The 53,418-nt window shown below is 44.0% G+C and overlaps 1 protein-coding gene across 1 annotated transcript; it reads left to right on the top strand.

Annotated features, from left to right (window-relative positions):
• Window positions 1-13,059: 13,059 nt before the first annotated feature.
• Window positions 13,060-48,319, top strand: LACTB2 (lactamase beta 2). The gene is made up of 7 exons (XM_077492856.1): window positions 13,060-13,237; window positions 20,771-20,934; window positions 24,583-24,709; window positions 33,027-33,205; window positions 35,095-35,243; window positions 37,181-37,262; window positions 46,457-48,319. Exons 1-7 carry the CDS (start codon window positions 13,113-13,115, stop codon window positions 46,498-46,500), a joined length of 870 nt encoding a protein of 289 aa, XP_077348982.1. The 5' UTR covers window positions 13,060-13,112; the 3' UTR covers window positions 46,501-48,319.
• The last annotated feature ends 5,099 nt before the right edge of the window (window positions 48,320-53,418 follow it).

Genomic DNA, 53,418 nt, shown 5'->3' with positions numbered 1-53,418 from the left:
CAGCCAGGCCAGAAGTCTGGGATTCAAGTGGAGCAACAGCAAGCAGGATAAGGAGCCAGAAGGGATGCCAGCAATCCAATCTTTAAACAGAACCGCAGGAGATGGTTTCTTCTGATGTGACCAAGGCGAAGGCAGATATGAAGTGAGCTGGACAGCTTTAAGAGCCGGTTCACACAGGGGCAACTTAGATCCGACTTCAGGTCGCCCCTAGTCGCCTTAGGTCGCGCTACATGTAAAAATCAATGTAAGTGAATGAGAGCCATCTTAATGCACACTACTGAAGTCACTCCGTCTTCAGAAAAGGTTCCTGTACTACTTGTATCCGACTTGTAGGCGACTGTTACCCATTGATTTCAATGGAAGTCGCCTCCAAGTCGGATCTCCGTCTATATGGAGGCGACTCTCACAGAATTATCAGCTCTCGAGAGGGAACTGCACGCCAAATTTATTAAAAAAAATTGGCGTGGGTTCCCCCTCCGGGAGCATACCAGGCCCTTAGGTCTGGCATGGATTTTAAGAGGAACCCCCTACGCTGAAAAAACGGCGTGGGGGTCCCCCCCAGATCCATACCAGACCCTTATCCGAGCACAAAGCCTGGCCGGTCAGGAAGGGGGTGGGGACGAGCGTGCACCCCCCCTCCTGGTACCGATACCGTACCAGGCCGCGTACCCTCAACACGGGGGGGTTGGTGCTTTGGGGAAGGGGGCGCCCTGCGGCCCCCCCACCCCAAAGCACCTTTTCCCCAAGTTGATGAGGACAAGGGCCTCTTCTCGACAACCCTGGCCGTTGGTTGTCAGGGTCTGTGGGCGGGGGGCTTATCGGAATCTGGGAGCCCCCTTTAATAAGGGGGCCCCCAGATCCCGGCCCCCCACCCTATGTGAATAAGTAAGGGGTACATCGTACCCCTACCCATTCACCTAGGGAAAAAATGTCAATAAAAAACACAACACGAGTTTTAAAAGCAGCTCCGGGGGTCTTCTTCCAACGTCGGGAGGTCTTCTGACGACTTCTCCGCTCTGTTCGGCCTCTTCTCCCGGTGTCCGGCGTCTTCTCCCGGGCTCCTCCGCTGTCTTCTTGCCCTCTGTCCTTCTTCTCTCTTCTTTCTTCTTCCGATGTTGACCCGCTGTACTGGCTTGTGCGACGTGCGCGGTGACTTATATAGGTATGGGGCGTGGTCAGCGGATGATGTCACATGGTGACCCCGCCCCTTTATGACGTCACAGTCCCGGGGCATGCTGGGACTGTGACACCGGCAGAAGAAGCCGAACAGAGCGGAGAAGTCGTCAGAAGACCCCCCCGACGTCGGAAGAAGACCCCCGGAGCTGCTTAATAAAGGACTTTTAAAACTTGTGTTGTGTTTTTTATTGACATTTTTTTGTACCCCTTACTCATTCACATAGGGTGGGGGGCCGGGATCTGGGGGCCCCCTTATTAAAGGGGGCTCCCGGATTCCGATAAGCCCTCTGCCCGCAGACCCCGGCAACCAATGGCCAGGGTGCCCCCCTTCCCCAAAGCACCAGCCCCCCCCATGTTGAGGGCACGCGGCCTGGTACGGTCCAGGAGGGGGGAGTGCTCGCTCGTCCCCACCCCCTTCCAGACTGGCTAGGCTTCGTGCTCGGATAAGGGTCTGGTATGGATCTGGGGGGGGACTGCAACCCGCTTTCTAGGCGTTGGGGGTTCCCCTTAAAATCCATACCAGACCTAAGGGCCTGGTATGCTCCCGGAGGGGGAACCCACGCCAAATTTTTTTAATAAACACAGCAGAACTTGGGGCACATAATAAGGGCATACAGCAGAACATGGGGTACAGAGCAGAAAATGGGGAACATCATGGGGCACACTAAAGGGCACATGGCACATTACAGGGCTCACAGCAGGGTATGGGGCACATTAAGGGGCACACAGCAGGATATGGGGCATACAGTAGTACACATCAAGGGACACACAGCAGAACATGGGGCACATCAAAGGGCACACAGCAGGACATGGGGCACATCATGGGGCATACAGCGGGACATGGGGCACAAGGGCTATACAGCAGGGCACACAGCAGAACATTGGGCACATCAAAGGGCACACAGCCGGACATGGTGCACATCATGGGGCATAAAGCAGAACATGGGGCACAAGGGGCATACAGCAGAGCACAATGCAGATCATGGGACACATCAAGGGACACACAGCAGGGCACGTGCCACATTACAAGGCTCACAGCAGGGCATTGGACACATTAAGCGACACACAGCAGGACACAGAGCACATCATGGGACTCACAGCAGTACATGGGGAACACAGCAGAACATGCGGCACAAAACAGAACATCCTGGGCCAAACAGCAGAAAATGGGGCACATCATGAGGCACACAGCAGTACATGGGGCACACAGCAGAACATAAGGCACACACAGCAGGACACAGGGCACATTATAGGGCTCACAGCATGATGCAGTGCACTTTATGGGGCTCACAGCAGGGCACTGGGCAGATTATGGGGCTCACAGCAGGACACAGGGCACATCATGGGGCACACAGCAGGGTACATGGCACATTATGGGGCACACAGAAGGACACGGGCACATTACGGGGCTCATAGCAGGAGATGGGGCACATAACGGGGCTCATAGCAGGACATGGGGCACATAATGGGGCCTATAGCAGGGCATGGGGCACACGACAGGGCACATCACAGGCTCATAGCAGGGCATGGGGGATATAGCAGGGCACATCACAGGCTCACAGTAGGGCACGGGGCACACAGCAGGGCATATCACAGGCTCACAGCAGGGCATGGGACACAAGGCAGGGCATGGGGCACATGTCAGAGCACATGACAGGATCACAGCAGGGCATTGAGCACACAGCAGGGCACATCACAGGCACAAGGCAGGGCACATCATAGGCACATGGCAGGGCATGGGGCACACGGCAGAGCACATCACAGGCATACAGCAGGGCATGGGGCACATCACAGAGCATTGTGCACATCATAGGGCACATGGCAGGGCATGGGGCACATCACAGGGCATGGGGCACATGGCAGGGCATGGGGCACATCAGAAGGCATGGGGCATATCACAGGGCATGGGGCTAATCACAGGGCGCAGGGCAGGGCATGGGGCACATCACAGGACACAGAGCAGGGCATGGGGCACATCGCAGGCACATGACAGGCAGAATAGAATTTAAACAAACATGCAGTTATGTTTTGTTTTTATTAATTGTTTACCAGCATTGCTTTTGGGCTCTGACTGCGCATTTTTACGCTTCCTTGCTTATTGCTCCCTGCTCCCAGGGTTGGTTTTGCAACCTAGGGGGAAGGCCCTCCCCTCACTCATTTGGTCCGTTTGTCCGCACCCACGCACTTTCCAGCATCTCTGATTGGGTCATTGGGAATATATATATCCCTTAATATTCGCTTAGCTCTTTGTTCTTATATTAAATGTAAGTTAGCAGTTGAATAAATAATAAAATAGAAATGTACGATATTAGCCATTAATGTGATTATATATTATATGTAGGGATGAGCTTCGTGTTCGAGTCGAACGTACGTTCGACTCGAACATTGGCTGTTCGGGCGTTCGGCGAATTCCGAACGTTTGGGCCGTTCGCGTCAAAATTCGAGTGACGCGCGCGCGGACCACAATGCACTGCGGTGGCGCAGTGCATTGCTGCCCCATGATTGCTGCCCCAATCGCAGCGCCGGCAGCGAGGAGAGCCATGATTGGCCACAGGCATCCTGCCTGTGGCCAATCATAGCTCAGGCTGTGTAGTGCACGCCCCACACTATATAAGGCCGCCTTTGAGGCGGCTTCGTGTAGTGTGTTACTTAGCATCTGAAGCAGTGGGTGTTCTGTGTACCTTCAACACAGTACACACCAATCGTTTTTGGCTGATTTCCTATCTTGCTGCTGTGTAGTGGTTGTTGTCTGTGCCCTGACTGCAGTATACACCACTATATTCACCTCACCTATATAGCTAGTGATCTAGCTTTAACCACTTAACAACTGCCCATTGCCGATTAACGGCTTCAGGGGGGTTGTTTAACTCTGAGAGGCCGTTAATTAACGGCCTCCCAGAATTCTGCTCTCGCGTGCCCCGAGGTGTGCGCACTCGAGAGCATCCGTGACCGCCGGGTCGCATCACGGATCACGGTAAACGGCCGCTCATAGCGACCGTTTACCACGTGATTGCTCCGTCAAATGACGGAGTGATCACTTGGAAACAAACCGGCGTCATGTTATGACGCCTGTTCCTCCCTCCCCTCTCTGTACCGATCGGTACAGCGGAGGGGAAAGAGATCGGTGTCAGCAGCGATGTGGGCTGCATCTGCAGTGCCCACATCGCTGCTCACCGAATTTAACCCCTCAATTCCCTGCCAATACTCTGTAATACCAGTGCATACTCTGCAGTACCCTGCCATTACTCTGCAGTACCCCGCCATTACTCTGCAGTGCAGTACCCTGCCATTACTCTGCAGTGCAGTACCCTGCCATTACTCTGCAGTACCCCCCATTACTCTGCAGTAACCCCCATTACTCTGCAGTACCCCCCAATACTCTGCAGTACCCACCATTACTCTGCAGTACCCGCCATTACTCTGCAGTACCCCCAATACTCTGCAGTACCCTGCCATTACTCTGCAGTGCAGTACCCTGCCATTACTCTGCAGTACCCCCCCATTACTCTTCAGTAACCCCCATTACTCTGCAGTACCCCCCAATACTCTGCAGTACCCGCCATTACTCTGCAGTACCCGCCATTACTCTGCAGTACCCCCCATTACTCTGCAGTAACCCCCATTACTCTGCAGTACCCCCCAATACTCTGCAGTACCCGCCATTACTCTGCAGTACCCGCCATTACTCTGCAGTACCCCCAATACTCTGCAGTACCCTGCCATTACTCTGTAGTACCCCCCAATACTCTGCAGTACCCTGCTATTACTCTGTAGTACCCCGCCAATACCCCGCCAATACTCTGTAATACCCTGCCATAAATTGCCATACCCAGCCATACTCAGAGATACCCAGCCATACTCGGTGATACCCTGAAATACCCAGCCATAGACGCCCCCCACCCCTCACCGCCCTCCGGTGCTTCTACCAACTCGCCAGTACGATCAAAGCCAGAATCTTTTTTTTATTTTTTATTTCAGGCTTCCCAGCCTAGAGGTGAGATGTGGGGTCATATTGACCCCCCAGATTTCACTGTAAAGAGGACCTGTCACCCCATATTCCTATTACAAGGGATGTTTACATTTCTTGTAATAGGAATAAAAGTGATCAAAAATATATTTTTGGGGAAAAAAATGTCAAACTAACATAAATAAAGTAAAATGAACAATAAAAAAATAAAATAAAAATTAAAGCGCCCATGTCCCCATGTGCTCGCATGTGCCACAAATGTGAGGTATCGCCGAGAATGTTAGAGCGAGAGCAATAATTCTAGTCCTAGACCTCCTCTGCAACTCAAAACATGTAACCAGTAAAAAAAAAATTAAAGCGTCGCCTATGGGGATTTTTTAAGTAGCGACGTTTGGCGCCATTCCACGGGCATGTGCAATTTTGAAGAGTGACATGTTTGATATCTATTTACTCAGCATAACTTCATCTTTCACTTTATGCAAACATTGGGCTAACAAGTGGTTAATAATAGAGCTTGCAGTCAGTAGTGTTAGGAGATAGTGCGTGCTGTCTGCGTGCTCTGTACCCAGTACATACCGCTATAATATAGGGCAGGCCCCTACTTTCAAACATCCAACTTACAAACATCTCCTACTTGCAAACGCAAGGAGACAGCAGCAAGTGAGATGAAAAAAGATGGACGACAAAACAAATTATACAGGGGTGATAACCCTTCCCTATGTTTTCCAAAAAGCTTAAAGATAGTTTTTTTGACTGGAGCTACACTTTAAAAATGTACCGGTTGAAAATGACAAACAGATTCAACTTAACACAACAAACCTACACAGTCCCTGTCTTGTTTGCACCGCCTGTATACTGCTGTTCTGAGTATATAGGGCCTGGGGGGCCACACGCATTTCCTTTTTTTAATATGGGTACGGGGTTCCCCTTAATATGCGTACAAGACCCAAATAGGCTGGTAATGGGCAGGGAGGGCTACCCATGCCATGTTTCTCAATGATTTTCAACCATATTGCAGGAACCAGATATAACATTAAAACCGCAAGCAGTTTTAAATGGTGTTATTTCCGTTTAATGTCATTTTGTGCAGGGACTGTTCTAAACACGGGAAACACGTGGCACTTCACAGGCATACTACAGACACCCCCCAGGCACCATATTTAAAGGAATATTTCACTTTTTTTTTTTCACTTTAATCGTCATTAAAATCAGTGCTCCCGCCAAAACGGCAGTTTTTAAAACTTTTTTTTGCAGTGACCCATGTCCCCTGAGGCAGGAGGCAGGTCCCCAAACCCTTTTTAGGACACTATCTTGCATATTAGCCGTTAAAATTAGCACTTTCCAATTCGAACGTTCGAGTCCCATAGACTTCAATGGGGTTCTAACGTTCGTACCGAACGCGGGGGTCGTTCGCAAGTTCTGGTGTTTCCGAATTATATGTGTGTTTTTGTATTTTTTCCAGTTGTTTCAATCATATACATCCCCTGAATCCTTGAGAGAGCCGACACAGGAGAAACACGTCTGAATGAGTTGTTCTTTCCTGCTTTAATGAGTGTTATATACCAAATGTACTATTATCTGAGTTTTTTTGCTATGAATATATGTATGCATGACACTATATGGGGGAAACAATATTAGAAATAAAACAAGAACAGGAGGTTGGGACTTTGAACGAAGCATGAGGTTTGCAAAAGAGTAATTTGATTAAATATAAAATGAAATGTTTATTATTTCATATACATGTTTGATTCATGTATAAAAGTGTACAAACATGGTCTCAATTCAATGTCTGGTTGAAATAAGTTAACATGATACTAACACAGGTAGTAATAAATATCACAGGGTTACAATTCCATAATTCATCAACATATATAAATATATATATATATATATATATATATATATATATATATATACACCCATAATTTGTGTAAAAAATGCCTGCCTGGCCCATGGCCTCATGAATTCCTATCATAATGGTAAAAAGCAGATAACACATAAAATCTCATAAAAATATCTAGAACACAGCACATGTAAGCTCTACGCGTTTCATGGCTATAGCCAATCTTCAGGAGCAAGCGCGTGAACACAGTGACCAGGAAGCCCAAGTTGTGTCATAAAACTGCAAAGTGAAGGCGAGTAAAGCCTATGTCCACAGCTGGATGTAGACATCATGTGAACAAAGATCCCTCCTTCCTTTTACCCTTACAAACAGAAGATACCCAAGCTCAATCGCACAATTAAAAAATACTTGCTGAGATTCGGTGCTCAGGCTGGGGCATCCCCACTCCCCTGTTCATGCATCCAAAGCTGAAATTTACCAGGAAACTCGATAACTTCTTACTGTAATCCTTTATTTGGCTACATCATATACACAGGATCAATGCTGACATGTTTCGGCTATTACAGACGTAAGTCACCCTTGTCTTGTGATTCCTCTCAAAAAATTCAGCATCTGCTTCCCCCAGAGTTTTTGTTTGATGAACTTAAAAATATCCAGAAGAGGTCAGAAAAAGGGCAAAAGTAAAGCAAAACAGAATGCTTGGGTTTCCCGTAACTGGTAAAACCTGCTTGTGCGGTTGTACTCTCGTTGGAGCCGCAAGATTACTGCCCAGGCCTTCACATAACTATTTCCGCACAGCCAGGTACACAACAGGCTCATTAACTCTTTCTTCAAGCACCAGTCTAGGGATGTTGTTTTTTGGTTTTTATTTTTGGAGAAACTGGATAGGGTTGAGCGAAGTGGTGGGATACTCCAAAGATAAGAAATATGTACAACTTGAGGACTTGGTCTTCCTTTCTGAGCAAGCTATAATGAGTTTCGGTTTTGAAATAAACAGTAGACTTTAGAATAAGTAGTATGAATTAGAACCACAAGAGCAGAGTCCCTTTAAATTGGAGACTATCTGGGTCATTGTTGGGTCATTATTTTGGTGAATAGATCTTTATTAAAAATGGCAGTCTCTGTCAGTCCCCAAAATTTATGTGTTTTTTAATACAGATATCTACCTTCAAACTCCATTTTTTAAAGATATTTTATAAAGTTTTGAAGAAAATACAAAACAGCTCCAGAGAGTCGTAGCAAAAAAAAAAGAAATAAGATACAGTAATACCTCGGATTGCGAGTAACACGGTCAATTAGCTTTTCGCAATACAAGCTATTTTTTTTTTTTTTTTAATCCTGACTCGGTTTGTGAATGTTGTCTCACAAAATGAGTAGGATTCAAGCCTCTGCGGTGTACAGTACCGCATTTGGCCAGAGGTGGGGGGGCGCCAAGGTGACACTCTGAGCCCTTTGGATGCACTTTGAGACACTCGGAAATATTCAGAAACATGTACCGGAGCGTTTCCAAGCCTTTCCGAGTGCACCCGAGTGGTCTCCAAGTATTTCTGAGTCTCTCTGGTGCCCCTCCACCTCTGGCCACATGCAGTACTGAATACAATAAAAGTCAATGTGGAGTGGATTATCTTCATTTCCATTGACTTCTATGAGGAAACTCGCTTTGATATGCGAATGCTTTGGATTACAAGCATTTTTCTGGAACAGATTATGCTTGTAATCCAAGGTTCCACTGTATCAACAATAACAATAATTTACACCTAGACACAGATATACAGAGGCAATATAACTACTAATACAGAAGGGGTGCCACAAATATCAGGCTGAGTTCACATATATGCGGCTGTGGTTTCCAGCCTGGGGTCTTGTGTGTTCCTGAATTATTGCCTGAATTCGCACCTGAACCAGACCCAAAAACGCACAGGACCCTTTTGGAATTCACACTGCGGCCCGGACATGTGTGAACCGGCTCCATTGAGAGCTGGTCACACCCGCATATCATGTGAATATGTTGCTGCCATGGACTGGAGTCCTCCTCAACACAGAAATCCTAAAATGGACTAACCTAGAATCTTCTTTCTTAGATGGACCAGGGTTATGACTAAAAATTCAGAGCCATCTCCACACACAATAAAAATATGCTTATATGGTAAAACACATCAACCAGCATTCAAATATGCACATTAGTACTAAGCCGCTATAATTCAATTCTCACCGCTTCCAAAGATGTTAATTGGAATCGGTGAGGCCCGGAATGGCTCACACTGAGGCTGGTACACAGGACAGCTGCATGGACACGCCCTTACGCGTTTTGTAATAACGTCTTCCTCAGAGGGCCTCACATATATTTAAAAATATATATCATAAACAGTGGGTATGGCAGTTATTACAATTTGCTTCTGTCTGTACAATTTGTCCATATGTTATCATGGATACAATAGAATATAATAGACACATCTCTCTGCAAAAAAAAAAAAAACACACACACCACAAAAAACGATATATAGTAAACCATACATACCCTTATATTGGACAACATATAGAGTGCACCAGGCTGTGGGGAAGCTTGAGGGAAACACAGCAGGGGGAAAGAATAATCCAGGAGAGACCAGATGGCCAACCACCTACAGCTATAATACAAATACATTAAAGGTCTCTGTTAAAAAAAAAATAACATAAAAGAACTATATCCAATAGCATGGAAACAGAGAAAGACAGAGGCAGATTTAGTGAACATATATCTCAAACCCCCATAATCACTTCTAAGAGGATAACAATCAATTAACAATAGCTTAAAATAGATATATAAGCAAAACTTTTTTTTTTTTTTCATTTTGGATAGAACAAGGGAGGATTATAACTGCTGTCAGATTTTTTATTTTGTTTTGCCATCTGTGTCCCATTGCGGAGATTTACCTTATTTTCCTGTCCCAAAGCCAAACTGATAGTGACTGTAAATACCTGCAGATTAAGGGAATTCCTTGAGGACCTCCCAGGTCTACAGAATTAGTGTCCCCATTGGAAGATTTCCTCTCTATTACTTTACTGGAGACAACCCAGTATTTGGGATTTTCCTTACTTTTGCTTTCAATGGATCTGGCACAGGAAATGGTGTCGGCGTCATATCCATAGGAATGCTTTTTGTAAGGGCGGGGAGGCTGCCATATAGAACTCCCCCATTGTGATGTGCCTGTGTGTTTGCACCTTCCCATTGCTTGGGGTAGAGTTCAGGCAGCATGGAGAGCATAGCTGAGTTCCTTACTGAAGCAATCCTCTCATTCCTCTGGTGCACAGTGCACTGGTGACATTGGACGTATAGCGACATGACGTCACACACATCCGAGACCCTATCTTTGGCATGTTAAGTTTGGGATCCACCCAGATGCCTGGACCAGCAGCTGGCTCAGCTTCTCATGTGTCGCTGGGTGACTGAGAACGCCACTTCTGCCCCCTTCCACAGCCCATGAGTGCTAGAGGGGCAGAGCAGAGAATTTTCAGCTGTCACACTTTCAATAACAATTGCACGGTCATGCAAAGCTGTACCCAAATTAATTATTTATATTTTTCTTCCCACAAATAGAGCTTTCTTTTGGTGGTATTTAATCACATCTGCGGTTTTTTATTGTTTGCTAAAAAAAATAAAAAATAAAACAAGTCTGAAAATTTAGGAAAAAAAAAAGTTTTCCTTAGTTTCTGTCATAAAATTTTGCAAACAGGTAATTTTTCTCCTTCACTGATGTACGCTGATGAGGTAGCACTGATGGGGCGGCACTGAAGGGCACTGATGAAGTGACACTGATGAGGAGGTACTCATATGCAAGGTACTAATATGCAGCACTGATAGGCAGCATTGATGGCCAGTGATAGGTGACACGGCACTGATGGGTGGTACCAATGAGCAGACACTAAAAGGCAGCACTGACTGGCATCACTGATGGGCACAAATTGGCATCACTGATGGGCACAGATTGGTGCCACTGATGGGCACTGACTGCTGGGCAGTAAATATGTCCTGCTGTCTCTAACCTCCCCAACACCAGGGGCCGGCCTCAGCAATGACAACCCCTTCACAAACCGGGGGGGGGGGGAGGGGGCTGGTGCTGTCTGCTACGTCTGAGGGGTGGTATGGAGCCTGTTACCTCTGGGAAGGGAAGGGCTTTCTTCTGTCTGTTTGCAGCCTGTTACCTCCAGGGGAGGGGAGTGCGTGTGGCCTTTTATCTGTGGGAAGGGAGGGGGTGGTGTGTGCAGCCTGTTACCTCCCTTATGTAATCAAGGCCTGTCACCTCCAGGGGGAAGGTGTGTTTGCAGCCTGTCACCTGGAGGGTGGGTGTGTGTTTGCAGACTGTCACCTCCAGGCTGTCCCTGCTCTCCTCCCTCTCCTCTCCTCCACTTGTCCCCCTTCCTCTCCATAGGTAAGGTCACCACAGAGAGGTAAGGGAATAGTGGTGCCAAGACAAGGGGAGTGGGTGCCCTCTGCTGGTGGGAGGGAGGCTGGGCAGGTTGTGCTGGCTAGCTTGCCCCCAACAGGCCACAGACCAGCACTGGTCCAAGGCCCGGGTGTTGAGGACCCCTGGTTTAGGAGATATTAACTTGCAAAGCCACCGGTGACATCATGGCATACCCGTCCTTTAGAGCCCTGTGCCATGAACAGCAGCTCCCGCAGCTTGTCCAATCAAAGGACCATAGCTCGCCAACTGGAAGGAAGACCGGGTGAAGATGGGAGCCCTGTCAGCAGTGACAGCGCGCTGCTGGAGGGCTCTGTTTTAAGGTAAGTTTCACATAATGTGCTAGTATGCAATGCATACTAGCACATTATAACATTGCCTTGTAGGTAAAAAAACAGCTTTAAAGTGGTAGTAAACTCTGTACTGTCACTCGTACTTACAGGTAAGTCTATAATAAGGCTTACCTGTAGGTATTGTGAATACCTCCTAAACTTGTACAGTTTAGGAGATATTCAGAGTGAATGCAGCCGATGACATCATCAGCACATGTACTCTTACAGTGCTGGACCTTCAGAGCCCGTACCAAAAAATGGTTGCTCCCATGTGCATGCACGGGGGTGACGTCATTGCGCCTCCACCCGATCATGTGGCCGGGGGCCGAAAACCCAGAACACAGAGGGAAGATGTCAGCCATCTCAGCGGTGACATTCTGGCGTGGGAGAGCTGTGTTCTAAGATAAGTTTCTCATAATGTGCTAGAATGCGATGCATACTAGCACAAGACATTGCCTTGCAGGAATTTTTTCTTTTTTTTTTAAGCACCAGCGGTTTACAACCACTAACATCCTGCAAGCGCACTGCCCAGGTATGAAAGCACTCATTGCAATGAATGGGAGGCAGTTTTCAGGCACTTTTTAGAGGCTATTTCTAACACTAAAGCGCCTGAAAACTGCCTCAGTGTGTGGTCTAAGAGAAATTCCCAAAACATGGCCTGTTGGGGGGGTACTTGAGGACTGAGGTTGAGAACCACTGCCAAGGATAAGAATGAGCAGATAATCCTTGTACTACAGAGGGGTATCCAAAGCATTAGTTCAACTCTAACAAGCATGAGCACACATAGAACCACCACAAGTGTGCGCAGCCTATTACATTAGGGAGTGCACCCCAAAGCTCAAACACACATCTGTGTGTGTACACAGCTTACAATGCTTCAGTTATGTATGAACACAGTGAGTGATCAGTACTGATCATTCACTGTGTTCATTCACAAGGGGAAGGGGCGAGTAAATGACACAGGGACCCAGGAAGCAGGGGGAATCTGTGCCACATGGGGTGGCAAGGGTGTGCCCAAGCACAGCAGACAACACACTCCTGTGCGCACTCCCAGAGAATGTATAGGATTCAATCCCAGATTGAATGAATACTCCTTCCTATAGATCTGCAGAGTACAGCCCAGAGGGGACAGCCCGATCCCCACACATAACAATTATCATTTATCAGTCCCGCATAGATACACAGTGCACAGGGAAATGTCCACGTGATCACATCACCATCCCATGCCGTCAGACAGCTGACACTGTGCAGTAGTGAAGGGGTTACGTGTCTGATCCGCCCCTCAGGTCGGAGACCCCGCCCCCCTGCGCTGTCAGCCGCCATTGTTCCGGAGTCCAGGACTGATCAGTAGAATGGCGCTGTCCTCTCTGCCCCGTGTGGAGCAATTATCCTCCCGGGTGATCCGGGTGTTGGGGTGTAACCCGGGCCCCATGACCTTGCAGGGTACCAACACCTACTTGGTGGGCACCGGGCGAAGGTAAACGGAGACGTGTGATGAATAGAGCGCCCCTAGCGGACACGTGGTGTAACACATAACACAGCCCCTAGGTCCTAGGACATGGAGCTCCAACCACCTGTGTGTGTGGAAGGTGCTGGGGGGGGGCTGTGCACCCGAATATGTGTGAGCCAATAGAAGGTGTATGCGTGTATTGTCTTGACTGTTGAGAGGATGAGGCTGGCATGTCATAGGACATTGTACAGGGGGTGACAATATATGGGGGAAGTAGTGTACAGGAGGGCCCTGTGTATATCTATGGGGGGGACAAGTATATGGTTGTGAAGTGTATGGGGGGGACAAATATAGGATGCCGTGTATAGGGGGGAATCCGTTTATGTAGGAGGAGGGGTGCAGTGTATAGAGGGGAAGAATTATGGGGGGGGGGGGGCATTGTACAGGGGATTCAGTATATGTGGGGTAGGGGAGGAGTACTATACGGTGATGTAGTGTATGGGAGGTGCATTGTATAGGGGGGAAGCAGTGTATGAGGGGAAGGGGGTTTGCATTGTACAGGGGGTTCAGTATATGGGGTAGTAGTGTATAAGGGGGGGGGGGGGGTAGTATACAGTGATGTAGTGTATGGGAGGTGCATTGTACAGTGTATGGGGGGGGGGGATGTACATTGTACAAGAGGAAAGTGGTTTGCAGGGGGTGCAGTGTTAACCCTTTCATGACTAAGCCTATTTTTGACATGGTGTTTACAGGATAAAATCCATATTTTTTGCTAGAAAATTACTTGGAACCCCCAAACATTATATATATATATATATATATATATATATATATATATATATATATATATATATATATATATATATTTTTTTTTTTAAGCAGAGACTCTAGAGAATAAAATGGCGATTGTTGCAATATTTTATGTCACATGGTATTCGTGCAGCTGCGTTTTAAACTGAACTTTTTGGGAAAAGGGACACTTTCATGAATTAAAAAAAAAACGAAAACAGTAAAATTAGCCCAATTTTTTTGCATAATGTGAAAGATAATGTTACGCCGAGTAAATAGATACCAAACATGTCACACTTTATAATTGCACGCACTCGTGGAATGACGACAAACTACTGTACCTAAAAATCTCAATAGGCGACGCTTGAAATTTTTTTTTTACCGGTTACCAGTTTAGAGTTACAGAGGAGGTCTAGTGCTAGAATTATTGCTCTGACTATCGTGGCGATACCTCACGTGTGATTTGAACACCGTTTACATATGCGGGCACGACTTTCGTATGTGTTTTCTTTGCTGCGCAAGCTCACGGGGACGGGGGGGGGGCGCTTTAAAAAAAAATGTTTTCTTATTTATTTTATTTATTTTAAAATTAATAAAAAAAAAATTTTACTTTTTTTTGATCACTTTTATTTCTGTCACAAGGAATGTAAACATCCCTTGTGACAGTAATAGGTGGTGACAGGTACTCTTTATGGAGTCCTCCTTTACACTTCAAAGTATTCAGATCGCAGTTTTCGGCGATTCTGAATACTGTATATATTTTTTAAATCCGGGGGCCATTGGCAGCCGAGTAAATGGGAAGTGACGTCATGACATTGCTTCCGTGTTTACAATTAGGAGACTGGAATTCCAGTCCTTCCCTAGCCGCCAGAGGCATCGGATGTTTGATCGGGGCTCCCGATTGAACGGGAGCCTCTGTAAGAATGGCGGGAGGGGGGGTTGTCCTCTCCCGCTCCTCCGGCATAACAGCCGAGCGGATTTTAGCCACATCGGTTGTTATGGCTGGAAAGCTGATCGCCCGCTCTAAAAATCAGTACCGGGATGGTGCCTGCAGCTACAGGCATCATCCCAGTATAACCCCCGGAAGCCGAGTACGCTCATCTGCGTACACTCGGCGGGAAGGGGTTAAGGGGAAAAGGCGTGTACAGGGGGGGGGAAGTAGTTTATGGGGGGGTGCATAATGTAGATGGCTGGGGGGGTGTGTAGGGGTGTAGTGTGCAGGTGGTAAGTAGTGTAAATTAGGGTGGAGGAGAGTAGTGTACAAGGGGTGCATTGTACAGGGCCGGAGTAGTGTACAAGGGGTGCATTGTACAGGGCCGGAGTAGCGTACAAGGGGTGCATTGTACAGGGCCGGAGTAGCGTACAAGGGGTGCATTGTACAGGGCCGGAGTAGCGTACAAGGGGTGCATTGTACAGGGCCGGAGTAGCGTACAAGGGGTGCATTGTACAGGGCCGGAGTAGCGTACAAGGGGTGCATTGTACAGGGCCGGAGTAGCGTACAAGGGGTGCATTGTACAGGGCCGGAGTAGCGTACAAGGGGTGCATTGTACAGGGCCGGAGTAGCGTACAAGGGGTGCATTGTACAGGGCCGGAGTAGCGTACAAGGGGTGCATTGTACAGGGCCGGAGTAGCGTACAAGGGGTGCATTGTACAGGGTTGTAGTAGCGTAGAGGGATGCATTGTACAGGGTTGTAGTAGCGTAGAGGGATGCATTGTACAGGGTCAGAGTAGTGTAGAGGGGTGCATTGTACAGGGCCGGAGTAGTGTAGAGGGGTGCATTGTACAGGGCCGGAGTAGTGTAGAGGGGTGCATTGTACAGGGCCGGAGTAGTGTAGAGGGGTGCATTGTACAGGGCCGGAGTAGTGTAGAGGGGTGCATTGTACAGGGCCGGAGTAGTGTAGAGGGGTGCATTGTACAGGGCCGGAGTAGTGTAGAGGGGTGCATTGTACAGGGCCGGAGTAGTGTAGAGGGGTGCATTGTACAGGGTCGGAGTAGTGTAGAGGGGTGCATTGTACAGGGTCGGAGTAGTGTAGAGGGGTGCATTGTACAGGGCCGGAGTAGTGTAGAGGGGTGCGTAGTGCTTTGCTGTCAAAATCAGTATATGAAGCACTTCCCACGGATTAACATTAAACTAGATTTTATGGAGCTGTGTAAACTATAAATCTTGTTGTCCATACTTGTAGCAATTTAAAATGCTTGCAGCCGGCTTATGATATACACGATGACTGAACAGATCAGTGCAATGTAATGCCAAAAGTTTTTATTGAAACTGAAAGAACTGAAACATTTGGCTATAGATTGACATATCAATTTTTGATAGCTTGTTAAATTTTGACGTTCTGTGTTAAAGTACATAGAATTAAAGTGGTTGTAAACCCTTACAAACCACTTTAACCTACAGGTAAGCCTAGATTAAGGCTTACCTGTAGGTCCAAGAAATATCTCCCAAACCTATACGGTTTAGGAGATATTTGCCCGAAGACGGGCACCGCTATCTACGGCGCATGCGCCGTAGACAGCGGCGCGCAGGCGCACTGAGCGGGGCATCGTCGATGACGGCAATGCCGCGAGTCTCGGCTCCCGTGCGCATGCGCGGGAGTGACGTCATCGCTGCTCCGGCGAATCACAGCGCCGGAGCAGCGAGACCCACCAAGAAGATGGACGCTCGGAACTACAGGGGACAGCGGTGACTTCGCTGGCTCCTGTGTCAGGTAAGTGACACATAATGGACTACTATGCGATGCATAGTAGTCCATTATGCTTTGCCTTTACAGGGAATGAAAGAGGAAGTAAACTCATCAGGGTTTACTTCCTCTTTAAATGAACTGTCATTTTGTGACACTTCAATAAAGTAAAAAAAAAAAAAGTAAACAGTACAATTTGTTGTAACAATGCATCACGCTCTAGACCAGGGGTAGGTAACCCGCGGCACACTTTTGCTGGCACTGGACTCCCTACCCATCAGCAGAGCAGTGCAGGGAAGTGTCAGTGAGACACTAATGCATTCCAATTTCCGAGTTCCCCACACCGCACCTACACTGAGGGGGAGGCACTGTGCCCCCACACATTGTAAACAATGGAAAGCATTGTTTGGTTCGCTAACTGCTGTAGCTGCAATCGTCAGCTTTTGTGATGGGGAAGAGATTGGGAGCAGTTCTGGTGGTGGGGGGCAGTCCCTGCAGTCCCAGTTTCCAGGAGGAGGAGGACTGCCATTGGCCACTGCTAAAGCCAATCACAGTCCTGCTAGCCCTGCCCTCCATCTGGAGCAGTGTTTCTCAACTCCAGCCCCCCTTAAGGCGCCCCAACAGGTCATGTTTTCAGGATTTCTGTCAGATAAAACAGCTGTGGTAAATACTAAGGCAGTTAAAATGATCAAATCACCTGTGCAAAATAAGGGAAAACTTGAAAACATGACCTGTTGGTGCTCCTTGAGGACTGGAGTTGAGAATCCTGATCTGGAGGAAGACGACTCGCTTGGTTGCCACTAACAATCTCAGAAAGAAGGAATTTCACTGTGATTCCACAATCAGGTGACAGTTTGTGGAATTACTGTTGAGCTTCTGGGAACTTCTGTGTCTCTTTAAGCCAGAGCCAGTATTCAGCACAAAGAAAATCACACCCAACTTTTCCTGTGGTGCAGAGCACCGCACTTCTTCTCAGCTGTGGGGGTCTAACGTATGATCCAGTTTGCAGGCCCACTGCTTTCAGAAAATGCCCCTGACCTGAGCTCATCATTGCGCATACATTCCATATGCTTGTATGTGACATCACATACAAGCACGTGGGCTGGATGCGAGAGGTGGAACCTCAGGATGAGTGTGCCAGGACAGGTAAATGTGTCTCATCCCTGCTTCCTTTCACCACTCTGCATATCACGTGTAACATAGATGAGAAGAGGGTACAGCAGTGGAGCAGATGAGCAGGAAGGTACGGCGGGGGGGAAAATGAGCAGGAGGGGTTCAGAGGTGGGACAAATGAGCAGGAGGGTATAGCAGTGGGGCAGATGTGCAGGGAGTTACAGTGGTGGAAGAGATGAGCAGGGGGGTACAGTGTTGGGTCAGATGAGCAGAGGGGTTCAGTGTTGGGCCAGATGAGCAGAGGGGTTCAGTGTTGGGCCAGATGAGCAGAGGGGTTCTGTGTTGGGCCAGATGAGCAGAGGGGTTCAGTGTTGGGCCAGATGAGCAGAGGGGTTCAGTGTTGGGCCAGATGAGCAGAGGGGTTCAGTGTTGGGCCAGATGAGCAGAGGGGTTCTGTGTTGGGCCAGATGAGCAGAGGGGTTCTGTGTTGGGCCAGATGAGCAGAGGGGTTCTGTGTTGGGCCAGATGAGCAGAGGGGTTCTGTGTTGGGCCAGATGAGCAGAGGGGTTCTGTGTTGGGCCAGATGAGCAGAGGGGTTCAGTGTTGGGCCAGATGAGCAGAGGGGTTCAGTGTTGGGCCAGATGAGCAGAGGGGTTCAGTGTTGGGCCAGATGACCAGGGGAGTTTAGTGTTGGGCCAGATGAGAAGGGGGTTCAGTGGTGGGACAGAAAAGCAGAGGGTAGAGCAGTGGGGCAGATGTGAAAGGAAGTGTGAAGGTGCATGAATTGGGGCTGATCTGAGGCGTGAGAGTGCAGAATGTTAATTTCAAACTACTAAAGTAGTTTACAGCATTTACTTTAATAAAAAATCATTTTTGTGATTGAGAGTGTGAAGTTGACATTTTTTTTTTTTGTTATAAAATCGGCACGTTCAATTTCTTTGGAAACATTTTTTTGGCACACTGCTCAAATCATTGCCTGGCCCTGCTCTAGACCAGGAGTTTCAAACTCAAATTCATCATGTGCCACATCAGCATTATGGTTGTCCTCAAAGGGACAGTTGTATCCCTAAGACTATATGCATTTATCTAGGGATTTTTCCCTCACATAATAGGTGCAGCACACGCAATAATACCAGGAGTGCGTTATGTGCGGAGTTCAGGGATGCGCTATTTACTTGTTCAGTTTCAGGGTTCCCTATGCACAGAGTACACAGATCAGGGGTGCACTACTAACAGAGTGCAGGGTTCAGGGGTGCGCTATGTATAGAGTTCAATGTTGAGAAGTGCGCTACATACAGAGTGCAGGGTTCAGCTCTCTTTTACAGGTTGTCCACATCTTAATTATTATTATTTTTATTCAGGATTTATATAGCGCCAACAGTTTACGCAGCGCTTTACAATATAAAAGGGAGACAATACAGTTATAATACAATAAAATACAAGAGGGCCATGTTCAGAAGAGCTTACAATCTAATAGGGTGGGGCAAGTGGTACAAAAGGTTGTAACTGTGGGGAATGAGGTGATGGAAGTGGTAGGAGATTAGTTGGAGATATGATAGGCTTCCCTGAAGAAATTAGTTTTCAGGGATCACCTGAAGGTAGCAAGAATAGAGGATAGCCGGACAGGTGGAGGTAGCGAGTTCCAGAGGATGGGAGAGGCTCTGGAGAAATCCTGAAGACGAACATGTGAGGAGGAGATGAGAGCTTGAGAGTAGGAGGTCTTGAGAAGAGCGGAGAGGACAATTTGGGTGATATTTGGTGATGTAGCTCGGGGCAGAGTTGTGAATGGCTTCGTATGTTGTGGTTAGTATTTTAAATTTAATTTGCTGGGTGATTGGGAGCCAGTGTAGGGGGTGCAAGGGCCACATAAAATGGCCTGGCAGGCCTTGTGTTTAACCACTTGCCGACCAGCGCACGACGATGTACGTCGACAGAATGGCATGGGCAGGCAAATGGGCGTACATGTACGTCCCTTCAAATTTGCCGCCCTGCCATCGGGAGCGCGCCGGCGGCGGTGCACTCCCGCGCTGATCGGGACCCCCGTGAATCCAGTCGCGGGACCCGCGGACTCGATCGCCGCGGGCATCCCCACGATCGTCTCACGGAGCGGCCGAATGGAGAAGTGCCGTTGTAAACAACATTTCTCCATTCTGCCTAGCAACTAGTGACGCTGATCTCTGCTCCATGTGATTGGAGCAGAGATCAGTGTTCACTAAATGAAAGCCCAACCCCCCCACAGTTAGTAACACACCCCTAGGAACACTTAACCCCTACACTGCCACCCACTGGTTAACCCCTTCACTGCCAGTGTCATTTACACAGGAATCACTGCATTTATATAGCAGTGATTACTGTATAAATGACAATGGTCCCAAAAATGTCCGATGTGTCCCCCACAATGTCGCAGTCACAATAAAAATCGCTGATCGCCGCCATTACTAGTAAATAAAAAATTATTAATAAAAATGCTATAAAACTATCCCTATTTTGTAAACGCTATAACTTTTGCGCAAACCAATCGCTTATTGCGATTTTTTTTACCAAAAATATGTAGAAGAATACGTATCGGCCTAAACTGAGGGAAAAAAATGTTTTTTTATATATTTTTGGGGGATATTTATTATAACAAAAAGTAAAAAATAATGTGTTTTTTTTCAAAATAGTCGCTCTATTTTTGTTTATAGCGCAAAAAAGAAAAACCGCAGGGGTGATCAAATACCACCAAAAGAAAGCTCTATTTGTGGGAAAAAAAGGACGTCAAATTTGCCACGTCACACGACCGCGCAATTGTCAGTTAAAGCGACGCAGTGCCGAATCGCAAAAAGTGGTCTGGTCTTTGACCAGCAAATTGGTCCAGTCTGAAAGTGGTTAACACATGCTCTAGACAACACACACAAAGGTGCTTGTGTTATAGTATGCAGGCTGATGTGATTGCACACATAATACCCAATATAACATCTATTTGTTTTTGTAGGAGAATACTTATAGATACAGGAGAGCCTTCTATTCCAGAATATATCAGCAATTTGAAGCAAGTACTTAATAAATCCAGCATGGCGATCCAGGAAATAATCGTGACTCATTGGCACCATGACCATTCTGGCGGTATAACAGATATATGCAGAGATATCATAAATGGTAGGTACAAGGTCTTTCCCAACCCCAAAATGTTTTGTGTGGTGAGGGATTGGAATCTCGGTCAGGTTCTTATTAATGTATTTGTCTGTGACTAAAAGTGACTGAAAAGTCCAAAACTTTGAGTGGTCACAAAGAAGACAGAGAGGACCTTTCCCTGACTGTAGAGAGATTTTATCTTACTTCCTATTGTCTCTACAGAACAGGAAGTGAATTGAAATGTCACTAATGGGATACATGTGGCAAAAAAAACTGACAGATTTTAATTATTCCCTAATCTATCCTAAATTAACCTTAAAGCGGGAGTCCCCCGGGACTCCGCGTTTTTTTTTTTTTTTAAAGCCAGCAGCTACAAATACTGCAGCTGCTGACTTTTAAAATAGTGACACTTACCTGTCCAGCGTGCCCGCGATGTCGGCACCCGAAGCCGATCTGTAGATCGTATCTCGGGTGCTGCCGCCGCCATCTTGGGTATGGGAATCAGGAAATGGAGCCTTTCGGCTTCATTTCCCGGTTCCCTACTGCGCATACGCGAGCCGCGCTGCACAATAACGGACGGTCCCCGCTGCCTCTGGGATCTGTGTGTTTTCCCAGCAGGCAGCGGGGCACTTGCGGGAAGGGGCGGGCACTTGCGGGAAGGGGCGTAATATACGCCCCTTTCCGCAGAGAGCTATCCCGGAAGTGGGTACAGATACCTGTACTGTACAGGTATCTGCACCCCCCTCCCCCCTGAAAGGTGCCAATTGTGGCGCCGGAGGGGGGGAGGGTTCCGATGAGCGGAAGGTCCACTTTAGGGTGGACCTCCGCTTTAAAGTGTTACTAAACCCACAACAGTAAAATCAGTCTGTATATGCAGTAAAGCATGCTTGTTATACTCACTGTGGAACCTAAGGGGTTAATCCTCTGCATTGTATAAAAATGCTGTTTGATCCTGTCTTCTCTGTTCCTCCCCTTCTTCCAAAGTCCCCAATCTATCTGCTGATAGAACAGAGTCTAGGGGGCAAGCTACACATGCTCAGCTTGGTGTGGTGGGAGAGTGCATGTGATCAGCACAGGGCCAATCAGCACTGCCCAGACAGAGGGTCAGGGGTCCTGCAGCCTCATGGGATGATCAGGGGAGAATGAAAACTCCTACAAGCTTCAACTCGACACTGATAAAAGTCATAAGACTGCTCTAACTGCTGATGAGAAAAGGTATTTAGCAGTTCTGAGTACTGTGGGAGACCAGATAAGGGGAATGCAGAGTCCTTGGTTTAGTAACACTTTAAGTGAACTAAGTGGTAATATAAGAAAAATTACACTCTCCCCCAGAAAATATGATATAGCATATGTAAGTACACCAGACAGTTTTTATTGTAATGTTAGAGGATAAGTTCACTTTTTGGGAACATGTTACATGTTTCACCGTTTTTCTTTTACTGAGTTTTTTTTTAAGTTTTTCAGTATAACAAGAGAAATGAGGCAGTACAGAGTTCCACCCGTTTTTAATGTGGCCACTTAGGCCTGATTCACACATATGCGGTTGCAGTTTGCATATTGCAGGTGCATTTTGCATTTTTCAATACACGTTTTTGATCCAATAAAGTCTATGGAACCAAAAACCAGAAAAAAAGTCCCTGGCCCTTTCCATAAAATGCATAGATGTGAACTACATTCATATGAAACCATGTTAAATGGACTGTAGTGTGTTTCTGCAAAGCTGAAAATGCAATAAAAATGCATAGGTGTAAACCAGGCCTTAACATGTTCCCAGTGCTGCCCCCCTCCCCCCTGCCTGTAGTGACAACGAGCCAGGGATCATTTTACACTCACAATTTTTTTTAAAAAGTAAAAGTTCTGTGAATAGGAGAACTTCAAAACTTCAAGTAGCAACAGCCCCTGTGGCTCCTAGTAAAAAAAATAAAAATAAATGCACATTTTATTTACCTGCAAAAGGATGTGGAGTTATTATTTTAAAGGTGAACTTATCCTTTAAAAGGGTTCTAAAGGTGAAAGTTTTTTTGTTACCATAAGGCATTCTCTGCATTAAGGTAAAAAAAGTGCAGCTTTACCTTGAGACCCTCAGCCTGATCTTGATCCAGCAATGTGCACGAGAGCAGAGGGCTCTCCCTTCTCATTGGACAGCAGCTGTTGGCTGCTGTCAAGCCCAACCAGTGAGGAGAGAGAGGGGGTGGGGCCAAGCCGCCTCTGTGTATCAATAGACACACAGTGCTGGCACGGGAGCAACCGGCTTGCAATTGGGGTACTCAGTGGGGGGGGGGGGGGGGGGGGAGCCAGGAGTGCAGATGGGAAGCCCAAGAAAAGGAGAAACCATTACCCAGAGCAGGTGAGTATAACATGTTTGTCATTTAACAACAAAAAAAAAGAAACCTGAATGTTTACAATAGCTTTAACATTACCTTTGCTTCCAATTCCTGGTTTCCTAATGCTGCCACAATTGTGAATGTCCTGTCTTTAACCACTTTCAGACCGGACCAATTTGCTGGTCAAAGACCAGACCACTTTTTGTGATTCGGCACTGCGTCACTTTAACTGACAATTGCGCGGTCGTGCGACGTGGCTCCCAAACAAAATTGACGTCCTTTTTTTCTCACAAATAGAGCTTTCTTTTGGTGGTATTTGATCACCCCTGCGGTTTTTATTTTTTGCGCTATAAACAAAAATAGAGCGACAATTTTGAAAAAAACACATTATTTTTTACTTTTTGTTATAATAAATATCCCCCAAAAATATATAAAAAAACATTTTTTTCCCTCAGTTTAGGCCGATACGTATTCTTCTACATATTTTTGGTAAAAAAAATCGCAATAAGCGATTATTGATTGGTTTGCGCAAAAGTTATAGCGTTTACAAAATAGGGATAGTTTTATAGCATTTTTATTAATAATTTTTTATTATTTTTTTTTTACTAGTAATGGCGGCAATCTGCGATTTTTATTGTGACTGCGACATTGTCAGGGACCCATCGGACATTTTTGACACATTTTTGGGACCATTGTCATTTATACAGTAATCACTGCTATATAAATGCAGTGATTCCTGTGTAAATGACACTGGCAGTGAAAGGGTTAACCAGTGGGTGGCAGTGTAGGGGTTAAGTGTTCCTAGGGGTGTGTTACTAACTGTGGGGGGGTTGGGCTTTCATTTAGTGTACACTGATCTCTGCTCCAATCACATGGAGCAGAGATCAGCGTCACTAGTTGCTAGGCAGAATGGAAAAATGTTGTTTACACAGCATTTCCTCCATTCGGCCGCTCCGTGAGATGATCGCGGGGATGCCCGTGGCGATCGAGTCCGCGGGTCCCACGACCGGACTCACGGGGGTCCCGACCAGCGCGGGAGCGCGCCGCCGGCGGCGCGCTCCCGATGGCAGGGCGGCATCGAATATTGGACGTACCTGTACGCCAATATGCCTGCCCGTGCCATTCTGTTGACATACATCGTCGTGCGCTGGTCGGGAAGTGGTTAAAATCTAGAAATTTGGGGGTGTGTGTTCTGGGAGTGCTCTGGTATATTTTTTTTATAGCAAATTACTATTAATTGCTCATAGAGTGCATCTTGTGTAAATATAAACCTAAACTTTGTCATTCTTTAGTTGTTCTATACATAGAATCGTTTTAAGAAAGTAGTTAATAATTGTTTTTGTCATAGATTCTGGTGTTTGCGTTAGTAAACTTCCGAGGAATCCACATGAAGAAGAGGTCATCGGCACCGGAGAGCAAAAGTACAAATATCTGAAAGATGGAGATATGATAGCAACTGAGGGAGCTACACTGAAGTAAGTGCAGACATTTACAAGATATGCATTAACTGTTTACAATGCAGAAACTACTACTGCTACTTCAGAGTATTTTTCAAAGACCACACACACACCCCTACCAGAAACTGGGAGGGTTACTAGGTTAGGTTACCAGAGACAGCAAATAGGAGAAGTGTCAGAAGTTCTAAACCTTTTGAGTGTTATCCATTCTGTGTATGACTCTCAGCAATTCTGTGGGCCCTCTCTCTTCACCTTTCCCGATCTTGTACTGCTTCTATTGGTCATTATATGTTTTTGCTGGTGTTGGCATTTTTGGTATCTAACCATCGTGTTCTTTGGTGGCCTGGCTCTCCTTTGCCACTAACCAATTTAAAAATAATTGCCTTCTCCAGTGAGTTCAATCTCATGACATGTTTGAAATAAGTGAGCCCAAATTTTATATTGCCATCCAATACAACATCTCTGCCGTACATGGAATGCTCGGGGGACTTTTCCAACATCATAGCTCAATCACCTCACTTTTCCCCATTTTCATCGTCTAACTTTAACAAATATAGGTTGGTATGAGGAAGACAATAACGGTTGCATTTGGTTGCAATTTTTCCATATTTGGTTCATGCTCATAATCGTTGTGCAACTTGGGTGCAATGCAACGCTTTATTTCTAGGCTACAAAGACCATTTTGGTCAATCTGCAGTCCCAGGAAAATGAAATCCTGTATACATTCTCCTCATTGTTGCTGTTTTAACATATCCATTTCTTGTAATGGTCATAATCTTGGTCTTTCTGATTTTCAAGAAGAGGTAAAACTTCTCGCTTTGTTCTTTGATCCGTTCGATCAGACCTTGTTAGGTCTTCATAGGTTTCTGAAGGAGGACTGCGTAATCGGTGTGTCTCAATTATTATTATTAAAGTGGAACTAAACCCTTTAATGCCATCCTTGCCTCTGTTTGATCTTTAACTGCCATGATGCTGCACATGTGATCAGATATGACTCCAACCATTGGATGATTTGACAGTTTGGAGAGCACAACCAATGTGACAGTTATATTCCCAGCACCTGCCAGAATGGTAAACCCATCGATCTAACAGTTTGAAAAAACAGTTACATTCCCGGCATGCCGGAAATGCTAACTGTCACATTGGTTGTACTCTCAACCAAACTGTCAAACTATCCAATGGCTGGTGTCATAACTGATCACATGTGCAGCTTCATGGCAGTTAAAGATTAAACGGAGGCCAAGATGGCAGCTTCCTTGGCTGAAAACGATAGGAGGGAGTGCACATGCGCGCGGCTAACTGAGCAGTACATGGCTGCTTAGAGCTCAGTGGATACCGGGACCTGACAGCTAATAACGGCAAGTTATAGCAGCACACCGCTTTACAAAACTGTTACATTTGTCACTGAGACATCAGGGCACATTTTGATACTATGTACAGTGGGAAAAAATCTAAATCTAAAACTTTAAAAGCCCAAACATCGCTGACTGGAACTACTGCTAAAATGGCGGGAACATCATCCCCCTGCAATATTTCCTCACAGAAAAAGACACAAATAAGGATTTCTCCCTCTACACAGAAAGGTGAGACAGATTTTGATTTTGGAATGACTCCCATTACTTTACAGAACGCTTTACAAAACACCTCAGATACAATTACTGAGAGACTTACACAAGAGATTCGTGAGGTGGGCCATCGCACATCTGTCCTAGAACAGAGAATGGATGAATTGGAAGTTATTACAAATAATCAAAAAGAAGAAATAGAAGCCCTTAGGGAAGAAAATTCTTCCCTCAGCAGCCAACTCGAGGAATTTGAAAATAGAGCCAGGAGATCTAATCTTCGTATCCGTGGCATCCCTGAGGCTATAGAAGAGCTCCAATCCACTATTACTGCGCTTTTCCAGGAATTAGTCCCATCAATTCCTATAGAGCGCCTGGAAATGGACAGGTTTCATAGAACCCTGGCTCCCAGAAAAAGAGGATGGCCCCCCCAGGGACATTGTAATAAAATTACACTACTTCCGTACTAAAGCACAAATAATGGAAGCAGCCCGTAGTAAAGATTCCTTAATCTTTCAGGGGCATAAATATCAGATTTTTCAAGACCTCTCACAGCAAACTCTAATGAAAAGAAAGGCGATGAAGCCACATTTGCAGATTCTCCAACTTCATCGCATCTCTTATCGCTAGAACTTCCCATTTGCTGTCCGCTTTTCTCACAGAGGTTCTACCTTCACCTGTAAAACGGAAGATGATCTCATTGAAGCAATTCAAGATCTTCGCCTGTCAACATCAGAGGGAACAGCTGAAGGATCCAAACGTCGAGCAACATCTAACTCTCCTAAACAACCACAGGACACTTCTAATCTTTCAGATCATCCCAGTATGCATAAAAGGTGCCGTACTGCTTCACCTCCATCAGCTCAAGAAGAACAGATGGACTGATGTTAATATTCTTATATGTGATATAGAACCCCTAGGGCATGTTCTGCCTTAAATCATATATTCAGTGACATCATCAGTAAATAACACTGCGATGGGTCTTACACCCTAACATAATATAACGTTCTTAATTAAAATGCTAATATAGTGCCAATACTCGGTATATTTGCAACACCTTCATTTCATAAGAAATTATATATATTATTATCCTCTCCTGGACCTGTTGTCGGGGGTTTTACTTCTGATTAATGGGTACAGGACAGCTATAATTAATGGGACAAGCACTATAAATCATCTTAAAATCGACCTCAGAGATGCTTCACTAATTCTATTTTTATTTCATACACCTTTTTTTTTTATTATTATTTATTTATTTATTTATTTTAGTACTTTTGTTAATGTACCGAGTATAATTATATAGTTATATAATGGTTCTAAAAACTTGCTTGTTTACAAATTTATAGACTATTTTGAATGGCTGTCATAATCCCGGTCATAACGTACTGTGCATTCAACTTGATCTTCGAGTACCCGATACTGTAATCGGATACTCTTTGGACCTACAGTATCCATTGGTTGGTGATTTTTACCACCCACTGAATACTTGCTCCACATAGGAGCCACCCTTTTTTCTATACCAAAGCTTCTCATACCCCTTTCAACTACCAGATTCAACTCATACTTTTCATTTCCTATCTACATTACCCCATATACCCTTCCTGGCCCTAACCAAATACCCACAACTCTCCTGATATTTCACTTCTTCATAAAAATGACTTTAAATATTCTAACCCTCAATGTACAGGGACTCAACTCCCCCTCAAAGAGAACTAAAGTGTTCCAATACATTTCCAAGCTTAAAGCACAAGTGGTATGTTTACAGGAAACACACTTTTCAACACAATCCTTCCCAAAATTCTTCAGTCAACAATACCCCCAGACATATACTGCCTCGGCCTCTACCAAACAGAGAGGTGTCTTAATAGCTTTTCACCGTACCACACCGTTTATACTTAAAAAAGAAATTAAAGATCCCGAGGGAAGATACCTACTACTCTCTGGCCACTTGCTAGACTGCGAAGTTACCATAGTCTCTTACTATGCCCCGAATAAGAATCCATTGTCCTTCCTCTCTCACTTGTTCTCACTAGTGGATACACATAAAACTGGTACCCTAACGCTCTGTGGAGACTCTAATCAAGTGATATATCTATTCCTAGACAAATCCCCGACTCCAATAAATGCCCAGCGCCTTTCATACCAAAACCTTCTTAATCAGCATTCCTTACTAGATACTTGGCGTGAACATAACCCTATAAGGAAACAATATACGCACTATTCTCATCCTCACAAACAATTCTCTCGAATTGACCATCTCCTTATAAACACTAGTACCTCTCCCCTTATCCTTAACTCTCAAATTGTACCATGCTCTTGGTCAGATCATGATGCTGTAATGACATCCTTTTCATCATTAATTCCAAGACCTAATTACCGTACCTGGTGTATAAATACACTTTGGGAAGCCCTTAAACCATCTATCAGAGGGGTCTGCATTAGCCAAGCAACATATCATCGGAAAAAACAAAAACAACTACATGCACAACTTGATGATGCTTTTTATAAAGCCTCTGAGAATTTTCAAAACTCACCCTCACAGCAAAATAAACAATTATATGAAAAAGCCAAATTAAAACTCGACCTATTCTTAATAGCCTCCGCTGAAAATATTCTCCGAAAATCAGCACATACTTTTTATATGAAAGCCAATAAGCCGACTACTTTCTTAGCCTTAGCCCTACGCAAGGCAAACTATACCCCTAAACCAATCCGCCTCCAATTATCCAAAGATTATTATTCTAGTAACCCTTTCAAAATTATCCATAAGTTTAGTAAAGGACTCACTGACCTATACCGAGATACTCATAAATTTGACCAAGCAAAATTTGATACCCTTCTCTCCTCTATACAACTCCCCTCCCTTTCGACTGCTCAAAAAGAACTTCTTGATAAACCAATCTCAGATTTTGAAGTCCAAACAGCAATAAAAACTCTGAAAATCCACAAACGTCCAGGCCCTGACGGTTTCTCAGCTATATTTTATAAAAATGTTACTACTATACTATCTCCCCTTATGGTAGAGGCCTTTAACTCCCTTCTCACAAACCATTCCTTTCGTGATGAATCCTTATTAGCATCCATAGCCATGATTCCAAAACCGAACACTAATGACACTTCTTGGTCCAATTATAGACCAATTTCAATACTTAATTTAGATATTAAAATTCTAGCCAAGATCCTCTCTAACCGACTAACTCCAATAATAGGCTCCCTCATTCACAAAGATCAGACAGGGTTTATTCCCTCTAGACAAGCAGGTGATAACATTCGCCTTGCTACCCTCCTAGCCCAAATAGCAAGATCCCGTCGTATACCTACCTGCTTCCTCTCAATAGACATAAGAAAGGCATTCGATTCTATTTCTTGGTCCTATCTCAACTCCATCCTAATCCGATGGGGATTCGGAACACAATTTAGAGGTTGGATCTCTTCTTTGTATCAAAAGCCAAAAGCATATGTTTCATATTCTGGATACCGTTCCTAATCCTTTGCCATTGAGAGAGGAACCAGACAAGGATGCCCCCTTTCCCCTCTTATATTTGCTTTGGCAATCGAACCTCTCGCACAGCTTATACGCTCCAATATAAATATTAAAGGCCTCGAACTAGGAGGCTATCAACACAAACTATGTATGTTTGCTGACGACGTTCTTATTTTCCTAACTTCACCACTTACCTCAGCCCCAAATCTTATAGATATCCTAACCAAATTTGAATCAATATCAGGACTCAAAATAAATACTCATAAGTCCAAAGCCTTAAACATTTCTATTCCACCTGACTTGCAGGCACAATTGCAAGACTCCCTCCCATTCACATGGTCATCAACACAAATTGCTTATCTTGGAATTATATTTACAGCTAACCCAACTAATCTATATTCGGCAAACTACCCCTCCATGCTAACTCGCCTCTCAACATTAATGAAAACCTGGTCCTCTCTCCCATTGGCATGGATGGGTAGAATTTCTGTAATTAAGATGACAATACTTCTTAAGATCCTATATCTCTTCAGAGTGCTTCCAATACAGGTTCCAGCATATTTCTTATGCATATTACAGAGGAAAGTTTCCCAATTAATTTGGGGAAAACTTAAGCCCCGCCTCCCACAATCTACCCTTCACACTCCTCGTATTGGTGGTGGATTGAGCGTTCCTAATTTCTCTAAATATTATTATGCTGCCCAATTAGCCATGTTACCTAAATACCACGCTACAAAAGAAATTCCCCTTTTGGTTATAATTGAATCAGTAGAATGTGATCCTTTATCAACTGCAAACCTTCTTTGGCTCCCACCAGCACAACGCCGAGCAATTACTAACCCTATTACTAAGCATAGCCTTTCAATTTGGGACAGACTAAGAGCTCGTTTTGGTCTCCAATCCGAACATAACCCCCTTCTTTCCTTCCTTAATAACCCATCTTTCTATCCTGCCTGGACTTCTCCATCATCTTTCCTTACTTGGTCAAATGCAGAATTAAACCGTTCTCATCACTTTTATGAATCCTCTTCTATTACCCCTTTTGCTGCATTACAAAAAACACATGCTATACCTCAAAAAGAAACATTTAGATACTTACAAATAAAACAATTTCTAATCCAAAACACTCCTTCAAATCCATCTACCCCAAGCTTCACTTTCTTTGAACAAGCTTGCAAATCTGATCCTCACAAACGAGGGCTCATTTCAAATCTGTACAACCAACTATTATCGCATACAACCTCTTCCCCTCCAACCTATACATCTAAATGGGAAAATGATTTAAATCTTCAACCAGACAAACTAAACTGGACTCGCATATGGCAGGCTACTAGATCGGCCTCCCCGAATATAGTAGCTTCAGAAACTAACTATAAGGTACTTTCTAGATGGTACTTAGTACCTGCTAGGATTTCAAAATTCCTCCCGCAATACCCAGCTAACTGCTTTCGAGGATGTGCTGACTTAGGCACACACTTACACATTTGGTGGGATTGTCCCATAGTCAGAGCTTTTTGGTCAGAAATATTCAAAATTCTTTGTCATTTTCAAAACCACAGTAGAACCAGACCCTACGGTAGCACTCCAGAATAATAAACCTCAAACTTTAACTCACCACCAATTTAAGCTTCTATTATCGATAACCACGGCTGCCAAACAAAATATTGCAAAAGCCTGGAAAGCACCCACTTTATGCATGGTATCATTCAAACATAGAGTAACGCAAGCCATGATTCACGCTAAAATAGAGGCAACCGTACTAGATAAAGTTCCCATGTTCGATTCATTATGGCTTCCTTGGATTGAACACTACTTACCACATGGTCTAGACCAATCTCTTATATTCTCATGAAACAACTAATCAAACATATATCTTACCCCCTATGTTACATGTAGAATTTATTAACATACCATTTTCTTTCGGAGTGGTCTCCTCCCTCCACAACCCTTATATATGCTTCCCCCACCCTTGCTTTCCCCACACCCTCTCCTTTTACTATATATAGATGTACAAGCTAAATTAATGAGTTATATATTTCCTAATGTTATTACTATAGAAGAGATTTTAGGGATGGTTTAATTAAGTATCTTTTATTCAGGGAATAACCAAGCCACATGGTTGGATCTTGGCCCTGAATTATCTACTTACCTCTCTATACCTTCCTGGTAACAACCTTTCTTTTACCCTATATTATACCAAATCTCCTCCAACCCTAAACTTTGAAACTACAATTTTTACTATGTATCTAATCCAGTTATTAAACTTTATACATGTTTATCTTTAGCTAAAATGTGTTAAACTAATATATCCCGAATTACATGACTGTTATTATAGTATTCACCTCCTGTTAATATACTGAGAAGCCTCATTTCACACTTTTATACATTCTACTTAACTATAAATCTATTGTATGACTCTTTTTATTGCATTATATTCAATAAAATATTTGAAAAAAGAAAACGATAGGAGGGTTTACTTCCACTTTAAATCGATGGGCTTGGTTCCATTTTTTAATGTTTGTTTATGCAATCCATTTTTTTTTTTTTTTTTTTGTTAATTTATCCAAACTAACATAGAAACATATGGAAAAGGACAAAATAATCCCAGGGGCCTGTACACAGCTTGCAAGTAATAAAATACTTGTTTTGTATAAAAAATATTATTTTATTTTAAATTGATATAAAACATCATCATCACATAAAGAACAATATCAAATAGCAAAAAAAGAGAAGGGGTGATATATAAACAAAGAGGGACAACAACTAGAGCTCTGGTGTACACAATTTTTTTTATAATGAATGTCCAATATGACATTGACAGTAAGCAGAGTGATTATGTGTAAAATGCCGTTACCAGTGTCAACCAGTCGGAATTCAGTTTGTTGCAGTCAGGCCTATTAAGAGTTAAGAAGAGGGCAATTTATTGTATAAAATTTCATTATTTTACTACTTTATTCAATATGCTGATATAAATTGGTTTTCCTCTAAAATTCTGAATTAATCCTCTGCACACTGCTGTACACACACATTTCAAGCAAACTTTTGCATGAAAACAGGGATTTTTGGTCTGCAAATATTGCAATACATGTTCAAGCTGGCCAATTGTGTCAAAGTATACCCTTTCTTTGGCTAGTCCCTACTCTTCTCTGCAAAATACCAAATACACATTTGCTGGTGGCATACTTTAATGGATGTTGCCAATGTGGGGCAGACACATACACACTATACTGTATATACATATCAGATGCTAAAGGGGTTTTATTTTTTTATTTTTTTTCCTTTCCTATAGAGTCCTGTACACACCTGGACATACAGATGACCACATGGCACTGGTGTTATTGGAAGAAAATGCAATCTTCAGTGGGGACTGTATTCTCGGAGAAGGAACAGCCGTGTTTGAGGAGCTGTATGATTACATGAAGTCTTTAGAAAGGCTATTAGACGTCAAGGCTGACAAGATATACCCAGGTATACCATCTAGTAGTATGTACAGCATACAATCGTCTACAGTGTCAGTTGGAATATTAATAGCTGTGAAGAGCACAACCAGTAAGATTTTTTTTCATTTACTGAGGATCAGTAAAGTTCATAACTGACTGACTGGATTCTGCGAGTAGCTACGTTTTACATTTTTATGTGTATGCAAAAATATTAAATATAGACAGCTTTCTACACAAGCCTACTGCATAATCAATCATTAAAGTATATGTAAAGCGAAAACTTTTTCTTTTAAAGGATAAGTTCACTTTTAGACAAAAAGAATAAATGCACATTTTTTTTCAGGTAAAAAAAAAATTGCATTTATTATTTTTTGTATTAGGAGCCTGTAAAGCATTTCACCAGCAATCAGCAGATCGCTGATGCCATGCAGGTCTCCTGACCCTGTCAGTATATCTGCTTGTCTGTACATCTTACGCATAAGCTAGCTGATACTCCCTGACAGGAACACTCAATGAACGACCACAGCACAGTGGTAGTTCGTTAAGAACTACAAGCCGACAGCCACTAAGGATGTTGGGGCTTGTAGTTCATTCAGACACACACCACTGTGTGTGTCTAAATGATGCGGCCATGTGGGCGGAGCCCTGTGCAGCCATGCTGGTTTTTAAACAGTGACAGCTAGTATAGGGAACTCCTCGTACTGCTGTCACAGGGAGGGGGGGGGGGGGCAGCGGGTGTCCGGTGCAGCACTGGGAACATATTACATGTTCCGCCCTGATGTCGGGTGGAAAATGTAACCTGTTCCCAAAGGTGAACTTATCCTTTAAAGTGGGTGTAAAGCCTCAAAATGTTTCACCTTAATGCATTCTGCATTAAGTTGAAAACCCTTCTGTGCTGCAGCGCCTGCCCCCCATCCCCCTCCTTTTCTTACCTGAGCCCGATCCGATCCAGCGATGTGCATGAGCACAGCGGCTCCAGCCACTGTCTTTCTCTCTCCTCATTGGACAGATTGATAGCAGCAGGAGCCATTGTCAATCAAATCCAGTGACACAGGGGCAAGGCTAGGACCCACTGTCTGTATTAATGGACACAGCAGTGGGACTCGGGCGTGTGCCTGCAGGGGTGCCCCCAGGGAAATCAGCTTTCTGTGGGGGCACCTGATGAAGAGGAAGGGCCTGGAGCACCGGCGAGGCATTGCAGAAGAGGAGTATCGGGGCTGCTTTGTGCAAAAGGATTTCACAGAGCAGGTAGGTATAATCATGTTTGTTAATTTACAACCCCTTTAAGTTGTGGATAGAGCAGGGAAGGGTTAGAATATGTTTTTAGGTTTTTACTGCTGTATGTGTCTGCACTAGCGAGGTCCACCCTTTTTTGTGTCCTGGTGATAATTTGTCATCAGGACTGAAATTAATGGGACCTTCAAAATTTTCAGTTGTCACCAGAACAGTTGAAGAGGGAAAATCTGGAAAGGGGTACTTTTGTTGTGGGGAAAACTGTCTCAGAAAGAATTTCCTAATGTTAGAGGGATTTCCTCTTACTTCCTCTTGTGTCTATGAGAAAGGAAGTGAAGGGCATTCTCACCAACAGGACAACAAGGAAAAAAATTAAAGCAAGTGGAGATCACTGCAGTAGATGTGTCTGCTTCAGTGATTACCAGCTTCCAGGGGCATCACTAAGGTATTGGTATATGCATAGTTACATTGATCCAAGCTGGGCCAATATAACTATGTATACTGCATTTATTTATGTCTCTTATATCTGCTTAGAGTTCAGCTTTCATTTCCTTGCTTGTAAAAAAATATGTTGTACAGTACATAAATGCAGTGTAACGCTTCTTATGTTAAATTAGTCCTTTGGAATATCATTGTTCTATGATATTTGGATCACAGTTGGACACCGTGTTTCTTCACTTGCAGGTCATGGCCCTGTGATCCAAGAGGCAAGAGCCAAAATTCGGGAGTATATTACTCACAGACAGGCTCGAGAACAACAAATTTTGCAGGTTTTGCAAGAGAACACTGGGAAATCACTGACTGCCATGGAACTTGTTAAAATTGTATACAAGGTAAGATGACAAAGAAGAGCTATTCTACAAAAAGAAAGGGATACATGTTTGTATTAAATGGTATAATGAAAACACATGGTGTGGTCAAATCATTGTACATCTGGCCACCCACATTACGATATCTCTCCTTCAACCTCAAGGGCTAAAAGAGAGGAATAAATACATTTTCCCATCCATGCTAAACAGCAAACATGAAGGAATCTCCCCTCTGCTGGTTATTGTCTTCTGACAGGTGTTGCTCCTGTGGCTGTCAGAATACCTGAACAGTGACAGCATCTGATTAGCTGCAGTCACTGTGAATTTCCTGCCTCGCTCCTCCAATATTCAGATCAAAGTTTGTCAAGCAGGGAGGTGCAGACAAGGCTATTCAGCAGGCATCGGCCAAACTTTAAGCCGTGTATGGCCAGCATTACAGTCAAGTGTTATATGTTTTGTTCTGACAAAGATTGATGTACGTTTGTTTTGAGTGTTGTTTAATTTCACTGATGTCAGAACTCATGATCTGTATCCTTTTTGCAGATCAGCAACTCAGAATGTAGTTAAAAAGGAGCTTCACTCTAGGGAAAAATTTGAAGTCAGCTGCTACAAATACTGTTTGTGCTGACCATATGTGTGTGCAGCCTATTGCATTAGGGTGTGCACCCCAAAGCTCAAACACAGATGCCTGTCTCTGCAGCCTCAGCTGCACTGGACAGTGAATGAATGGGAAGTGCTCTGCGCCGAGCGGCTTCCTCTTCATTCATAAACGGCCCAGCCCAGCATAGTAAATTGTTTTCTATGCTTCAGTTTATGAATGAAGAGGAAGCCGCTCGGCGCAGAGCACTTCCCATTCATTCACTGTCCAGTGCAGCTGAGGCTGCAGAGACAGGCATCTGTGTTTGAGCTTTGGGGTGCACACCCTAATGCAATAGGCTGCACACACATATGGTCAGCACAAACAGTATTTGTAGCAGCTGACTTAGAATTTTTCCCTAGAGTGAAGCTATGAATGATCACAGTGAGCGAGTGTGTTCACTTTGTTCATTTAGAAAAGGAAGGGGACATATTTACTAGCCCCTTTCTCCACTCTCCATCCTGAATCATCAGCTGGGGGGTGGGGGAGAAGGGAAGCCAGCAGCACTGTGAGGCAGGGGGCCAACATGGGGGGAAGCCTGGGCAGTAGGGGGAGGTCGGCAATGCACATAGTGATTAGCATGTGCGCAGGCACACCTGACACACCCCCTGTGCACACCTATGCTGCTGACATTTAATACACATGCACATCTTACCTATCCAGCACTGTCCTCACTCGGGACCATTCCACGCCGGTCTTCAGGTACGTCTGTCTTGGATGTGGGAAGCCGGCAGTGACTTCCTCATGCTTCACAGCCGGCTTCCCAATGTGAATACGCAAGTGGACCCACAGCCCCTGGTACCTTTTGACATGTCCCAAAAGGTTGTGGGAGGTAGAGGGGGCAAACTTCCGCTTGGATCGCCTAGGTGATCTGAGAGGAAGAGGATACCTGACAAAACGAAGTACTCCTTGGGGAAAAAAATAAATAAATTATTAATAACTTCCAAAAGTGGGAGAGGAGGGAGAAGCAGAAGAAATTGTAGGAGCATGACAGTAACATTTTTTAAAGAAAAGTTTAACAATAGCAGCATCTATATTTCCTCAAAAGATGTTTCCTTTACCTCCCAGTGATTCTTAGTAGTCTATATTAGAAGCACCCCCTTAACCCCCCTCCTGTTCTTTCCTTTTTTCTTCTTCAGTAGGCCAGTCTTGTTATCAGTAGATGTATGCATCAACTCAATGACACCACTAGAGGGCACACTCTGCTTGTGTTTGTAAAGACAATCTGCCACAACTATTCCTTTCTGGTCATATATTTTCTGACAGTATGCTGGTTTGTTCTTTTTGTAAGAAAATGTTTGACAAAGCCACCATGTATCCACAGGATACTCCAGAATATTTACATGCAGCTGCAGAATTCAACCTTACTCATCATCTACAGAAACTAAAGCGAGAAGGAAAAATAGGTGAGTTTAATATATTCCTAATATGAGAAAAACTATTGTGTGATATTTAGACTACAGTAACAAAGGGGAATGCAAATTCAGCAGAAGGCTGTTGGTTGTGCGCTGTAAAACATGATGCTTTTGGATATGTATGGCAGACATTGCTATTGATGTGGCTGCAGTATTGATTATATTGTGGTCATGGGAAACTATTTTTTACTAATGCAGATCGGCGGCTATTGCCCGCAATAGCATCATCCGAAACGGTGCAGCACCGCAACCGATTCCCAAAAGTAGTTTCTGTACTATTGGCGACTTCAGGGGGCGATTTGAATAGACATCTGTGCATGAACCTGCACAGATGTCTGTGAGCTTGCCCCCTGAAGTCAGACTACATCGCCAGTTTGAAATAATGCGAGTTCAGTTGAATGTGCATGATTTCTAACCCACATCAGTGTGAACCTGGGCTTAAAGCCCAGTTTCAGGGCCCAGGTACCGGAGTTTGAATGCAGGGCCCAGTGTACTTTGTATTCTAACAGACCTGGTCAGGCACACCCACTCTCTTGCTTGGGTATTTACAAAGTATTTTAAGCAATTTCGTAGAGACTGACATAAATGAATTGTCATGCAACACTATGGGGGACATAAAACCGGTGCACACAGAAACTGCTGCAGTTGTGCATAGTAACCAATCCGCTTCCAAATGCCACTTGTTCTATTAAGCTTTGACAATAAAACCTGGAAGCTGATTGGTGTCTATGCACAGCGGCACCAGTTTTAGTAAATCTCCTTCTATGTCTTAGACTAAGCTTGATGTATGGAAAGGTTCAAAAGATTAAAGTGATAATAAAGTCTTTGTTATTTAAAAAAAAAAAGTGTTATACTTGCCTGTTCTGTGTAATGGTTTTGCGCAGAGCAGCCTGGATCCTCCTTTTTTCGGGTCCCTGTTCGGTGACCCCTCCCTCCTGTTGAGTGCCCCCACAGCAAGCACCCAAACCGAGCCGCAACTCTGTGTCCATTCAGACACAGAGCTGCAGCCTGGCACCCAGCCGCATCTCTCTCCTCATTGGCTCATTGATTTTAGACAGCATCGGGAGCCAATGGAGCTTCACTGCTGTCTCAGCCAATGAGGAGGGCGAGTCTGGGCAGCCGAGACTTTCGTGCAACATCGTTGGATCGACTGGGAGCTCAGGTTAGTATTTGGGGGTTGAGGGGGCCTACTGCACACTGAAGGTTTTTTTTATCTTAATGCATAGAATGCATAAAAATAAAAAAACCTTCTGCCTTTACAACCACTTTAAGCACTTTCATACATTGGGCAATTGAATGTTAACTTCTCTGACTGGTAACAGGCTGATCTCTGGCAGTTTGGAGCAATTATCGACAAATGCTCATGTAGTGAACAGTAAAAACAAGTATCGCTGGGTGACAAAAATCTGTAGCATATAATAAACCTTTATTTCAGCATGCTAGAACATGACTTAACAGGAACATTTCTGGGAGTATTTTAAACAAAACCCCCTATTTTGGCTCTTTTCACTACCACATACAGTAAGTGATCAGATGATTGTAGAGCTTCACAGATCACTTTTCCTAAACAGCCAATCACTGGCTGAAAAAAATGACACCACTTAAAGTGGTTCTAAAGGCAGAAGTGTTGTTTTTTTTTTTTTTTTTTTATCTTAAAGGGTAAGTTCACCTTTTACAGTGAACTTACACTGGACCCCCTCCCCATCCCCCCAGTCCCACTGACCTGGAGCTCAGCGATCACCCGCTAGGAGACCTTGTATAACCACCTCACTGGTCTGGGGCTTAGAAATACCCTTGGCTTAATCTCCTAAATGTATCTCGTAAGGAGGTACATATAGGAGCATTCTAATTGGTCGACTCGGTCACATAGGCGGCACGACCAATCAGAACCCACGTAGCCCGTACTGTCACCACAGATGAAGTGGAGAGGAAACCAGGGATTTCAAATCCCTGGACAGGTAAAGCAGCTATACGATCTGTCAGAACGGATGATCGCCAGACTCCAGGTTAGTGGGACCGGGTGCAATGGGAAAGGGGGGGTCCAGTGTAAGTTCACCTTACATATTTTCTGTAAAGGTGAACTTGCACTTTAATGCTTTCCATGCATTAAGGTAAAAAAAACCTTCTGTGTGCAGCAGCCCACCTCAGCCCTCCTAATATTTACTTAAGCCCCATCTCGATCCAGCAATGTTGCAGGAGACATGAGGCTGTCCGGGACTCTCCCTTCTTATTGGCTGAGACACAGAGGCAAGCGCCATTGCTCCCGCTGCTCTCAATCAAAGTCAGCGAGCAAATGAGGTGAGAAAGGGGGCAGGGCCGAGACACGGCTCTGTGTCTGAATGTCTACTGCACAGAGCAGGTAAGTATAACATGTTTGTTATTTTTAAATGAAAAAAATCAAGACTTTAATATCGCTGTAAATTTCAGGAAGTTTTAAAGAAAATAAAGCAGACCAGGGATTTTATTAAGAGTATATCAAAGTATATATGTGCTTTAAAACTTACAATAAAAATATTTAAGTATGCAAATAAGTCATATAGTTATTGCCAAGTTACCCAACCCATGCTGATTCTCTGGTCATGAAAAGGCTAGAGAGCTAGAATTCAGCTTTTCATTGTCAGAGATATTCTTGGAATTTTAGTTCCTTAACCACTTCCCGCCAGCCGGCCGTCATATGACAGCCAGGCGGCACGGCCCTCCATTTAAACAGGAAATGCACACGATCGTGTGTGCGCATCCCTGTTCCTTCAGTAACAGAGACACCGCTCGCCACCAAGGAGGGTGAACAGCCATTGGGCTTGGCTGTTTACCACGTGATCGGCCCTGGTGAAGTCACGGCTGATCACAGGTGGTACCGCCCCACTTTGCACGGCGCATGCAGGCAATCTCGAGCACGTCGGTAACGGCGTGTTCCCTGGAACACTGCTCGTCACTGACGCTGGTAAACAGCCATTGGCCAGCGGCTGTTTACTACGTAATCGGGGGGGGGGGGGGGGTGATTTCACAGCTGATCACTAAATGTCAACAAACTACGGTAACGAAATGTTACCGGGTTCTCCTCCTCACCCACCGATCGTGTGTGAGAAGGAGATTGCGGTAACATCTCGTTACCACTTACTGTGTACACCAACACACACTGATTCCCCCCCAATAAAGAGGACCTGTCACCACCCATCAAAGTACCTGTCACAGTCCATTTGAGTACCTGTCACAGTTCATCTGAGTACCCGAGTACCTGTCACAGTTCATCTGAGTACCTGGGTACCTGTCACATTCTATATGAGTACCTGTCGCATTCCATATGAGTACCTGAGTACCTGTGACATTCCATATGAGTACCTGTGACATTCCATCTGAGTACCTGTCACATTCCATATGAGTACTGAGTACCTGCCACCAGCCCAACAGAGTACCCGAGTACCTGCCACCAGCCCAACAGAGTACCCGAGTACCTGCCACCAGCCCAACAGAGTACCCGAGTACCTGCCACCAGCCCAACAGAGTACCCAAGTACCTGCCACCAGTCCATCAGAGTACCCGAATACCTGCCACCAGCCCATCAGAGTACTCGTGTACCTATTTGCAGCCCATGCCTCATAGAATATACGGTGGGGTGTTTGCTTTCCAAAATGGGGTCATTTTGTGGATAATTCCATTGTCCTGGTGCTCAAGGACCTTCAAAATTGTGATAGGTAGGAATGAAATGAGATGTGTAATTTATGCTTCTAGAACGCGTGAAGGTGCTACTTCAATGTTGGGCCTCTGTATGTGGCCAGGCTGTGTAAAAGTCTCACACGTGGTATCGCCATACTCGGGAACAGTAGCAGAATGTATTTTGACGATGTACGTCGGCAGAATGGCATGGCTGGGCACAACGTGATTCTTTAAGTGCCCAGCTGTGGGTCGGGAGCGCGCCGCCCGGTCCTGTGACCGTGGCCGCGGGACCAGCGGACCCGATCGCCGCTGGTGTTCCGCCATTACTAGTAAAAAAAAATATTAACAAAAATACTATAAAACTATCCCCTATTTTGTAAGCGCTATAACTTTTCCAACCAATCAATAATCGCAAATTTTTTTTTTTTTACCAAAAATATGTAGAAGAATACGCATCGGCCTAAACTGAGGGAAAATTTTTTTTTTTATATATATATTTTTTGGGGATATTTATTATAGCAAAAAGTAAAAAAATATTGCATTTTTTTCAAAATTGCCGCTCTATTTTTGTTTATAGTGCAAAAAATAAAAACCGCAGAGGTGATCAAATACCACCAAAAGAAAGCTCTATTTGTGGGGAAAAAAAGGAAGCCAATTTTGTTTGGGAGCCACGTCACACGACCGCGCAATTGTCAGTTAAAGCGAAGCAGTGCCGAATCGCAAAAAGGGGCCTGGTCCTTTGGCTGCAAATTGGTCCGGGGCTTAAGTGGTTAAAAGTAAGGCTTTAGTTCTGCTTTAACAGACCCAGAACTATGAGCTGCCTTTGACATGTATAAAGGCTTATGATCTAAATAGTTGGATTCATCCTTTTACTGCAGAACAGAGAAGGCCAGAAATGTTGCCTAAAAATTAAATTTACAAGAAATTCCTCTTTATTTCTACTTGGTGCTCTCAATCATTTGCAGTAATGGCAAATTCTATTTCTCCATGCTGGAGACAGGTATACCTGCTGTTTATTGCCAGTAATGTGTTGGTCACTTGGTCATACAAATGCATACATTGGTAACAGGAGCTGATAGATACTCCCCTTGTCCAATGTCTAAGCAGTGCTATGAGAAGCTACACTACACTTGTTTGGGATATACAGTGCCTTGCGAAAGTATTCGGCCCCCTTGAACTTTTCAACCTTTTGCCACATTTCAGGCTTCAAACATAAAGATATAACATTTTTATTTTTTGTGAAGAATCACCAACAAGTGGGACACAATTGTGAAGTGGAACGAAATCTATTGGATTTTTGAAACTTTTTTAACTAATAAAAAAATGAAAAGTGGGGCGTGCAAAATTATTCGGCCCCCTTGCGTTAATACTTTGTAGAGCCACCTTTTGCTGCGATTACAGCTGCAAGTCACTTGGGGTATGTCTCTATCAGTTTTGCACATCGAGAGACTGAAATTCTTGCCCATTCTTCCTTGCAAAACAGCTCAAGCTCAGTGAGGTTGGATGGAGAGCATTTGTGAACAGCAGTTTTCAGCTCTTTCCACAGATTCTCGATTGGATTCAGGTCTGGACTTTGACTTGGCCATTCTAACACCTGGATACGTTTATTTGTGAACCATTCCTTTGTAGATTTTGCTGTATGTTTGGGATCATTGTCTTGTTGGAAGATAAATCTCCGTCCCAGTTTCAGGTCTTTTGCAGACTCAAACAGGTTTTTATCCAGAATGGTCCTGTATTTGGCTGCATCCATCTTCCCCTCAATTTTAACCATCTTCCCTGTCCCTGCTGAAGAAAAGCAGGCCCAAACCATGATTCTGCCACCACCATGTTTGACAGTGGGGATGGTGTGTTGAGGGTGATGAGCTGTGTTGCTTTTACGCCAAACATATCGTTTTGCATTGTGGGCAAAAAGTTAGATTTTGGTTTCATCTGACCAGAGCACCTTCTTCCACATGTTTGGTGTGTCTCCCAGGTGGCTTGTGGCAAACTTTAGACGAGACTTTTTATGGATATCTTTGAGAAATGGCTTTCTTCTTGCCACTCTTCCATAAAGGCCAGATTTGTGCAGTGTACGACTGATTGTTGTCCTATGGACAGACTCTCCCACCTCAGCTGTAGTTCTCTGCAGTTCATCCAGAGTGATCATGGGCCTCTTGGCTGCATCCCTGATCAGTCTTCTCCTTGTCTGAGCTGAAAGTTTAAGGGACGGCCAGGTCTTGGTAGATTTGCCGTGGTCTGATACTCCTTCCATTTCAAAATGATCGCTTGCACAGTGCTCCTTGGGATCTTTAAAGCTTGGGAAATCTTTTTGTATCCAAATCCGGCTTTAAACTTCTCCACAACAGTATTACAGACCTGCCTGGTGTGTTCCTTGGTCTTCATGATGCTCTCTGCGCTTTCAACAGAACCCTGAGACTATCACAGAGCAGGTGCATTTATACAGAGACTTAATTGCACACAGGTGGATTCTATTTATCACCATCAGTCATTCAGGACAACATTGGATCATTCAGAGATCCTCGCTGAACTTCTGGAGTGAGTTTGCTGCACAAAGTAAAGGGGCCGAATAATTTTGCACGCACCACTTTTCAGTTTTTTATTTGCTAAAAAAGTTTAAAATATCCAATAGATTTTGTTCCACTTCACAATTGTGTCCCACTTGTTGGTGATTGTTCACAAAAAAATGTATATTTTATATCTTTATGTTTGAAGCCTGAAATGTGGCAAAAGGTTGAAAAGTTCAAGGGGGCCGAATACTTTCGCAAGGCACTGTACATCTAGTTAATGCTGAATTTGGCAGTTCCTGTGATCATAAAATGACCAAGTATTATAAACCTCCAATAGCATGTAAAAACAGAAAGGGAGCAAATACAGTGGACTTGTTTTTTAACTTCATACTCATTTCCACTAATAAAGTAAAATACCTATGCCGTGTAACTGCAACCTCTCTGTTCTTAGAAACCTCTTTTGTTCTGTTATTAGAAATAAACAAAGCTTGTTAATTTTATGGACGCAGACATTCTGTACATTGATCCAACATCTCCACTGTGGATTCTCTCTCGATTTTCTTTTTTGTGTATTTTTGGTAGCCCTACAATCATTTCTGGCAGTGAAACAAAGGGTGAAACTTTTAAAGGGTCATTAAAAGACCTATGTTATAGAGCATGCATAAGGCCACAGAATATGATGTAATGTGTAAGGTGGAGGAACCACCATATGGTCTGGTACATAAACCACAAATACTAAAGTAGATAAGGTACAGTTTATATCAGGACTTGATAAATGGCCTTGAAGAAACAAGAGGGGTATTCCTCCCTTATATTGTATGTATGACGGACTATGAATACTGTGCAATGTTCAATGGGATGCCAAGGTTTTTTTTACCTGTATTGTGAAAACTTTAAAAAAATCATTGAAAATTAAAGGGTCTTTAAACCCAGACTGAAAAACTCTCTTAATATATAACAGCGTGAAATATACTTGGTTAATTATGCCTTGCATCTGTCCCTCCCATCATCTTTGTGTCCCCCACTGCAGGTTGACATTGTGTAGACAAGCTGCTGTCCTCTATGGAGCATGCTCTATTTCAGTTCCCTTCTAGGCTCTTCATTTCCTCCTTTTTCTTATCTGTGCAGCGCATCTGACTACAGAGTAACACGTGTGGGCGTGGTAGATGATGCTCCCCTCTCTCCTCCTCCATGTCCTCCTATTGGCAAACGCTATGGGGGAGGGAATATAGTATGCTGATTAATTACATTCACTAAAAATCTCACATATAAGCTTAGTTTTAATATAAATCAGTATTCTATTCTTTAGTTTATTCAGGATGAAATGGAGCTTGGTAGTGTAGCATGAGGCTGTATATTGAATCCAAGCTCTGCAAGCTGAGAAAACATGCACTGCATTGATGCATTCACACAGTGTCTCAGTAACCATGAGATAACCCAAAGTTCAGGAATATTCCTTTTATCTTATTGTTTTTTCAAATCTATCTACACTACAAACTGTAGGATTGAATCGGTTCTGACATTATTGTTTTATTGACCTGACAACTAATTATTCTAAATAGGAAACCTTCATTTTGTTTACAAATATTAAAGATTCTAACTACCAGCAAGAATAAGTCCTTACATTTAACCACTATGCCTAGCAGTCGCCATCTTTATACGTGAATCGCTGTCGCTGTACGGAGGCGGGAGCTTTCCCGCAGGTCCGGCAGCTTCAATGTCCGCCGGCAACCCACGATCGCCTAGTACAGAGGCAGGACGGGAATGCCTATGTAAATAAGCAGATCCCCGTTCTGACAGGGGACATGATGGAGATCTAATGGTCCCAGTGTTAACGCCTTCCCTGCCAGTGTCATTTTTACATTGATCGTGCATTTTTATAGCACTGATCAATGTAATATAGTCACTGGTCCCCAAAAAGGTTTGTTTGGGGTCCGATTTTTCTGCCGCAATCCTGCTAAAAATCACAGATTGCTGCCATTACTAGTAAAAACAATAAAAAATAAAAGTCCCTAAATCTATCCCATAGTTTGTAGTAGTGATAACTTTTGGACAAACCAATCAATATACGCCTATTGTAAATTATTATTTTTTTTACCAAAAATATGTAGAAGAATATATATATATATATATATATATATATATATATATATATATATATATATATATATATATATATATATATATACCTAAACTGATGAATAAATGTGGTGATCAAATGCCACCAATAGAAAGCTCTATTTGTGGGGAAAAAAGGATGTCCATTTTGTTTGGGTACAGTGTTGCAGGACCACGCAATTGTCATTAAGGGGGCAAATCCTTCCGGGGCTAAAGTTGTTAAAGAGCACTTGTCATTTCAGATACATCATGGCAGTGCTTGTTGGCGCCATCCACTCACCTGCTGCCACCACATCCCTTGCCTTGCTGTGTCACTGCCGCATCACCAGTCGTCCCATTAAAGTGAACAGGACAGTCAGTGAATCAACAGCAGGACAGAGATGACGACAGTTGCTTTTTAAAGGTTTAGCCCCCCTCCTCCTTTCCCCACCGCTGGGCCATTCAGAAAGGGAAGGATACTTTGGAACCAACTGTTAAGTCGCAAGGCTTTACTGCCGGTTCCCTTACAGGCAATGGCGGCGCCAGCAACCGAGACCCGATGGAAAAATCGGCTGGGGTGCTGACATCGCTGGATTCCAGGACAAGTAAGTGTCATAATATTAAAAGTTAGCAGCTACAGTATGTTTAGCTGCTTACTTTAATTTTTTTACTGGGGAGGGGTGGAACTCCGCTCTAAATAATATAGACTATGTTAAAAAAAAGTTGTTAAATCCAATGGCACCTTCTTGTTGATGATGTTTGTTTCAGACAGTCCAGCTTAAAATATTTTTTTTTCCCTACTGTATCAAAAAAAAAAAATTTGGGCTACACTTTAAAACATCATTTGATTATTCTAATTGGATGCTTTTTCGGATTATGCTGTATATTGCAGATATCTGAATAATGGTCATGTGTGTTTATTTGCAGTACAAGAAGAGGGTCCTAATGTCCAGTGGAAAAGTCACTTGTGATTGTTAATCGAGGAAACTATTTTGTTGAATCTGAATAAGGAATACACTGCATGGGAGAATCGAGGATCACTGAATAAGATGCCTCACAGTAGAACCATCCAACCCAACTCCAAATCATTACACATGCAGCCTTGTAATTTTATCAATTTCATTATTCATTATAAATGTATACTAAAATAAGCATCTTCCTTATCAATGAATTTAAAAAAAATTATTATAATTACGTAGAGCCATTTACTCTATAAGCTCCTATCTGACATTGTCCATGGGGTGTACATCCTGTGTTTTTCTGTCTTCACCACCATTTAGGTATGTAAAAGTGTGCTTGTGCACCTAGTTAGCACAAATATCTTCAACATACAGTACTATCTTGCTGACATGAAAGGAGTAAGATTTAAAGTGATTGTAAAATTAATTATTATTTTTTTAAATAACAAACCTGTTATACTTACCTGCTCTGTGCAAGGATTTTGCACAGAGCGGCCCCCTGATCCTCCTTTTATGGGGTCCTCTGGTGGTGCTCCTGGCCCCTAGTTTTCATCGAGTGCTCCCACGGAGAGCAGCATTCCATGGGCGCACTTGTGCGGGCACACTCCCGAGTCCTGCTGCTGCGTCCATTGACACAGACAGTAGGACTCTGCCCTGCCCCCGGTGCCACTGGATTTGATTGACAGCAGCGCGAGCCAAAGGCTCCTGCTGCCATTAATCTATCCAATGAGAACCGGAGACAACGGCTGGAGCTGCTGTGCTCATTTCGATCAAGAAAAAGGGGGGCTCTGGGGGGAAGCTGCACCACAGAAGGTTTTTCACCTTCATGCATAGAATTCAGTAAGGTGAATACCTTGAGACTTTGCAACTCCTTTAAGTTATAAAGGTCCTTGCCCTCCCCAAAGCTCTTTTTTTTTTTTTTTTTACAGCATGCTGCCACCTGCCTCTGTACCTAGGGTGGCTATAGATGGATCAAAATTGGCCCAGTTTAGCAGGATCTGGCCAAATTTGAATCCATCTATGGCTGTTCACATTTGTGAGGAGTCGATCTAATGTTCAACTTCTCTCAAACTGGGCTGTTGGAAATTTTTCATTCAATCATCAGTATATTTTGACAGCAGTGAAGTCTCTGCTGTCACATTACAATAGCGTAGCAGGGAGAATCCCTTAATCCAATGTTTCTCAACTCCAGTTCTCAAGTACACCCAACAGGTCATGTTTTCAGGATTTCCCTCAGATGAAACGGCGGTGGTAATTGCTAAAGCAGTGAAACTGATCAAATCGCCTGTGCAAAATAATGGAAGGCCTGAAAACATGACCTGTTGGAGGTACTTGAGGACTGGAGTTGAAACATTGCCTTAATCCACCTTGAATGTGTGGATAGAGGAATCCTTTGTTATTTTTTTTTTTTTTTGATCACCCTGCTGGCTGATCAAAAAAAAAAAAAAAAATTATCCATCTATGCCCAGCTTTACCATTTCTTGCTCTTACCTCTACTGGCAACCATTAGAAGTGAACAAAACGCCATGCTTTTAAAACTCTGGTGAGTCAGGGGAATGGTTATCCCATTCCTTATTTTTACACCTTGTTCAAACTGCTAAATATGAGCATTGTGTATATTTATGTATGTTGCTGCTATTTTACTTATGTTAGCATTTTGATGCTTCATAACATTTTGAAATACATAAGCAGTGTTTGTTTGGCTTTCATTTTCATAAATTCATACTAACATATTAGGTTGTAAATGACATTGGTTATTTAATTTAGTCCAGGAAAAACCGATTTTTGTCTAATTTGCCTTTCTTTAATAAATTAAACTCTTATACTGAAATTGTTGTGGTTGCCATTTTGAACTTACTGAAATAAATGTATAGCTATAGAAAAAAATGGGGACGATACAAAAATAAATTTTTCTGATGTTTACTAAAACTGTTTTTAGGTGATAAGATCAACTGAAAACTTATACTCAAATTGAGCAATTCAGAGTAATCCGTTACAGAAAATAATGAAAATACCATGTTGGTTAAGCAGGCCATAGATTATACAATTCGTGGTGGATGGAAAGAAAATTGCTTGATTTCCACAAAGTCAGTGTTGATGGGGGAATCCCTCCCACAGTACTATTGTGATCTGCTAGCCGGGAGTCTGCCTTGACATCAGGACACAATGATCACTGCTGGCTGCTACAGACGGCAGTAATCACATGGTATAAAAATCAGGCTGGATCGGATTCAGTTCAACCAACCTGTCAGATTTTTTTTTTCCATGCGATCACTGCTGGCAGCTATTGCAGCTGACAGTAATGAATTGACTTCAGTACAACCAGCCCTCCCATAGATTGACCGGCCAATATTCAATCCATCTATAGCGAGCTTTAAAGTAAATCATTAGATAAAACCGACACAGCTGTGTAAGAGGAATGGCAATTGTTTTGCGGAAAAGCCATAACCTACCTAACTAGTTGAGGTTTATAAAAAACAATAAGAGCAGGTTCACACCAGTGCTCTGCTGTTTTGCCGCATTGTGATTGATTCCACATTTTATACACTGTACACATTGGGGGTTATTTACGAAAGGTAAATCCACTTTGCACTGCAAGTGCACTTGGAAGTGCAGTCACTCTAAATCTAAGGGGTAGATCTGAAATGAGGGAAAGCTCTGCTGATGTTATCATCCAATCATGGGCAAGCTAAAATGCTGTTTTTTATTTACCTTGCATGTCCCCCTGGGATCTACAGTGACTTTACTTCCAAGTGCACTTTCAGTGCAAAGTGGATTTTCCTTTAGTAAATAACCCCCATTGAGTTATATTAGACTTTGCTTTTTTTCTGAAATTTCATCAAAGATGCAGCATGCAGGACTTTGATGCGCTTTCATGAAAATATGTGGTATAATAGAAGTCTCTAGGAGTACACTTAAAACTGCATTTAAAATGTGGATAAATCACACTGTACTTGCGACCGGGCCCTGGCATCCTGCCACTGTCGGGGGGGCCCCAACGGGGTTGCTAATCGCATGTCTCTGAGCTGAGATTCTCTTTTACAGCTCAGTGCTAGTGTTCTATGGAATACTGCCTCCCGTCTTCCCTTTCCCCTCCATCCTCTCTTGCACGGGATGAGGGGGGAGACAGCTGGTCTGCTCATTCTCCCCCACCGCTCTCCTACTGTGTGTGCTCTGCTGGAAGTCAAGTGTGAAGCTAATGAGTTCACACTTCCCGCAGAGCACAAAGGAGGAGAGAGTCAGAGAGAATGAGCAGATCAGCTGTCTCCTCTCTCATCCTGTGCAAGGGAGGACAGGAGGCAGTATTCTATAGAACACCGGCTCTGAGCTGTATGAGAGAGACTATCTTAGCTCAGAGCCGCGCTGAGGAGACATTCGTGAGCACCGATTGGAGGATTGATGAGCACTGATAGGTGGGATTGATGAGTGCTGGTGGGCATTTCTAGGTGGGGTTGATGAGCACTGATAGGTGGGGTTGATGGGCACTGATAGGTGGGGTTTAAGAGCACTGGTGGGCACTGATAGGTGGGATTTATGAGCACTGGTGGGCACTGAGGTGGGATTGATGGGCACTGATAGGTGGGATTGATGAGCACTAAAGGTAGCACCGATAGGTGGCACTGATGGGCACTGCTAGGTGGGATTGAAGGACACGGATAGGCAGCACTGATAAGCTGCACTGGTAGGTGGCATTGATGAGCAATGATAGTTGGCACTTATAGGCGGCATTGATTAGTACTAATAGGTAGCATTGATGAGCTCTGATAGGTCACACCGATGGGCGGCATTGATGAGCACTGATAGACTGCACTGATGATCAGGGCACTAATTATCAGTGTAAACAATCTAGTGACATTGTTGCCTGTCCTTTCCTCACACAGACACAGCGTAGGAGGAAAGGGCTGCTGATAACCAGCAAGTCTGTTTACTTGTGATCAGCTGATCACATGGTAAAGAGCCGCTGTGATTACTCTGGATGCACATCCTGGGGACAGGGTTCTAGGGGGATGTCCATGGGCGCCCTCCCAAAATTGGAAGACCCCTGCTCTTTGGATTGAAGGGGGGGGGGGGCTCAGGGGGCCCATCATGGTTTCTTGCACCGGAGCCCTGAGAGTTCTAGTTACACCTCTGCGCTGCACCCAAGCCGCAGGGCACCTGTGTGAACCTGCGCCACAGTGTAAGAAAAAATCGTATTCAATTGCAAGACAGCATACTGTGTATAATTGAGCAAAGTAAAAATTGTGGTCTTTGGGGAATTATCTGAAGCAGGAATTCAGAGAGACTAGAATACATACATATATAAAAAAAAAAAAATACAAGGCTTTAGTGATGTAAGCAGTAATAAGCAAAGAGGAGCACGCAGGTCCTCCAGATTTCATGATTTCAGGAAGACTGGGTATGTCACGGCTATAGTGAAGCAAATTTTAACCCCATGTGCATTTTTTTTTTTTAGATGAGCTCTAGGCAAACTGCTAAAAAAACAAAACAAACACATTGGAAATAAATGATCGGATGGTGACTGGCACCCGCCACCATACGATCCTGCCCGCAAAAACCAGACGATGTCAGTGCACACCCAGGGTTGCTATTGCTGCACCGCTCACCTGATGCTTTACTCCTATGTATACATTCACAAACGATTGTAGATCACCCCTTCTATCCTTTACACAGCAGTGTTCACAGATTTTTATGTTCAAATACAAAGTAACAACTCCTCTTTTTATTTTTTTATTGAATTTTCCATAAAAATGTTAACATATACTTTTCAAAAGGGTACCTCAGGAATACAATTGAGTGTTATAGAACTTCTGGGCCAACATATTAACATATCAGAATCAGCACCTCCAATTCCCAAACAGGGGGGAAGTGTCATATAGTGGGTTCATAATATTGTTTCTCCAAAAGCAATCCGCAATATCCAGCCATGGCTGCTAGATCTTGAAGAACTTTTTAGGGCAGACTCTGTCGTGGTACATGAGCTTGAAAATGGGCAATACCGTATTTTCCGGCGTATAAGACAACCTTTTACACTTAAAAAAACTGGCCAAAAAGCAGGGGTTGTCTTATACGCCGGGTCAGCCCCTCGGATGTCTGCTGGCTGTTCGGTAATACTGTATGTAGCTTCGGCTACATACGGTATATACCGCTGATCCAATCCAGGTGAGCGATGTATTCAAATGAATACAGAGCCTTCTCGGATTGGAGTAACAACCTCTGCCAATCCGAGCAGGCTACATGGAGTAGCCTGCTTGGATTGGCTTTGAGAGTCAGAGAGGTGCAGGCTGATGATGTTACAGCCTCTCTCAATCCAAGCAGGCTTTGTATTCATTAATAGAATACATCGCTCGCCGTGATTGGCTCCAGCAAGCAGGAAGAAGGATATGGCGCCAGCTCCAGAAGGAAGAAATATGAAGCGTCGGAAGGGGGGTAGTCTTATACGGTAAGTACAAGCAAAAACTTAGAAAACTGTAAAATTAGGGGGTCCTCTTATACACCCGGTCACCTTATACACTGGGAAATACAGTACTTTATTCACCGTGCGGTAAAAGGTTTGTATATCCGGAGCCACAACCTTTTTACATTGTAACAGTATTAATTTCCTGGTATAGAATAACAATATACATACAAGGGTATGAGCATGTGTCCTGTGCATAAATTCATTTAACACACCAAGTAAAGCCACTTCAGGAGTATGAGGTACATGTAAATGTAAAGTGTTGTCAAAAAAAGAAAATAAGTCCTTCCAATATACTGACAAGGGGCAGGACCAAAACATGTGTAAGTACTCAGCTTCCGTATGCCCACATCTAGTACAGCAGGATGCAGAGTCAAAGCCCATGCGGGACAATCTGGCAGGAGTGTAATGCAACTGGTGTATAAATTTGAACTGTGTATAGCGATCATTAGATCTTATAAGGTCCTGGAAGCAGATTTCTGAGGCCTCCTCCCACCCCTACTCAGACACTCCAGGAATCAGAACTTCCCATTTTCCTTGAGCCAGCTGGAAGGGGTTGACCCCAGCAGACTGAAAACGTGAATAAACTGTCATAACCAGTTTCTCAATATCTGGATAGGCCAACAGCACCTCCAAAGGTGATTCTGAGAGCTCCTGGGACAAATCGGCAAACTGTGCCCGGATGGCATGACGTAACGAAAGATATTTAAAAAAAAAATGTATTAGTCACTCCACACCTGGCCTTCAACTCATCAAAGGAAGCAAAAATATTATGAACAAAAATGTGAGAGATATGGGTGACCCCTAGTTGTGTGCACCACAGGGAGTCCAGGTGGCCAAGGAAATTGGGATTTTGCCACAGGGGAGTGTTAGGAGATACCCCACCCGAAGTTGTTAACACTCTTGTACCCTCATGCCAGGCAAGCCAGCTAACCTGGAGAGCAGTGTTTAGGTATCGACCTGTGTAGTGAAACTACAGCTGAGGCCCTAGAACCATAGAGTGCAGTCAGCAGAGTCATGGAGGGAGATGTGGAGGTCTCCAGGAACAATTCATAGATGTAGATAAGTTGTGATGTAAAAAAATAGTTTACTTAGATTTGGACAAGCTAATCCACCATCCGCTTTAGCAGCTTGAAGAGATGCTTTTGCAATACGTGGATGTGACCCCTGTCATTCCCCTGATGAAGTCACGTGATGTGATGTCATGCGTAGGGACGGGAAGGATTGCCGATTACTAGAAAAAGGCTTTTTTCTATCTATTAATGTGTGAGTACCCTGTGTATGAAAATGTTATTAAATGTTATTTGTGAAATACTACACTATGGTATTCCCTCTCTATTAATCTATTGGGTCCTATGGAGCAATAAGAATAACATTTAAAGGAGAAGGTGACCGAACTTACCAGGAGAGAAGACATATAAAGGAATCTATATACCTCTATGCGAATCCCTCCTTGCTATAGGTAAGGGGTCACT

The sequence above is a fragment of the Lithobates pipiens genome, unplaced genomic scaffold (assembly GCF_037356315.1).
Source record: "Lithobates pipiens isolate NorthernLeopardFrog02 unplaced genomic scaffold, aLitPip1_a1.2 Scaffold_19, whole genome shotgun sequence".
NCBI classification, from domain to species: Eukaryota; Metazoa; Chordata; class Amphibia; order Anura; family Ranidae; genus Lithobates; species Lithobates pipiens.
The sequence above is the reverse complement of the archived record's forward strand: the minus strand, read 5'-3'. Positions and strand labels throughout refer to the sequence as shown.

Bases quoted from the DNA above. Each gene is read 5' to 3' on its own strand.
- LACTB2 (XM_077492856.1), top strand. From the start codon at position 13,113: ATGGCGCTGTCCTCTCTGCCCCGTGTGGAGCAATTATCCTCCCGGGTG. The intron at 13,238-20,770 runs GTAAACGGAGAC...TTGTTTTTGTAG, and splicing joins TTGGTGGGCACCGGGCGAAG to GAGAATACTTATAGATACAG. The intron at 24,710-33,026 runs GTAAGTGCAGAC...CCTTTCCTATAG, and splicing joins ACTGAGGGAGCTACACTGAA to AGTCCTGTACACACCTGGAC.